The 72,089-nt window shown below is 41.2% G+C and overlaps 1 protein-coding gene across 2 annotated transcripts; it reads left to right on the top strand.

Annotated features, from left to right (window-relative positions):
• Nucleotides 1-29,150: 29,150 nt before the first annotated feature.
• LOC147639198 (uncharacterized) lies at nucleotides 29,151-50,762 on the top strand. 2 transcript variants are annotated; one of them, XM_086788300.1, is made up of 12 exons: nucleotides 29,153-29,355; nucleotides 30,695-30,779; nucleotides 30,869-30,920; nucleotides 31,128-31,148; nucleotides 31,265-31,318; nucleotides 32,976-33,026; nucleotides 49,272-49,334; nucleotides 49,597-49,662; nucleotides 49,742-49,780; nucleotides 49,891-50,013; nucleotides 50,099-50,191; nucleotides 50,404-50,762. In XM_086788300.1, the coding sequence occupies exons 1-12, from the start codon at nucleotides 29,232-29,234 to the stop codon at nucleotides 50,560-50,562; spliced, it is 930 nt and encodes a 309-aa protein (XP_086644426.1). In that variant the 5' UTR covers nucleotides 29,153-29,231; the 3' UTR covers nucleotides 50,563-50,762. The 2 variants fall into 2 exon arrangements, with proteins under 2 accessions (XP_086644435.1, XP_086644426.1); XM_086788309.1 differs by lacking the exon at nucleotides 30,695-30,779 and having other exon boundaries at nucleotides 29,151-29,355.
• The last annotated feature ends 21,327 nt before the right edge of the window (nucleotides 50,763-72,089 follow it).

The raw sequence follows: 72,089 nt of genomic DNA, 5'->3' as shown, positions 1-72,089 counted from the left end.
TCTCTGTATTTTAAGCTTCAAGGTGCCACTTTTCCTTTAGTTCAAACATAATTTGCACTTAACAAAGAAGATAGTTCCTTTAAAAATGTACACTCACAATGCATATACATAAATATGAATTCATACATACTCCAGTTCTTTTACATTCCATGAAACCTTATCCCCTATACTTAGGATCCAATTTGATGCTTTAGAATAAATTTTACAATGACAATACCCATTATTATGTCTCCTTATATCTTATAAAATTTATTTTGTGCATTGTATGCAAATAATCATTCTATTGTCTTGTTTATTTAAACACTTTATAAAATATGAAAGGAGAACATGTTTAAAAAGCATTGAACCCTCTTTGTGGAAAAATGGATAGCCTACTAGTAGTCTTTTTAATCTAAAAGCTTCGCTTTGTTGGCATGTGTCAAGGATGTTGGACATTGAGGATCTACGTATAGGAATAATGCTCGTGGGGCACCTTCCATTGCAATACCAAAGTTGGGTTCCTTATAAGCTACTCCTAGTAGATACTACTCCTCCTACATGTTTTGATGATGATGCCTTATTATCTTTGGAATGATCACTGAAATTATGAGTATATACTCTATTGCATTTAAAGAACCATCTCTCTCTCTCTCTCTCTCTCTCTCTCTCTCTCTCTCTCTCTCTCACACACACACACACACAGCCTCGTGATATCACTATACATGCTTAATCTCTTGGAAAAAACACTTGGTTACTTCCATGCTTAGCTTCTAGATAAATCACATGGGTCACATTTATTTTTTATGTTTTTGAATGCTAAAAATAATATTGTGTGTGTGTGTGTGTGTGTGTGTGTGTGTGTGTATAAAACATCCAACTATCACCATTGCACCCAATTTTTACTACAGTTGGATTCTACGAGGGAACTTTTTCCCTCTTTAGGAGGTTTTTCCCCTCGAGCATGTGTACGCACTCTTATGAGTGTGTAAGTGACCTTATCATGTACTTTTTTCCCTCGAGCATGTGTACGCACTCTTATGAGTGTGTAAGTGACCTTATCATGTACTTCACTCATAACAGTGCATATGTACAGACTCTTATGAGTGTGTAAGTGACCTTATCATGTCACTTCACTTGTATTTCATTCATTATCATCAATTTAGTTTGAGTGTTGTGCTTCCATCTCTCACTCCACACCCATGTGTGTGTCGCTACATCGATCTCCACTCCAACAATTGGTATCAAAGTAGTTTCTCTTGGCTCTCACCCCTTTGTCATCTTCACCTTAAGTTGCTATTTTGATTGTTTCAGATTGAGTTATCCTCTTAGGTGGAGAAGGTATACCATATAGTGTGCTTTTAATTATGTTAACAACATCTTTACATGTTTTTTTATCATATCGGGCACGTTTTGGGACTCGTTCACTTGGTGTAAGTTTTCCACAAGCATCTCAGAGGCTGTGAGTTCAATCTGTTTTTGTTCAATCTTGAGTTTTTGACATAATAACAGTAGCATTTGGTGTGCAAACAATGATGTCATCATCTTCGACATTACATCTTCGAGTGCATCTACAATAGCTTTAGCAACATCATCAATATTATCGTCGATTTCTATATTCTTGCTATGTGTCATTTCCACACTCTACACTCTATAATTTTTCATACACTTTGCAGGTGTCTATCACGATCATACACTTTGGAGGTTTCTATCGTGATCCATTGGTAGCCATTTTTCATACACTTTGGTAGAGGTTTCTATCGGTCGTGATCTATTGGTAGCCATTTTGGTTGCATTTAGACAATACATGTAGCTATTTACATTATGTCTCAGAGATTAGTTATTTGCTAGCAGAATGGCACGCAATGATGTATTTGGGATGCTTTCCATTGCAGATAAGCTTGACAGTACTTGTAGCATTATATGGTAGTGATGTGTGTGAACACACTTAGGACCGCCAGGGTACTTTTTCCCTCACTACTAGGAGGTTTTTTCCCCTGTGCGTATGTACACCCTCTTATCTACTCATTTTGGGGTGTGTAGTTATTTTTTGTATCTGGCACACATTTGTTCATTCTAATCTAGTGAGTTTGTGTGCTCTCAAGCTTCTCTATCTTGTGTGTGTGCATGGTTGCAACCCTAACCCTAATTCCAAAAATTGGTATCAGAGCTAGCTTCCTTGACACTTGATCTAGTAGTTTACCTCCTTCCTCATGACCCTATTTTTATGTCTCCAATTGAGATACCCTCTTAGAAGAAGAAGGTATATACTGTAGTGTGCTATACAACATTTTCGTGGTCTGCGACGCAATTCGGGTACGTTTTGGGCATCGCAAGGTTTCTGCAAAACGTTCTAGTGAGGTCTCTTTTTGGTTTGGTTTTGCTCAATTTTTGGTGTTTGGGCTGTGTAGCAGCAAAGATTTGGTGTACAGCAGCATCTACAGTGTCTTCAACAACATCAACCATCATACTTTTGCCAGTAACACTCTATTCTCTACTTTGTGTTATTTTTCTTATACTTTGCAGGTGATTAAGTCAGTTTTGGCAGCCATCCAGGGTTGCATTCAGTGAATACTGCGAACTAGTGTGCTGAAAGATTTTACATTTGGTAGAAAGTCATGGCTGGCATAGCAGTGATGTATTTAACATGTTATCTGCTGAGGACAAACTTGATGGGACTAACTACCCATTGTGATCCTATATGATAAGGCATGTATTGGTTGCTAAAGGCCTTTGGAATGTGGTCAGTGGTAGTGAAACTCATCTTGTTTCACAAGTACTAGTGCAACCAGGTGCTACAGGTATAACTAAAGTAGAATCTAATATAGATGTGGCTCCTCCACAAGCACCACCAGTACCTCCCGTTGCTGCTCAAACACGATGGGATGGAGGAGATGCACAAGCACATGCATTGCTTGCACTTTCTCTGAAGTGAAGCATTATTCCTCATATTGGGTCATGCAAGACTTCAAAACAAGCATGGAATGCACTTGTTGTATTATACCAGGTTCGCAATGAAGCACGTGTTGCATATTTGCGTAAACAGTTAGAGTTTGAGCACATGAATGAGGGAGACTCAATGGACAGCTTCTTGACCAAGATCAAAGATTTTAAGGAGCAGCTTGCTAGTGTGGATGAGATATATCCTGATAGTACATTGGTGCCCACAGTTCTCAATGCATTGCCGGATTCTTATCAAAGTTTTTCCTCTACCCTTTGACTCATGATGATGAAGGGAAATCCAAATGCCCTTACATTTGATGAGCTGGTTTCAATACTCTTGCAAGAAGACCAGTCTAGGCAAAACATATCTGTTATGCAAGTTGGTAACCAAGCTTTTGTTGTTGCCAGTTAGAAAGGCAAAGGTAAAGCTTCTTCGTCGCATGGTGGCTATAAGCCAAAATCAAAATCCTCAGGTAAGGATGCAGAGAAAGAAGGTGATAAGCCTAAAAAGAAGGGCAAGTGTCACTATTGCAGGAAACCAAGGCATTACATAAATGAGTGCAAGAAAAGGCTAGAGAAGGAGAAAAAGAAAGAATCGGGCATGGCTGTGGTGGCTGCTGCATCTGACCAAGTGCAGAGATGAAGGAATTTGTAAGTTTTGCTCAAGATGATTGGGCATGGACTGTACATTGCAGTTATGACCCTTCTGTTTATGATGTATGCATGTCAGTATAGCAGAATCGGATGCTTGGTACTTTGATAGTGGTGCTAGTAAGCACATTACTTCACAATTAAATTTGTTCTCATCTCTGGAATCTATCCTAAGTGCAGGAACCATCACATGTGCAATGGTTCCTCATATCCTGTCAAAGGAGTTGGTAGAGTTGTGCTCACTGCTGCAAATGGGGGTGCATTTACTCTTTCTAAAGTTTTATATGTGCCAAGCATTAAGAAGAACTTGTTGCCAGTTTTAGCCTTAGCCTTGTCAGGCTTGACAATGAAATTTGCGGATGACAGATGTACAATTCAGGATCGAAATGATGGCTATTCTATCATTGCCTCAGGTACCTTGTTTCATGGCCTATACAAGATGGATGTATTTGAGAAGTTTCAGCATGATGCTTGCTCATTCTCTATGACTCGTGTTATGAGTGATGCAGAATTATGGCATGCACGATTTGGTCATTTGAATAATGGCAGTTTGTTATGTCTTCAAAGGCATGATATGGTGTCTGAGTTGCCAACTCTTGAGACCCCTCCTAGACATGTATGTGAGGGGTGTATTCTTGGTAAAATGCATCGGGCATCATTTTCAAAGGATGGATCTATGAGAGCTGCTAAGAAATTACAGCGTATACATAGTGATGTATGTGGTCCTATGAGGACACCATCTATTGGGGGATATCTCTACTTCGTCACTTTTATTGTTGATTACTCCAGATATAGCTGGGTGTATCCATTAAAGTAGAAGTCAAAGGTTTTTATGTGCTTTAGGCACTTTGGCAAAAAATGCATGTGAATGTAAAGTTGGCACCCTTCGTTCAGATCGAGGGGGGGAGTATATGTCCAAGGAATTTCATGCATATATGGTTGAAAAAGGCATAAGGCATCAATGTACAATGCCAAACACACCTCAAAAAATGGTGTGGCTGAGAGGAAGAACCGGTCTCTCATGGAGATGGCATGATGTATGGTGAAAGCCCAAGATTTACCTCATGGTTTTTGGTTAGAGGCAACTACGTTGGCAAATTATGTGATGAACAAATGCTCTACCAAAGCCTTGCAGTCTAAAACTCCTTATGAAGCTTGGCATGGTAGGAAGCCTTTTGTGGCTCATTTGCGTGTTTTTGGTTGTCTTGCTTATGCTCTTGTGCCTGAGCAACAACCCATAAGCTTTATGATAAGGAAATCAAATGCACATTTGTGGGATACAGTTCAGAAAGCAAAGGATATAAACTCTACCATCCGGCCTCAATGCAGATTTTGGTAAGTAGAGATGTTTTTTTTATCGAAAACTTAGTTCAACCTATGCTTTCATGCAAAAAACACCAAAATGTATACTCACAGAACATGTTTAATTCGCTTGTACCTTTGTTTAATGGAGGGCAGCCATATGTAGAGCATTTGAATGTTTAACCAAGTGCTAAAATTCAGCCTTTGTAGGTGCAAAATCAGCCTGCAAATAAGCCTTTTGATGAGGCAATTATTGAGGATCTAGTGGATGAGAAGAGAGCAGCCATAGAAGAATCTAGGCGTATGCCAAAATGGCTTGTGCAAACATTGAGGGATAGCAAGTTGGCAGCTCCTTTACCTAGCAGAGCTCGTGCAAGTTCTCATCATGCAGATTATTCTCATGTGGATCATGTTCTCATTTCTACTTTATGTAATTTCCTTTGAGGTAGCACATGATAATGATCATTGGATGCATGCTATGTAGGATGAGTATAACTCTATACTCAAGAATGACACCTGGTATTTGGCAGATCTACCTCATGGCAAGAAGGCCATAGGTACTAAGTGGTTTACAAGTTAAAACGCAAAGCAGATGGTAGCATTGATCTCGCTACAAGGCCATACTGTTGTGCAAAGGGGTATGCCCTGCAAAAGGGCATTGATTATGTGATGAGACCTTTGCACCCACATCTTGTATGACTACCATTAGGTGTCTCATTGCTTTGGCAACACATCATGGGTGGAATGTACATCGGTTGGACATTAAGACTACATTCTTGAATGGTGATTTATATGAGGAGGTGTATGTATCTTAGCCTCCTGGTTTTGTTGTGAAAGGAGAAGAATCTAAAGTATGCAGGTTGAAAAAGGCTCTTTATGGCCTTAAGCAGGCTTCAGAGTATGGTATGAGAAGATTTATACATACTTGGTCGCAAATGTTTTTTGCAACAGTCCAACAGAGAGTACCCTCTATGTGAAGAGGAGTAAGGACACATTTTTGGTCATCATTCTATACATTGATGACATACTGCTCTCATAGGACCCGATATAGATCATCAGATTTCAATCTTTAAGGCTGATTTGCAGTCATTGTTTGCGATGTCAGATTTGGGCCGTTGAATTACTATTTGGGGATTTAATTTATGCAACACAATGATGGCATTATTATGCTGCAGTCCAAATATATACAGAAGCTATTACAGAGGTTTAATCTTTAAAGCTGTAAACCTATGGAGACTGGTACTCGACTTAGTCTTTAAGATGCAGAAGACTCTTTTGATGCTAGTTTGTATCAACATGTTGTTGGATCCCGTCTTTATGTATGCAACACGAGGCCAGATATACAGTATGCGGTCTCACAGTTGAGCTGATTTATGCATAGCCCATGTATGAAGCATTGGCAGGCTGTTAAGTGGGTTTTTTACTATTTATAGGGCACTTAGTATTTTGGATTATTTTATCTAAAAGGGGGTGAGTCACAGTTGCATGATTTTAGTGATTCAGATTGGGCTTGATTTTATGACACACAAATGTCACTAGTGGGTTTTGCTTTAGCCTTGTTGATTCATGTATATCATGGCTTAGCAAGAAGTAGCCTACAGTGGCCACTTCCAGCTGTGAAAAGTTTGAAGCTTTTCATAAAGCTTTGGGCTTACTCCCTTTCAAGATTGATCGGCCATATTCTGTACATGTTCACATCATCACTCCAGGGGGGATTTGTAGCATTGTATGGTAGTGATGTGTGTGAACACACTTAGGACCACTGGGGCATTTTTCCCTCACTACTAGGAGGTTTTTTCCCCAGTGTGTATATACACCCTCTTATCTACTCATTTTGGGGTGTGTACTTATCTTTTGTATCTGGAACACATTTGTTCATTCTAATCTAGTGAGTTTGTGTGCTCTCAAGCTTTTCTATCTTATGTGTGTGCATTGTTGCAACCCTAACCCTAATTCCAATAGTACTTAGAGGTAGTTGGGATATTTGCACTTTGTCTCAAAGATTAGTTATTTGCTAGTAGAATGGCAGGCAGTGATGTATTTGGGATGCTTTCCACTGAGGATAAGCTTGACTGGACCACTACTTAATATGTTCCTATATGATGCGATATGTATTGATCATCACTTAAGGGTTTTAGGATGTTGTTATTGGCATTAAGGCATGCCCTATCTTGCCAACACAACAACATGTTGTTATTGGCATTAAGGCATTCACCTTCGCACCTCCTAGAGTAGAACAAGCTAGGTGGGATGGTAGGGATACACAAGCACATGCATTAGTGGCACTTTCAGTGAAAAGGAACATTATTTCTCAATTTGCATATGTAAAATTATAAAGCATACTTGGGATGTTCTTGCTGCACTTTATCGGGTGCGTACGGCCTACTTGCGCAAGCAAGTTAGAGTCTAAGCATATGAATGAGGGAGATTTAATGGATGTGTTCCTCACAAGGATTAAAGATCTCACGGAGTAGCTCGCATATATGATAAGGCCTATTCGGAGCATGTCTAGGTTGAGGGAGCTTGAATCATCCCTAATGGTGACTGCCATCTTGGCAATGATCATGAAGATCTAGCAAAGTCCACTTTTCTAGGTTCCCTACACAGCAGGGATAAGGTGGCTCCATCAATAGCCATAGTTTCTCCTCCTTAGAAGTTCCTTGTACATGGATTAAGTCCTTAGCTTTAGAGTGTGCATAGTCATTTTCTGTGAAGTTCCTTCTTCCACCTTTTGTAAAACTATAATATCATATATGTGACCAAGAAGATTTTGAGCAAATCTTAATTGTGGATTGATAAACTTCGTGGAGATCACCACATATTCCCATAAAGTATCCTCCCCTACCATTGGCATTAGATCTTCCCATTTTGGCATGGGTGCTGGTAATTGTAAGGAGCATAAGATAGGCTACGAGGAGAGCAGTACTATAAGCCTCTAGAAAAATCCATGTCATTGGATTGAACAGAGTCACCTGCATGAGTACTTTGGCATGGGTGCTCATATTGGTGGATAAGGAGCATAAGGTAGGCTACAGGGGGGGTAATACTATAAGCCTTTAGAAAAATTCATGTCATTAGGTTAAATAGAGTCACTTGTGTATGAGTACTTTAAAGAAGAGTTTTGGTTCGTGACATTGGACTTCCAACTTAGATGAGATCTTCATAATATGTGTGTGAGAACTACAACAAGATATCATCATTAGGATAGTCAGCTAGCAATTTAATGGATTTGGTATTTATCTCCATGTAGTCCATTGTGCCATTAGCTTTGGGGCTAGTGGCTCCTTGAGGGCTAGAGTGTTAGTAGGAAAGTTAGGTTGTAAAGATGAAGATTCTATATTAGTTTATCCCTTAGTGTTAGTAGGTTGGAGCTTAGATGAAAGAGGCCTATGTAGAGGATATGTATATAGATACATTCCTTCCCCTCTTCATCATTATCAAGATTTGAGGGAGGAGGGGATTTAGTGATATTCAAAAATGTATTAATCTCTAACTACTACTCTTAAGAGACAATAGTAGGAAAGTCATATACCACCAAGACCAAAATCTGTTCTAGATGTATATAGATATTTTGCTAAAGCTTTAGGATTTCACATGGGTGGTATAATGTAATTCTATAAAGACCTAGATATAATGTAATTTGAAAGTCATATACCACTGAGACCATAATCTATTTTGGAGATATATAGATATTTTGCTAAATCTTTAGGATACCATATAGATGGTATAATGTACTTCCATAAAGACCTAGATAAATAAATATATCATAAGCCTCTACCCACTCCTAGGTCTAGAACCATGCAAAAGAGTTAGTGAGGGTTTAATTTGAAATGGAAAAGTACACGGGACCTCGGGAAGCATACCAACACAAAAATACAGACGCGAGAGAACACTAGATTGGGTCCTAACTATCCCCCCAAGCGTGTGCCAAAAGCATCCCCGCTTGAGTATTTTTATAGCATTTTCTTCTATCAAAAATAGGTTACATGGCTATTTTAGCCCAAGCTTGCTCTACAAGCTTTTTTTTAAACAAAAAAATTGAATAATAAAATATTTCAAAAATCTCACTCCCATGACAGTCCTTCTAGTTCAGACAACCGTCCTCGATTGTAACTATTAGCACACACATGAGATTAAACACATTAATCATTCCAAAATTGGATTCACTCACAATGTTTATATTAGAATTAGGGTTAGGGTTATAACAATGCACACACACAAGATAGAGAAGCTTGAGAGTACACAAACTCACTAAATTAGAATAAACAAATGTGTGCCAAATACAAAAGATAAGTACACACCCCAAAATGAGTAGATAAGAGGGTGTACATACACACGGAGGAAAAAACCTCCAAGTGAGGGAAAAAGTGCCAGTGGTTCTAAGTGTGTTCACACACATCACTACCATATAATGCTACAAATCCTCCTTGGAGTGATGATGTGAACATGTATGGGGTATGGCCGATCAATCCTAAAAAGGCAATAAGCCCAAAGCTTTATGAAACTCTTCGAACTGTTCACGAGGAAGAGCCTTTGTGAATAAATCTACCATGTTGTCATGTGTAGGCACATAGACCAATTTGATCTCTGCTGCAGAGAGTCTTTCCCTGACATAGTGGTAATGCACCTCAATGTGCTTAGTGCGAGCATGAAACACTGGGTTCCTTGTGCAACCGCTAATACGCTCTGGCTATCAGTGAAAATCGTAGTGCTAGAAGACTACCCAACACCCAAATCAGCCATAAGACATCGTAGTGCTAGAAGAGTGGCCACTGTAGGCTGCTTCTTGTTGAGCCATGATACACATGAATCACCAAGGCAAAAGCAAAACCCACTAGTGGACACTCGTCTGTCATAACATCCAGCCCAATCTGAATCACTGAAAGCATGCAGCTATGACTCACCCCCCTTTGGATAAAATAATCCAAAATATTAAGTGCCCTGTAAATAGCGAAAAACCCGCTTAGCAGCCTGCCAATGCTTCGTACCTGGGCTATGCATAAATCTGCTTAACTGTGACACCGCATACTATATATCTAACCTCATGTTGCACACATAAAGAAGGGATCCAACAACCTCCTGATACAAAAGAGTCTCCTGCATCTTGAAGACCTTGTAGAGTACCTGTTTCCATAGTGTAGCCACAGGTTTACAGTCTTTAAGATTAAACCTCTTCAGTAGGTTCTGTATATATTTAGGCTACAACATAACAATGGAATTGGATCAAATTGGATCCTAAGTATAGGGGGTAAGGTTTCGTGGGAAGCATGTCAACACAAAAATACAGACGCGAGAGAACACTAGATTGGGTCCTAACTATTCTACTGAACCTAAATATATATAGAACCTACTGAAGAGGTTTAATCTTAAAGACTGTAAACCTATGGCTACACCTATGGAAACAGGTACTCTACAAGGTCTTCAAGATGCAGGAGACTCTTTTGATGCTAGTTTGTATCAGGAGGTTGTTGGATCCCTTCTTTATGTGTGCAACACGAGGCTAGATATATAGTATGCGGTGTCACAGTTGAGCAGATTTATGCATAGCCCAGGTAAGAAGCATTGGCAGGCTTAAATTGAATCCACAAATAGTAATGCAACGGCCCTAAATCTAACATCTTAAACGATGACTGCAAATCAGCCTTAAAGGCTAAAATCTGATCTATATCGGGTCCCGTGAGCACAATGTCATTAACGTATAGAACGATTGACCAAAAATGTGTCCTTACTCCTCTTCACATATAGGGTACTCTTCATTGGACTGTTGCAAAAATCACTTGCAACCAAGTATGTATGAATCTTCGCATACCATGCTCTAGGAGCTTACTTAACCATAAAGAGCCCTTTTTAACTTGCATACTTTAGACCCTTCTCCTTTCACAACAAAACCAAGAGGCTACGATACATACACCTCCTCATGTAAATCACCATTCAAGAATGCATTCTTAATGTCCAACTGATGTACATTCCATCCATGATGTGGTACCAAAGCAATGAGACACCTAGCAGGGCATACCCCTTTGCAAACAAGTCTTGCCTTGTAGCGATCAATACTACCATCTGCTTTGCGTTTTAACTTGTAAACCCACTTAGTACCAATGGCCTTCTTGCTATGAGGTAGATCTGTCAAATACCAGGTGTCATTCTTGAGTATAGAGATACTCATCCTATATAGCATGCATCCAATGATCATCATCATGTGCTTCCTCAAAGGAAATAGGTTCCTCCTTATTACATAAAGTAGAAATGAGACCATGATCCACATGAGAATAATCTGCATGATGAGAAATTGCATGAGTTCTGCTAGGTAAAGGAGCTGCTAACTTGCTATCCCTCAATGTCTGCACAAGCCATTTTGGCATATGCCTAGATTCTTCTATGGCTGCTCTCTCCTCATCCACTACATCTTTAATAATTGCCTCATCAAAAGGCTTATTTGCAGGCTGATTTTGCACCTGCAAGGCTGAATTTTAGCACTTGGCTGAACATTCAATTGCTCTACATATGGCTGCCCTCCATTAAACAGAGGTAGGAGCGAATCAAACATGTCCTGTGAGCATACATTCTACTGTTTTTTGCATGAAAGCATGGGATGAAATGAGTTTTCGACAAAAACAATATCTCTACAAAAGCATGGGATGGTAGAGTCTATATCCCTTGCTTTCTAAACTATATCCCACAAATATGCATTTGACTGCCTTATTATCAAGCTTATTGCGTTGTTTCTCAAGCACAAGAGCATAAGCAAGATAACCAAAAACACACAAATGAGCCACAGAAGGCTTCCTGCCATGCCAAGCTTCATAAGGAGTTTAAGATTACAAGGCCTTGGTAGGGCATTTGTTCAACACATAGTTACCTCTAACCAAAAACCACGAGGTAAATCTTGGGCTTTCACCATACATTATGCCATCTCCATGATAGACATGTTCTTCCTCTCAGCCACACCATTTTGCTGAGGTGTGTATGGCGCCGTACATTGATGCTTTATGCCTTTTTCAGCCATATATGTATGAAATTCCTTGGATATATACTCCCCCCCCTCGATCTCAACGAAGGGTGCCAACTTTACATTCACATGCATTTTCAGCCATGGATACAAAGTGCCTAAAGTTCATAAAAACCTATGACTTCTGCTTTAATGGATACACCCAGCTATATCTGGAGTAATCATCAATAAAAGTGACGAAGTAGAGATATCCTCCAATAGATGGTGTCCTCTCATAGGACCACATACATCACTATGTATAAGTTGTAATTTCTTAACAGCTCTTAGAGATCCATCCTTTGGAAATGATGCCCAATGAATTTTACCAAGAATACACCCCTCACATACATATCTGGCAGGGGTCTCAAGAGTTGGCAACTCAGACACCATATCATGCCTTTGAAAGCGTAACAAACTGCCATAATTCAGATGGCCAAATCGTGCATGCCATAATTTTGCATCACTCATAGCATGAGACATAGAGCATGAGTCGTAGAGATTGAGCAAGCATTATGCTACAACTTCTCAAACACATCCATCTTGTATAGGCCATGAAACAAGGTACCTAAGGTAAAGATAGAATAACCATCATTTCTATCGTGAACTATACATCTATCTCATCCAAATTTCACCATCAAGCCTGATAAGACTAAGGCTGAAACTGACAGAAAGTCCTTCTTAATGCCTGGAATATTTAAAACTTTAGAAAGAGTAAATACGCCTCCATTTGTAGCAGTGAGCACAACTCTACTAACTCCTTTGCAGGATATGAGGAACCATTTGCACATGTGACGGTTCTTGCACTTGGGACAGATTCCAAAGATGAGAACAAATGTTTTTGTGAAGTAATGTGTTTATTTTACTAGTACCACTATCAAAGTACCAAGCATCCGATTCTGCCACTAACATGCATACATCTCGTGAACAGAAGAGTCATAACTGCAATGTACAGTCCATGCCCAATTATCTTGAGAAAAACTTGCAGATTCCTTCTTCTCTGCACTTGGTGTAGATGCATCAGCCATAGCCATGCCTAATTCTTTCTTTTTCTCCTTCTCTAGACTTTTCTTGCACTCATTTATGTAGTGCCCTAGTTTCCTGCAATAGTGACACTTGCTCTTCTTTTTAGGCTTATCACCTTGTTTCTCTGTATCCTTACTTGAGGATTCTAATTTTGGCTTATAGCCACTATGCGAAGAAGCTTTACCTTTACCTTTCTAACTAGCAACAAAAGCTTGGTCAGCAGCTCACATAACATATCTGTTTTTCCTAGACTGTTCTTCTTGCAAGAGTACTAAAACCAGCTCATCAAATGTAAGGGCACTTGGATTTCCCTTCATCATGAGTCTAAGGGTAGAGGCAAAACTCTGATAAGAATCCAGAAATGCATTGAGAACTGTGCGAGCTGCTCCTTAAAATCTTTGATCTTGGTCAAGAAGCTGTCCATTGAGTCTCTCTCATTCATGTGCTCAAACTCCAACTGTTTGGGTAGATATGCAACACGTGCTTCATTGCGCACTTGGTATATGAAGCAAGTGCATCCCATGCCTGATTTGAAGTCTTACATGACCAAATATGAGGAATAATGCTTTGCTTCACAGAAAGTGCAGTGCATGTGCCTCTGCATCTCTTCCATCCCACCTCGTTTGAGTAGTAGTGGGAGGTACTGGTGGTGCATGTGGAGGAGCCATATCTGTATCAGATTCTACTTCAGATGTACCTATAACACCTAGTTGCATTAGTGCTTATGAAATAGGACAAGTTTCACTACCACTGACCATATTCCAAAGGCCTTTAGCAACTAGTACATGCCTCGTCATATAGAACCACAATGGGTAGTTAGTCCCATCAAGTTTGTCCTCAACAGACAACATGTTAAATAGATCACTACTGCCAGCCATGTTTGTCTACCAAATGCAAAATCTTTCACAACAGACTGCAAGTACTCACTAAATGCAATCTCGGATGGCTGCCAACAACTAACTGAATCACCTGCAAAGTGTATGAAAAATAACACAGAGTAGAGAATAGAGTGTTATTGGCAAAAGAATGAAGGTTGTTGTGGAAGACACTGTAGATGCTGCTGCACATCAAATCTTTGCCGCTGCACAGCCCAAACACCCAAAATCGAGCAGAACCATCTAAAATTATGCCTCCCTAGAATGTTTGTAGAAACCTTGTGGTGCTCGAATCGCACCGTGGACCTCGAAAATTTTGTATACACAACACTACAGTATATACCTTCTTCTCCTAAGAGGGTTTCTTAATCAGAGACATAAAAACGGGGTCGTAATAAGGAGGGAGGCAAACTACTAGATCAAGTGTCAAGGAAGCTAGCTCTGATACCAATTGTTGGAATTAGGGTTAGGGTTACAACAAAAAGATAAGTACACACCCCAAAATGAGTAGATAAGAGGGTGTACATACGCACAGGGGAAAAGACCTCCTAGTGAGGGAAAAAGTACCCCAACAGTCCTAAGTGTGTTCACACACATCACTACCATATAATGCTACAATCTCTACATAATTAATTGGACTCACTCCCAATGTCATCACACGTGTCACACTTGTCTTAGAGTTGATCGGATTCACTCACAAGCAAACTCACATAACCTTTACATGCATAACACGTGTCTTAGAGTTGATCAGATTCACTCACAATGTTTTCATATGCATCGCACCGTATTCATAAAGTATGCCACACACCTCACACGTGTCACAGCTTGTTGGATTCACTCACAACTAAGTAGGGTCACCCTCTTAAAGAATTAGATCCAGTCTCAAATCTTATACCACACTGGGTCACCCCTGTCAAAAATTAATCAGAAAAGTTGATCGAATTCACTCACAATCAAACTCACACATTCCTTACATGCGTCACACACGTCACAGTTGGTTGGATTCACTCAAAACCAACACTTAATTTTGATAAGTTATCCATCTCACAGATAAATATCACCAAGTATTCACCACAGACATGTAAAAGAGACATTCTATCAAGGACCTCTATGTGTAATAAATTATTGTATCCCATACAACCAGAAATTATCCCATACAAATCTAGAGATAAGTATGTATCGGAATACTTCACATAGGATTAATCTCGTGTTCCATACCACAAGACTAATTCATAGTGAAAAATTCATAAAGTATAGTTCAAGATGGAAGGGCTAGTTCCTCCGAGAAGTTATACTTTTGATGCATAAGAACTCTCCTTGAAATTTATAAAAAGTGTTAAAATCAAATTTGTTGTAGAGATAATCAAATGAATATGTTACCCTAAGAGTCGGAGTAGTCATCATCGTAGCCTTGTTCTTCATCATCATCGATCATATTGAGTCCAAGTGAAATAAACTTAAATAACAAATATTAAATAAAACTTGATGACGTAAAAATAAAATCCAAAAGTAAGAGAGTATTACCTTGATGTATTGTTGGCTACAAAATGAAAAAGTTAAGAGAAATAGTCAAACAACCTAGAATAACGTTGCCTTGAGCTAGGTGCATAACCAAAAATTTACCCTAGTCGAGAGTCTCTACAAAGCTAAGAAAATATCTAAAACCATTAAGTCCAAAGTCCAAACGATTAGGTTATGATCGCATAACAATAATCACTTTTTTCTTTCTTTTCTTATTTTTCTTCTTCTTTCTTCTTCTTCTCCTTCTCCTTCTCTTTCCTCTTCTTCTCCTTTTTCCTCTTCTTCTTCTTCTTCTTCTTCATTATCATCATCATCTTCTTTCTCTTCTTCTCTCTCTTCTTCTTCCTTTCCTCCTCCTCCTCCTCCTCCTTCTCCTTCTTCTCTCTCCTCTTCTTCTTTTTCTTCCCTCTCCCACAGCTCATCTCACGTTGCCACATTGCTTTGATTAATCCCACATGTCATTTTTAAAAGCCTTTGAGAAGGGTATCAGGGGAAGAAATGTTATGTCTTTGCCTTTGTCTCTTGAGGAGACGCGCTTGATTGGTCACTATCGTCAGCCGCACCGTTGTGCTGTTTTTATCATCCAACGGTCTCCATGGTGTCACCGCTCGGTGGTGTCCATTGCCGGGCTTGTTATGCCGGTTGCCGTCGACGGTGCCCGTTGTTTGCCTGCTCGTCGCTCGCCGGTGTGTTGGACCGGTGCAATGTCCGTAGCACCAGTTTCCCTCGTCTCGGGGACTTGTGCCTACGGCTCCTGCTGATGTGGTGTTCATGCGGGTTGGTTCCTCGATCTTTGTGCATGCGCCCAAAAGGTCTTGGGCCATCTGAGTGCCCAAAACACACGCCTTTTGATGGAGCATAACTTGGGCTCTGATACCACTGAAACGAGAAAGTACACGGGACCTCGAGAAGCATGCCAACAAAAAAATACAAACGCGAGAGAACACTAGATTAGGTCCATATTGCCCCCCCAAGCATGTGCTAAAAGCATCCCTACTTGAGTATTTTTATAGTATTTTATTCCATAAAAAATAGGTTACATGGCTATTTTAACCCGAGCTTGCTCTACAAGCTTTCTTTTTACAAAAAAATAGATGATAAAATATTTCAAAAATCTCACTCCTGTGACATAGTTAGTAGGGGTGGAGGGAAGGTTGGGGGCATATAGAGATCTAAAAAAGTTAGTGAGGGTTTTAAAGTTAGCAGGGGTGGAGGGAAGGTTAGGGGGCTTATAGAGATCTAAAAACTCTTCCCTATCATCCAAACTTATAGATTTCATTAGTACTCCACACCATGACTTGAAATTAAGAACACTAGGATGGATGGTTGTATAATCAGTTAGATAAATACCATTATGAAAACTTGTCATGATGATAGTGGGATTGGCATCCCTCTCAGAGTTCTACTAGATTAATGCAAGGTCTCCCCGGGTTAGATCCTCACTAAAGCTAATGTTATATTGCAAAAATGAGAATGTTAGTGTGGAAAATAAAAAGGCAAAGGTTTGTGGAGGGGGCCAAGGAACCTCGGCAGTGAAGCCAACTATGAGGCTCCACTCCACAAGGTTATTTAACTATTTATTTGGCACTACTGGGCTGCTCTACTGACTGATGTTGTTGGTTTAGTTCATGTTTGAGCTAAGCTATCCTTTGGTCCTTATCTATCAAGAGAACTATAATTGTTTCTTCCCTTATTATCCTTGCCAAAAAAAAGCTTGCCGTACTTAGATAACTATAACTTCTTGAGTGGTTTGAACCTACATTTCTAGCTGTGTTAAAACTTGTGCACCAGTACCTCCTTCTTGGTTTACAATGATGCCCTGGATTCTTGGAGAGATCTGGTCAAGTGTGCTAGTAGGGGCTAGTAGCTTTTAATGGTCATGGCCCAACCATTCTTTCCTTTCCTTTAGCTTTGCATTGTGTGTGAGGAGAACTCTAAAGAAAGAGATTTCAACATATTGATCTCTTCCCTTTTGTTCTCAAGATATTCAATTCTTTACCTTTTTACCTCCTCATCTTGGTCTAAATCGAAGATTCTTTCTTCTACCAACATTTTGCTCACCTTGAAGTCTTGTAACTTGTCTTGGAATTCCATCTACTTACCTCCTACTGTAGTTTATGTTCACATTTGTCCCTCTCGTTATATAGCTCCTTGATATGCTCCATGACTTGTGTTTGCAAGTTGTTTGGGAATCTTCTTAATGTGCTAAAAGTGCATCTACCTTTTGTCAAAATTAGCTTCCATGGCATCAAGGTGGTTGTTGGTCTCGACTAAGGTAGTTTAATATACCTACTTTCTATTATGGAGATCATGTTCTAAGATCATATCCTATTACTTACCTTTTTGTGGATTCTTTAAGAAATTATATTTTGGCTTTGTGGAGCTCTTCCTCAAGCTGATAGTCTCTATCTCACTGGGAGTTGTTGCATGTGGGTAAGGATGTAACTTGTGAGCATATGGCAATCTGCCACACCAATTTCTCACTTTCTTTATCTTCCTGCACAATGTTGACCTATGTATGAACTTGTATCCTTATACATGTCCCCTAAACAATGCTCCAAGGCTGACATATATCTTATTAGACTTGGCTGGAGTGGAGACATAAACTGCATGGTATCCTTCAATGAAAAACTTCATTGCACTTTTGTTGGTCGTTGCTTTTCTTCATCCTCTATTCTCTCGTGCTTCCTATTGAAATATACAAGTGAATAGGGTGTGTGTAGGAACAAGCCCTTAGCAAGAGGCTGTAAAAGAGAATCTGTAAATGTGAGAGAACCTGTGAAAAGGTGAGAAGTATTTATTGGGAGAGAATAAAGGGTAGCATGAGGAGATTTAGGAGGTGTGGAGATATTTTGGGAGAGGTGGAGAGAATCAAGCAAATGAGGTGGAGTGAATCAAGGAGAAATCAGTGGGATTAGATGCTTGGATGTAAACTCTATAAATTGAGGCATTGGCCTAATGAGAATTTGCTGGTTTTTGATTATCTATGCCTACATTAAGCTATCAGCTAATTGCTCACTAATCACGTCCATTATCATCTAATCTCTTTGTTAATGATGTTGATTCTAACATTTGATCCACCATAGTTCATCACATTGCTATAATTTTAACATGGTATTAGAGCTTAGCCTAGAATCCATCAAGTTTATGAGCCCATTATCTAACTAATTAGGATTAGTAGATGATTAGGAAATAATCACTTTTTAAGTTATTTTCAAGTAGCCCACTGTACCCCCAACCAGTGGAGGGGCTTGATCTCCCTCCAGGAGCAACATTAGCTCAAGCCCTTGTAGCCATACATAGCTATTCCACTTGTGCTCCAGCCAAGCGAATCAGCATAGCAAACCACCAAGAGAAGCTTCGAATTTTCCCTAATTTATAGGCGCCATTTTTTTGAGGAGAAATTGAAATATCTGCTTCATCACATGCAATGGGTCTAATTCCTCTTGGCCCTAGAGGTTTTCAAGGGTGCTCTACAAGCTGGTGAAGTCAGAATTTGATTTGATCAAGTCTACAGTGAGATCCAAGCTCTTCATCAAATCTACTAGGTGACTTTGGTAAAACAGAGATTAAGTATTCAATGTTTGGTCAAATCTTGTGTTTCTTGGCTTAATCCTCTACTAGGCAGATTGCTATTGATGGCCTTGAAAGTATTTGAGCTCATTTGTACTCTAAGGCCTCAGATCTGGGCTCCCTGTATACTCTGTTTTCTGCACACAAAATAGAGGATTAATTTGCTAAATCAGTGATGATTAATCAATGATAATCACTGTTTTTTAGTGTAATTGAGGGTTCAAATTAACCATTAGGTATCTGATACAGATCCCTATAACTTTAGATTGCAATTCGGAGATGGTTTGATACTCCAACCATTTCGTACAAACTGGTTACCCTTGATTTAATGTAATTTCTGGTGATTTTATGCTCATAAATCTATTGTAATCATCTCCTAAACACCAGGTTGAGTTGTAAAAGGGTAGACACTACCCTTGAATCTTGAAATTGGATCAAGAGGTAAGACCCCCTTCACATTATTATGAGTACCGCACAAGAAATAGCCAAATTTAATGGGGAGTAGTTTTACACACATGGCAGACAAAAACCATGTATCTGTGGGGGCTAGTTGAGGGAAGAGATGAATGCCCAGAGGTGAGAGGGAAAAATGAGTGGAAGATCAAGAATGAAAAAGCATTAGGACTTATCGCACTCAGTTTAAATGATGAAATCATTCATCACATCACAGGGATACAATGAGCAAAAGATGCCTAGGATGAACCCAATAAATTATTTGGCACACAAGCTAAAAATTCAAAGATAAATCTGTTAATGCAATTCTACAAATTGGATATGAAGGAGAGTGAACCTTTAATCACACACTTGAACAGATATAAAAGCATTAAGCAATAATTGGTAGCTATTGGCAAAAAGGTAGAAGATGATAAGGCACTAGCAGTGCTTTTGAAGAGTGTGGACAAAGGTGAATATGAAAACATTGTAGCAACACTAAAGAATGTACTTGAATTGAAGCTACACGAGATAAAAGGAGCTCTACTAGAGCAAGAGAACAAAGGCAAAGAGAAGAAATGGCTCGACTCAACAGCAGGAGAAGAAAAAGCATTCTTCACCCGAGGAGGATTCTCTCGAGGACGAGGACGAGGAAGAGGCAGAGTAGGAGGAAGGACCTTCACTTGCCACAACTGTGGAAAGCCAGGACACATGGCAAGAGACTGCTATAGCAAACCCAGTGGAGAAGGAACAACATCGGTAAACTTCATGGAGGCTCCTAATAAGGAAGTGGAATCAGATCATCTTTTCTGAGAGAGAGAGAGAGAGAGAGAGAGAGAGAGAGAGAGAGAGAAACCCCACAACCCAATGTAACCTGTCCCAACAAAGTAAAACACCTCTGAGCCACCGATGATGTAGGCCATGTGGTAGATGTATGTATGAGCACTTTAGTTAAGGTCACAGGCACTTGTAGTAGCCTTGGACACATAGAGAGAGAGAGAGAGTGTGTCAAGGACTATGAGTTTAGGGACATAAGGCACTGGTCCCTCGCGGACTATCAAGTAAGAGGGAAACTTGGTATAGGGTCCAGGTGTGCTAGGAGTATTCACTTGAGGGGAGGTGTTGAAATATACAAGTGAATAGGGTGTGTGCGGGAGCAAGCCCTTAACAAGAGGCTATAAAAGAGAATCTGTAAATGTGAGAGAACCTATGAAAAGGTGAGAAGTATCTACTGGGAGAGAATAAAGGGTAGCATGAGGAGATTTAGGAGGTGTGGAGATATTCTGGGAGAGGTGGAGAGAATCAAGCAAAAGAGGTTGAGTGAATCAAGGAGAAATCAGTGGGATTAGATGCTTGGATATAAACTCTATAAATTGAGGCATTGGCCTAATGAGAATTTGGTGGTTTTTGATTATCCATGCCTACATTAAGCTATCAATTAATTGCTCACTAATCACATCTTAATTATCATCTAATCTCTTTGTTAATGATGTTGATTCTAGCATTTGATCCACCATAGCTCATCACATTGCTGTAATTTTAACACTTCCTTTATGGGCCAAGCTCTTTTGATGCTTCTGGTGTTGAGACTTTGTTTGATTTTGTGGCATTGGCATGGCTTCTACTTCCTTAACTTGCAAACATTTAACCTCCTTTTCCTTCTTGTCATCTTCCTCTGATAGCTTCTCTTCTTCATTGGGCACTCCTACTTCCACAAAGGAATCCTAGGGTGGGGAAGATACTTGTACCTCTTTTTCATGTTTGGGGCTCTGATGGCTATTTTTGGAGTCTCCTAAACGCGTTGCTTGAAGTGGTTTTTATTATTGTGCACACTTTGTGAGGGTATGTGAGATGATGGGGGTTACTGTGTGCAAGAGACAAACTCTATCTTTATTGTAAACTATGTTCCATAAACCATGATTGGAGATGGTGACTTCATCGGGTCTGCACATGTATCCTTCCTAAGACCATGATTGGAGATGGTGATGCCATTCGGTCTTCACATGTATCCTCTTCGCTAGTTCAGGCTTTTCTTGGGCTTATCGAGTTGATTTCATCCTTGTCACTTTTTTCTTCTCTGCATTCATACCTATTAAGACTTCTTTGGTATTGACCATGAGCTCATCTCCCTCCTCGAGATTCTCTAGGACATTTTCTTGGGTGGATTCCAAGAAAATCTCCTACAAGACTTCTTTGGTACTAACCATGAGCCCATCTCCCTCCTCAAGGTTCTCTAGGAGATTTTCTTAGGTAGATTCCAAGGGTAGTGGCACACTTGTGACATGTCTTAATACCTGTATTAGGAGATATGGGTTTACAACCTTGTTTTAGTACTGGTTGAGATAGGTTTAAAGATCTTTATAGGGATAATAGGCCCAGTCATCCTTCAGGTTCCCTGCCTATCAGTTCATCCATTTTGTTTTGGATATTGGTGCTCTACCCCATTTTTGTAGAAGAATTCCTGCTTGAGCATTGTATCAAAAGGGAGGCCCTTCTCTTTTCCATGTCATGAGTATGGGTTGCTAGGGGTAGTTGCATGGCTTTTCTAATATCATCCTTGTAGATCATCACTCTTCTTGTGCTCCCATCTGGCAGTGTCACCTATCTCCTCTTTGTCCTCTTGCCATAAGTTTTGATAAACTTAGCACAAAGGGGGGCATTGATCACCTTTTGGGAGCTGCTCATTGGCGTACTGATCTAGGCTAATGGCTTGTGGCTTCTCTCGGACCTCTAGCATCTAAAGGAAAAGTATACACTTGGGAGAGTGGTATAGGAAGGCAGCTTTCCCTTTTATTGTGGTTGGTGTGGCCACATCTTGTAGGTATGGACCAAGGTGAGCAAGCTTTTGGGCCTTGGATAGTTTCTTTTTGGTAGCACTAGACCCTACGTGAGCCTCTGGTCAGAAGATGCATAATCCAAATTGTTCAGAGAAGCCATCCTACAATAGACATTAATTTGGGTAGCTGGCTAGTTGGGAATCTCTTGGTCTATAGTAAGTTAGTTAGTGCTACTTGCACCCTTGTAGAACTGGATTTTATTAGGCATAAAAAACCAGTTTATTTTTTCACGGCCGCATAGGTGGCCCCCACCGTGAATATCCAAAGATATTCATACCAATTAAATGGTAGTTATCAATAGAAAAAAGTTATTAGTTTGATTCAAGGATGGATGTTGGGCATAGATTTCGCACTTTTAAATTATTAGAGTAAGTGTGAAAAACAAATTTGTCTTTTCACTACTACTGTGAATATCCAGAGATATTAACGCCAAAAAAGTATGAGGGTTATTCATTGATAAATATAAAACATGAAATATTTAGCTTGTCGAACACGTAAGTAGTGGATTTCATGTCAATTAGGCACAATTTTTCTGGTCTAAAAAACGAGAGTTATTTTTTCATGACCGTGAATATCCATAGATATTCACGCTAGGAAATTAGGTCATCTTCTTACAGAGAGGAATGCATGTTAATGGCAAAATGAACATTTTAATGAGATGATGCATTTAATAACAAATACAAATGCGTGATTTTTTAGAGAAAATCACGGCGGTTAAGAAATGTCAGCTTATATATGTAGAGATAATGTTAGTAGGGGTGTTTGAGAAATTACAATCCCTTTTTGGTAAATTTGGACCATGGTGAGATGGCATGAAAAACCACTCATTAGTTTTTCATGGGCATGAAAATATGAGATTTTCATATAAAAAAAGTAGGACCCTAGATTTAGGCTTTGGAGGTCACTAATGGTTGATTGGAGGTCACTAATGGTTGATTGAGGCATATGCCCTCTTTTTAGAGGTAGTCATGTCGGTGTGAAAAACTAGTCTAGTTTTTCAGGGGTGTGAAAAATGAAACTGGTTTTTCACAAACACCTAAGGAGTGTATTAAGTCAGGGCATGTGCGAAAAAACCGCTCGGGCATCCAACAAGCATCTTCTCTCGGATGGTTCTTGAAGGTCAAAAGATATCTGCTATTATAAACATATTGCTAGCTCTTGTAGTAGTCTGCTAATGGTCAATAATTTCATTAGGTATTAATTGCTCTTTATCATCAACTAGCTCTGGAGGTTCTTCATAAACAGGATAAGCAGGGATTGGTCCTTTAAAGGCTCTCAATAGAATAAGCCTTCCTAATAGCCTCTTTAACTTGGTCATGAATAGAGCTAAAGTCTCTAGTAAATTCATTAGTAGCTTCTATAGTACGGGAAAGACGAGTCATCGGAGTGGGAAGGATCTTTCCATACACTATCTCAAAGGGTGCTTTCTTAGTGGCAGAGCGAGGAGTGTTATTGTAGGCAAAGTGGAGAATATGTAAATATTTATCCCATTACCTAGGCTGTGATGAAACATAGGTTCTAAGAAGGTCTAGGATAGTGCTATTGGTCACTTCAGTCTGGCCATTGGATTCGGGATGAAAAGCAGTAGAGAAATCTCATTTGTGCCTAAATTATCAAATAATGTTCTCCAAAAATCATTACAAAATTTAGAATGTCTACCTAACACAGTGACTTTAGGCAAACCATGATGCACAAATATATGCTTTAAAAATAAATAAGCAGCTTGATGAGCAGTCAGTTTCTTTTTACATGCAATGAAATGAGCCTGTTTGCTAAATCTATCAACTACTGTCCAAATCATGTCATTCTGATTAGCAGTAATAAGCAAAAAAACCAATTATAAAGTCCATTACAATCTACTCCCATGGTTGGGAATTGGGAGTGGCATAAGTAATCCTTAAGTTTTCCCCTTATAGCTTTTAATCTTCGGCAAGTAAGGCATTCGGCCACAAACTTGGCTACATATTTCTTCATAGATGTCTAATAAAAGTCTCGGGAAATGGTCTGTAAAGTAGATGATACTCCTTTATGCCCTGCATATGGGGGTTAGTGCAACTCCTCCATAACAGACTGTCTAAAAGGTCTCGTGATGCATAATCTCCTCTGAAAGAAGAGATATCCATCATGACAAGAGTAATCTGAGTGGGGAGTCCACCCATTATCTCTCATTTTGGTCCAAGTATCTGAAAAGTCTGAGTCTTGGTCATAAGAGTCTTTCATAGCATCAAAAGTCGAGCTATCTATAGTCGTGATGTGATGAACACTAGGCCGTCGACTAAGGGCATCAGCGAGACTACATTCTCTTTTCCAGGCTGATAGAGAATAGTAGGCTGGAAACTCTAAATAAAAGCAACCCATTTGATGTGTCTGTCAGATATCAAAGGCTGGGTGAGCAGGTGCCTGATACTCTGCTGGTCTGTTTTAATGAGGGATGAATTCTGATCCCATCAAATAGTGTTTCCAAATCTTTAGGGCATGGACTACAGCAGTCAATTCTTTGTCCATAAGTGCTGTACTTGCATTCGAGGGGTCTAAGTTTCCTACTCTCAAATGCTATGGGGTGACCATCTTGCATTAATACTGCCTCTATGCCTGTACCACTAGCATCAGTCCACAACAATAAAGAAAGGTCTAACAAAGTCTGGTAATTGCAAAACTGGTGCTTTAGTGAGTTCTTCTTTTAGAGCATTAAAAGATTTTTCATGTTTATCAGTCCACACATACTTGTTTGTTTTCTTTGAAAGAAAAGTGAGATAATGAGAAATGTAAGCAAAATTCTTTATAAAACGTCTATAGTAACTGCACAAACCAAGAAATGATCGGAGTTCATGAATATCTTTGTGTCTCGACCAAGTCACTATAGTCTCTATCTTTTTAGGGTCCACACGAATACCATCAGCAGAAACAATGTGACCAAGGTATTCAATCTCTATCTGAAAGAAAGAGCTCTTCTTAGGATTGAGATACAACTCATTCTCTTTTAAGAGATTAAACACTATCTCCAGTTGTTTCTCATGCTCAACAATACTATCACTGAATACAAGAATATCATTGAAGAAAACTACCACAAAGTTCTGATATTTGAGGAAGATGCGGTTCATCATGCGGCTAAAAGTAGCTGGAGCATTAGTGAGTCCAAAGGGCATCACTAAGAACTCATAATGACTCATCTGTGTCCTAAAAGCAGTCTTGTATATATCTTCCTCTACCATCCTCACTTGGTGGTATCCGGATTTCAGGTCTATTCTACTGAATACCTTTGCTCCTCGCAATCTATCTAGAAGATCGTCCACTCGAGGAATAGGATATCTGTTTTTGATTGTAATCTAACCCTAACCCGAAAAAGTTTTTGATAACCCTAAACCTGAAAAAGTAGTCATCTAACAGACTGAGCCAAGAGAGAACTAACTTGGCGTCCTTCTTCCCATCAGAATTTTGGAAGGAAAAGGCCTTTCGACTAATCTTCTTCTCCTTTCTAGAATCCTGGGCTCTAAGGGTAGCCTCCAGCGTACGTCGGATTTCATCACCTGAATCAAACTCCGCCCCTCTACTCCTCTTTCTCAACTTCCTCTCCCACTTCTCCCTCTTTTCCCTCTCCTTTAAAATCTGATCTTGAAGAGCTAGCAACTGTTCCTCCACAGCTGGGGGTTGCGGATTCATTGTAACAAAGATAATGAAGTCAAGAGATAGAGAAATTGATTAATTAATGATAGAAATAATTTAACAAAGATGATAAATGATGATAATACTTATCATTGAACCCGAAATTTGCAAAGAGTCGAGTTGATTCGAGATTCAAGCGCATTGATGATACTCGTATTCTCTCAGACAATATCGTTGAGTGATATCAGAAACCACACACACTTGCTCGGCTGCTGCAGAGAAATTGTTGAAGCCTTTGATTCGTCCAAAATTGCCAAATGAATTTTCGAAAGCTTTGACAATTAAAATTTTTCCCTCAAGGTGTTGCGAAGAGCCTTGGCAAGAAAAAAAATTAATTTTCAACAAATTTGTAATTTTTCTGCACGTCTTCAGAATTTTACCCGGGGCCTCCATGTGCATGTACTCCCTTGATTTAGCTTGGAAACTTTTGAAAGAACTGAAAGGTTTGAATTTGAAGAGATTTGAAAGCCTTGAAATTTGAATGGTGCGAAAAGACTTGATATGCTTAAAGCTTAAGATTGATTAAGCTTTGTAAGCTAATCTCCTTGACCAAAAACGACGCAGCGCACAGCATGGAAGCAAAAGAGAGCAGCCGGACATCGATTATGCATTTCTTTGATGCTAGAGCTCTTCAATTTTCGAGAAAAAGGCTAGGGGTTTTGCAAGATGCCGATTCCATCTGTGCGGTTAGATCTGAGGGAAATGCACAGCTGTAGAAAACCGCTTTTCTTCTTCTAGGCATGGTTTTACAGGGATTCAAAGTGGTTTTTGCATGTAATCATTACCTTGCCCAAACCATACAAGCTTGAGACCTTTGGATATGGCCTTTGTCTTTGAATTTATGCCTTTACCCTTTGATTTATGCTTTTGCCCAATTTGTCCATGAGATTTATGCCTTCATGCCTTCTCTTTTAGTGTGGTTGGCTCTGATACCACTGTTAGAAACTTGCCACCCAAAAGAGAATCAAAGTACCAAAATTGCACACAATAATCACAAATAAATATTCAACTCCAAACAAATAACAAATTTAAACATATTAAACATAGACATGGAAGATAAACCATAGACTTGAAAACTGTGCACAAAATAAACATCACCATCAATCAATAAGGATTGGGTTAAATCTCCCCCTCATGCATGCTGGCTCCTTCCACGACATGAGTATTTTATCATGTATTATCAAAAATAGCCCTTGAACCAATCATGAAGCTTTAGCAAAAAATAGGGCTCTTTTACAAAAATAATCAATCCTTCTAGAGGATGTTCACACACATCTAGTGTGTACCAAAAACAATAGTGAACCTCTAGTTTACACGCATTACACCCGTGCACACCAGGGTGCATAAATATTCAAGTACAACTAAATGGCACACGGCCAACCAAAAATAATGAAGTATAACTCATAAATGTCGAGGCGATGTAAACGTCCATGCACATGACAAAACCTGCGCGACACCTCGTTTGGTGACCCTAGTGCATGCAACACCTCATTCGGTGACCCTTGCCCACTCGTGCATGTGCGACACCTCGTTCGGTGACCCTCGCACAAGTACGACGTCTCATTTGGCATTCTCGTACTCATCACCTATACTCGACAAGTCAACATGTTAGGTGAGGCAATCAAACACCAATATCAACAACACTAGCATGCGTACACATGGCATCACCCAATCACAGCATATATAGCATAGACCCGCAAAGCATATGTCAATCACACTTACAATGTAGTATTTAATATGACATCACTCACAATACTAATTGCAAGCATGGCACAATGGTCGGATGGGCGTCCCCAATAGACCATAGAGGGCCAATAATGTAACATTAGTATTAGGCATGTCTCCAATAGGGGTGATGTGTAGTGAGAGAAGAATTATGAAAGTACCTAATAGGAGTGAGCTATGAATTATCCATAGATTTAGACAATTGTCCAAATCTACATTGAGTGGTTGGTCAAATATAGTGAGAGGAGCATTGGGCAAGTTTATGGTCAAGGTTAGCATTAGGAAATTCTCTAATGGGATTGAGGTCTAGTTAAAGGAGCATTAGGCAAGTCCCTAGATTTGGACAATTGTCCAATTCAGTATTGAATGGTGGCCAAATCTATTGAGAAGGGCATTAGGCAAGTCCCTAATAGGAGTGAGATATGAACTGTTTATAGATTTGGAGAATTGTCTAATCATAGTTATTATCACAAATTCAAAAAGCCGAAGGGTTTGGATCCTAGGAGTATATCTCATTAATATGCAAAGTACCATCCAACATGTTCACATGTATATAAAGAATGGCATGCATATACATTACATCTTGAAAAAGCAATGGCATGTGCGATGTCATCTAGCATTGTCACATGGGTGTCATTATGTGCCTCAAAAGCATCATCCTCATGGTTTGGCAAAGACATAAGAGTATCGTCATGAGCATTATGATCCGTCAAGTTCTGTTGAGACTGCAGTACATCATTGATGTCATAGTGATTCTTTTTTATGCCCTTATCAATAACAATTAATATCCACACTATTTTTTCAGAACATTCGGATGTGGTAGAGATGCCACAACATGCTATCTCAGCATGATGTGGTAATGATGCCACAACATGCTATCTCAGCATCACATAGTGCATCATTACTCACATTATCCAAATTTGAACGTTATATCCTTCCACATGCATCATCGTGTGAAACCTATCACCACATGCATCATCGTGTGAAACCTATCACCACATGCTATCTTGGCATCACATAGTGCATCATTACTAGCATTATCCAAATTTACCTTGGTTCGATCACAACGTTGTATCCTTCCACACGGCCTATCAGATCATGCATCCCGATATTTGTCTAAGGGTTCTATGTTGTGATGGGTTAGCTGCACATCAGAGAGTTATTCTAGGCACTCTTGGCCCACTTCGTCCTTCCACACCACCCTTTCTTCGTCCTCCTAGGCCACCTTAACCTCATCTTTCCTCTCCTCTCAGAAACGTTGGCGACGGATGGCGGACCATTTGGCCTGCATATTTTTCATAATAGGCATGTGTGCCCATGACAATTATCATGCGTTGGACAACCACACACACTTGGAAATATGGACACATGCTTTTCAAACCATTATATTTCATCATAAACATCATTTTCAACAACCACACACACTTGGAAATATGCACACATGCTTTTCAAACCATTCTATTTCATCATAAACATCATTTTCAAAAATGTCTAATACATCTATGCCATTGTGGTTAGTTAATGGAATCTACAAATTACAAAGCATTGAAATCAGTTTGTTGAAAGTAAACAACACTTAACTTTTTTTTTTTTTTTTGGGGAAAAAAACCAACACTTACTTTGAACTTAAAGGCCCTTATTATTCCCACGTGTACTCAAGCACGTACGAGATCCTCGTTGGGACGAGAATGAGAATTCAGGGAACCAGCAAGCGAAGAGATCATGGCCGTGGTGAAGAAGATGGATCGTCACAGCTCAATTCTGCCATTACTGATCTCCGTCGCCGTCGCCGTCGCCGCCGCCGCCTTGCGTTGCTCAGAATCCCTGCCCTTCATTGTCCTTCACGGTAAATGATCTTCGTCTCTCCCTCTCCACAAATTAGGTCAAGCAGAAGAATGGTTGCTTCCTTAGCAATCAACGGGGCAATCTCAGAGCTAAGTTTGACCTAATCTGGCCTAAGCCGGAGGCAGCAAACAGTTTTTCCGACCTGATTTCTGTAAGAAACTGCTGTCCTCTTGCTGTCCTCAAGCAGAAGAATGGTTGCTTCCTTAGCAATCAACGGGGCAATCTCAGAGCTAAGTTTGACCTAATCTGGCCTAAGCCAGAGGCAGCAAACAGTTTTTCCGACCTGATTTCTGTAAGAAACTGCTGCCCTCTTGCTAGCAAAAGAGTTTATTTCAAAAGTTATCTTACTGAAGGATTCCCCTAGGGGAGGTTTATGTGAGGGAGTCTGGAGGGGGAAGAGATCCTCTGGTTTCCCTTGGTGCAGCAGTTTAATGGGAATATAGAAGAGCCATTCAAATCCTAACGGGCGGAAAATGGAACAGTTAGCTGTTCCTCTCAAGACTTGGCCATATTCGTAAGGCTGATGCTAGCATTGCAGTGCATGAGAACGTGAAGCTACAAGTCGTATTCAATTCTCTTGCAACTTGCACAGCCCAAGGTCATAGGAAAGATACCTTAGTAGTAAAGATAGTGCACATCTGAATAAACAGAAAACAACCCTCTAAAAAGAGAACGGCGGGGCTCTTTCAATTGCTGCCAGCTCTTGGAGGGAGTTTACATCTCTAGGGGAGGGGGGAAGAACCTTTTTGGGGGTTCACAGTGTCAAGTAATTCCATTCAGAGGATGTGCAGAAAAGCTGCCTGTCCATCATAGCAGTGGAGCTGCCCAGGAGGCCTCCAAATGTGCCATGCTACCATACTACTGATCATCTCCCAGCAGGAGTGGAGGACCATGGTTGTAGCCCACGCTGGAGCTTGGCTGGCAACTATGACAGTTATTGCCGCCATCCTTCTCATAAGGCGGTCTCCATTGCCCAGGAGATTAATTGGTATTTGGTGGTCCTGGGTGCAGAGGAGCAACATCCTCCTCCAGATTGGCTGTGCAGTGGGACAATCTCAGCCCTTGCCCAAGAGGTAAGCTGATAATTTACTCTTCTCAAGAGGTGAATTCAAACCCTGACACTTCCTGGGATAAAAAAGATTGCTTTCAAAACACTAAGAGCAGAAGTAGTTTTCTCTCAGCTTAGAAGGAGAAGAAGTTTTTTGTACACATGATTCCAGAAGAGGTGAATCAGTTCTTCTAGCAAGTTAGCAGTGTGAGGACACTGTAGCTCAATTTTGGCATGGTTTATTGACGTGGTTGGTCCCTCTTCGGAAAGAATAACATTTCTTTCATTGCAGGAGTCGGAGATCAATGCAAAAATGAGGGGATGACATGGTTTACAGAAGTGCTGAGCAATCACTCAGGACAGGAAGGCTTTTGCATGTCAGTCTAATTCTTGTTTAGTCGCAACCATTCTTACCTTACAAAAAAGATTGCAATTTGTCTGTTTTGATCGGTCTTTCCTTTTGCAGAGAGATTGGAGGCGGCAGCCGGGACTCCTGGTTTACATCTGTCACAAAGCAAGTGAGTATCTTTGCATCTGCTGTGAACTGTGGCGCCTGATTGTTTTTCTTTGTACATGGATTAGCTTAGCATATCATCACATGAATAGTGAAAACTAGATTATTTATCTTGCTCTCTGCCATAGTTATGTTAAAACTAGCTTTTTTAACAAGCTACTCTGCATATTTACGTTACTAAGTGTGCACCTTGGTTTCTGGATGTGCACAGGTTGAGTCTGCGTGTGAGACGGTAATCATATTTTACTGAGTTTATTGCCAGTTGGAAACCCTTAAATAGTTTGCAATAATGCATGATAGACACATGCTTCACATTGGGGACTTATCGGCTACTCTCTGCAATTGCAGGTTAAATCTCTTCCACAACTTCAGTCTGGGTATAACCTGGTTGGCCTCTCTCAGGTCAGTGATTGCAAGGACTTTTACCCCTCAGTTCAACGCATCTTACATGTTTTTTTCTGTTATGCTTATGATTACGGGCTTATTGATTGTATTTGATGTTCAATACATTGCTTCATGATGTAAATATAAGTTAAAAGAAGCATTGTTGCCAACGCATCTCAATGCTAGGAAAACTGCACTAATTTTGATGGACGAGGCTTTGGAAGGTGCGGCTGGCAATCCTACCGAGTGTTAGAGAAATTCCCTCTTATGTATTTGATAAAAGAAAGGGAGGGATTTTGTCTATCCTCCATGAACTCCTGCTTGTACAAGGTATACATGCAGCTACTTGGGCTTTGGCATATTCATGCACTTTAAGCCACTCATTAGGAGGGATGACACATGAGTGTGGGCTTTGTGGAGCACAGTTGGGCGAGTGAAAAGAAGATGAGTTGTGGACAAGTTCTTGGCAAATATTGTTGTAAACATGGGCGTGTGTCTCTTCCTTCACTCGCTGAACCACCTGAGCCATTAAGGTCTCTTTTGGTTGGTAGTGACACCAACCAAAAGGTCTCTTCCTTCACTCGCTGAACCACCTGAGCCATTAAGGTCTCTTTTGGTTGGTAGCGACACCACAAGTAAAAATTTTCGAGTAAACATTTAAGCTTACAATAGTGTGTTGGCTTTTTCATCATTGGGTGCACGAATAGATGACTCTCTCTTTCGCAATAGTAGTGTCTATACTTTCAAGGTGCATTGGGGTGTATATCATCAGATTGCGTCCTTGGTCCCCAATAATATGTACAATCCTAAGCCATAGTTGTATGTGTTTAATACTGAGCACGAATTGCAAAATTGACTAGGTGCCATGAATGGATTGGAATCCATGGACCTGGAAGCACTTCTAATCCATTTGCATAAGCTTTCAGTATGTGGGAAGAATGTTGAGTGACAATCTGGGTTTGGAATTGAAAATGACTATATATGAGACGAAGTCCACATCTAGGCAATACTCAATGCCAATAGCTTCTGAGATTGATGCAATCATGATTGGTCAAGGTGACGATCATAATGTTGGTCGCTGCGATATTTTGTTGCATACTCGAGAAGAAACAGGCAACCGGACAACGACTACAACACCAATGGGGGCTTGCTTGTGCTAGCAAGAAAATGAGCAACGGTGGCCTTTGTTCATTCAATGTGAAGCCGTTGGCTTTTCTTTTCCTTTCTAGCCGTTCCTTTGGAGAACAAGGGTTAACCCTAGTTAGGCATGTTTATGTTTTTTGAAGTGAAGGGGGAAATTTTTATCCCACTTAAAAAAATGGTTACTCCTAGTACTTGAGAACAATGGCTATGCCATCCACTCTCATCATTGTCTTGGCTTCACACTTGTTCTCAACATTCTAAATTGTATGAAACAGTATTATTTGTTGTTATATTCAGTGGTCAGACAAGGATCACTCTACAGTAACTGGTAACAGTTTGCTAACCTCTTGCTTAACTGCTTTAAAGTAGTATCAGTGAGTTTGCTTCTCCGCATTTCAGTAACAGTTCTGAGACTTATCTGCCTTTGTGGTGATTCATTGTCATATTCTTCTCCTTTTTTGATGAAAAATGAAGTTCTTATGGTAACAAAGTTGAGCTGAAGTACCTTAGCTTTCTGCTGCGCGTCATGCAGGGAAATGTAATTGGTCGTGGTATAATTCAGTGGTGCAATGATGGACCTCCTGTAAGTGATCTCCATTGACTCTGCGATTAAATCATCTTGTGTGTAGCCATTCTGTTTATTCACTTACAACTAAACAAAAAGTTGGGATGAAAACTCTTGCCTAAGGGCATCAATGGTACACCATACTTGTTTCACATTGTATTAAGAATTTCGAATTCTACAGGTATTAGAAGTATATGCACACGCACAGCATTTGGTGAGGTGTAATCACTTTACTTCACTTCTTTTTCTATTAATGTGCATTCTGACCACGTTAACATGCTTAAGTTCCTTCTACCACGTTAACATGCTTAAGTTTCTAGTAAAGCAAACTGAATTTTTCATTTGGCTACTAAGTTAGATGCGCCTCAGCAAAGTTTATTTTTCCTTCATACATAAACTTCTGCCGCTATTTTGTCCATGGTGAGTGAAAAACTTGTTCCCACAAGCTATGTGAATGACGAGGATGATTGTGCATCATCAACAAGTTAAAAAAATAAAAAAATAAAAAAAAAATTGGGTGGGAGAGAAGGGGAGTGCGCCTCCCAAATCCCAGGATGAGTGGCCTGCGAAGTCCTCTGAAAGGGTATTGATATGCGTCTTTCCCCATTTGTTTGTAATATGGTGGGAGGTTGGGGCTGTCATGGTATTGCCATGGAGGGGGCGAAAGCTTTACGTTAGAAGACAAGATTTGAGGAACCCATGTTTGTATGTCCACCTGAGTATTGTGAAGGAGATAATACGTCCGCCTTCAGAGCTCCCCCTTGCACGCATAAATTTATTTTTTTTGCTTTACGCTCTCATGGACCTTGAATACTGACTGCACATAAAATATATTAAACTGTCTCCCACTTAATGCATGTGTATGTATAAAGGGATAGGGCTAGATAAAGAAAAACCTAATGTGAGTTCTAACAAGGTCCATTGAGTGGACAATGAGTCTGAGAAGTACGGTTGCAGGTCTGGGCTTGGGTTGGCTGTTTGGGCAATGTGCGGGCCAGACAGGTGTGTGGACAGGGCAGGGCACCAAGAGGCAGGCCAACAACAACTGCCTCATCATCAGTGCTACATTTGCACATCAATAGAACCTTCTAGGGATTTACTTGTCATATGCCATGACCCCATTGTGAGCCCTAGTCCAGGGACATGTCAGGCACGAGCTATGTAGGTCACACCTATGTTGTTATGTGTCACTTAACCTACTTGGGAGAACATAGCATTTAGGTCATCCTAGAGTAGATGCATGTAGCAAGCATGTAGAAGCAAAGGCTTAGGCTAGCCTTTGGCCAGGCTTAGGAAGACTTGCATATGGGCTACCCAATGGCCAGCCCATGGGCATCGAGCCTAGGGGAGAGCCATAGTCGGCCAGTGGTCGGCCAGCAGCATACGGTGGCTGCATAGTCAAATGTGTGAAATACATAAGCATAAAATTCAGCATGTCATGGACAGTTTGCACCAGGCCAACTTGCATACATATGGCTGACTAGCATTTGTTTGTCCTCCTAAACTGGCCGACAGCGCAAGGCATGTCCGACTTGCAGTAGGGGTCCTATATAAGTGCCCTTCAGCCCATTCATTTAATCATCTCATTCTTGCATAAATCAGCACTGAACAAAACAGTTACAATGGTTGCTGAGTCTTCTGGCTTGTGCATACATCTCTACAGTAGAGCACCTTCGTGTGCTACAGTCCAAGGCAGCCAGAAGTTATCTTCAGCATTCAGCCATCAGTCCTGCATCCCCTCAACAGATTTGGGTGTGCATATTGGCACGTGAAGTGGCTTCTAAGTTGTCTACAAACCGTATGACGGTTCAGCCAATGTTTGGTCTACCTCGTCCATGCATTTTGTATTCCATAGTCAACCGTCATCAAGAAGTTCTTAGTAAAGTCCGCATTGTAAAGTTCTCCAAAGTAGTAAAAGCAAATACTCCTGCTTGCATGAGGGGGCCCTTAAGTGGGTAGTTGGGACTCCATTTGGTGTTGACTCTATGTTCTATCTCTACAGCTCTATCTCCTTGTTCAAGAATTAAAGTGAATTGCTTAAACTCACTCAAACATAAAGGTATAAGAAGGTCTTGCTGTGTGTTACACGATCATACCGGTTGCATGCTACATTGGTATCAGAGCTTCGAGGTGTGACCCACCAACCTTGGCTACCCAAAGTGAGAGCATCCCATGGATGGTCTACTGAGGTTAGGAAAAGCCACCCAGCCATCCACCGTGTCAAGAGAAGAAGAATAAAGCTTCAAAGAAGACACTAGCGAAGAAGAAAGCATAAGACACCACAAAAGAAGAAAAAATGCTTCAGCAAAGTAACAAAGATTTCATCCAAGAGTTGATGGAGCAAAACAGACTACTGAAAGGAGGTAGAAAAACTTAAAAGAGCAGCCTAAAGAGTAGGATCCCATAGAATTCGAATGCATGCTTCTCTCGATGGAGCAACAAAGACGTTAGGAAGCCAAATACAAGGTTGAAGAAGACCGGTGCACGCTGAACTTGCGGCTTTGGGGCATCAATGCAGGCAACTCCAACATCAGTGGACATAGGCAACTTTACAAGCCAATGTAATAATGGCAGTACTCCCCCAATAGGAGATGATGTTGAATGGAGGTAAGCCCAAGCAAGACCAATGAGGCTCCAAACCCCAGTAGCATCAACAACAGTCATCATCCGAGCAGGTGAAGGGAGCACATACCAACAAGGATAATAAGGATAGTAAGAAAGATGCAGCTTAGACATTGAGTAGGACAAAGGTTGAAAACCTAAGAAGATGCTTGAGGAGAAGGCCAAGGAGGGCATTACATGAAGATATCTCCAACCAGAAGAGCAAAAGTAGTACTAGGCAGAGAACCAATGTGTTTTTTTTGTCATCATGAGGGGTATAGTAGGAAGGATTATACCAAGTGGCAGTCTAAGAAGGCCGCCAAGTAGCCATCCTATATAGTGGCCACTGTTGAAGCTACACCTACACCTCCAACCTGAGTCTCTAATGCCATCAGCTTTTACCCTCTGGAATCCAGTGCCTGCAATGGTATTTGATGATAAGCAAGAGGGCAAGATTGTGGGGCAGAAGCAAGCTGTGATCCGTGCCTATGGCTCAACGAAGGAACAACAACTCATTGTCCTCGTCGACATGGGTAGTTCTGAGGATGCCATCGCTACATAGTTGGCCGCTAAGACGGGTTGTATCTTAGTACCATACCATTTACTTATGGACAGGTTTACATCTGGTCTCCACATGCATATCACTCAGCAAGCTTATTAGTTTTAGCTCCAAGTTCAGAAGGCCACATTCTCGCAAGACTTCATTGTTTCACTTCTCTTGGGGTTTGAGATGCCTCTTGGCATCCAATGGTTTAGATAGTTTGCACCCATTCATAATTGGAGGTAGGACATCTTCACTATTGTTGATGGTTTACCTAAGCTTGTCATGATTTGTGGCGGATAGGAACATTCTTGGAATTCCATACATTCCACATCACAGATTGACTCTTCCTTTGATGAACGCTAGCTACTACTATTTTGAAGCTGAATTGCAATTGTTCCCCATTAGTGAAGCCCACTTCAATCAACTAGAAGGTCTAGAAAATGGGGTGAAGAATGAGAGGAGGCATGGACCCCTTACCCCAAGGTTGGCCATTGATCAGGTTGTTGAAGGACCCCACCAACAAGATGATGGCCCACCTACGTGTAGCCTCTTCCAAACTTATTTGCCTTGTTGGCTTCCACCCATATGGCCTATCCCCATCTTGCCAACCGCTGAAGATTTCATCCTCATCTACCAAGCTTGGATTCTACTACTCTGGGACTAGTCCCAAAATGTAGCTTCGTAAAACCTTCTAGAATCTTTTGATTAAACATCCTTTAAACATTGGAGGTTCTATGAGGAAGTGATACTAGGGTTAGATCAATTTTAAGTCAAATAAGCTTTCTCAAAAACCCTCTTTAAAACCCTGGTTTAAATGGGTAAATCTCTGCAAATTCTTGGTCATAAAACACCCTAAAATGAAATGCTCAAAAGATGAGCTCACAAAGTTCTCAATTTCACTTACAAGCTCAACTTGAATTCCATAGTAAATCTCAGATGCTCATAATCTTAGCAAGTGGCATGGAGAAAAACCCAGAAGAGCAAGATTTATCCCATGCACCTCTCCAATGGCTTGGGGCTCCCCTATAAGGGCAAGAAAGACCATGCTTTAGAGGTGTTCTCTCCATGCTTCTCCTCACGATTGTGGGGTGGGATCTCTCTTGGGTGCCGTGCTCTTCATTGTGCCCGTCTAATGAATTGCGTTGGTGGTGGCTTCTTGGGGCTTGTGCGCGTGCCTCTTGTCCTTGTAGTCTTGAGAGATGGGCTTGATTCTTCCACCACTATCGGTTACCTCTCCCGATTGAGCACGTTGAGCTCCTAGGACAATCTTTTGCATAGAAAATCATGAAGAAAAATTGGTAGAGTTTTCCTCCCCAAATTACCAAGTAAAGAATCCTTGAGATGATATGCTAGCTTGGTTCAATCAAATGGTCACGGCTCGAGCTGCTCCTACCAACTTTCAAACACTTTGAAAATTTTTAGTTTCCTCACGACTAATAACTTGAGGCTCTCAACCATAGGCCATGCATCTACCAACAAACATTTTAATTAAAATTATTAAATACATGCTTATCCCCACTTGAGACAGGGTTTCTATGCCAATCTTTATTCCATCATAACTTTCACATTTAAAACTTCTATTTGAAAGCCGTTTGAGTCTTGGGCACATTTCTCACTTTTAAAATAACAAAAAATTGATAAATTAATTCTAGCCAAAGTTCCAATTAATTTGACTTTGTAATTGCCCCGCATGGGGTTGAGCACAATCTTGATACGCACTTAAACTAATTATATTATTAAACAAGATGAAACGGCACAAAAACCAAACAAGCTAGCAATGCTGAAATTTAAATGACACAGGCAATAGGGCTGAAAAGGGGCGATCCCCCTTGTAATATGATTGTATCACCAAGGATTTCTCAAGATACAAGCTTCTTGGGCATTACATGCTATATTTTCCATGACAATCATGCAATGAAAACACTTTCCAAACATGATTTGTCGTAGTCGGCGTTGATTCCACAACTTTTGTCGCGAAGAACCTCACACCTGACATTACATACCTAGGCAAACCGGAATACCATGCGGATCAAAGTCCCAGCCTCTCATATCGAGCGTGCTAGCCCTTGGTGTAGACATAAGTCCCATACCATGAGGTGCCAAGTCCACATGACGCTTTTCGTAGACATAAGTCCTCTGCCATGAGGCATCATGTCCACACTATGGAACCCGTCCATAGGTTCGGAAGGATAGAGAATGTCCATGTCATTTGCATGCACATGGACATGCTTAATCTGGTTTCATGAGAGTTGGTAGCCAGATGGGGCTGCCCAAGAAGCTTTAATGGAGCACTCCAAGGGTTGAAGTTCATCCAAAAGGTGGAGCCAAGGGTGCCAGGATTAGTTTCAAGAAGAAGGATTCATATTTGTGTTTAGGGACAGGGCAAGAAGGCACGGGGACAAAGTGGAACAGATGCATAGATCTCTACATTAGATTTGGATTGGAATAAGAGACAAGGCAAGGTTTTCAGTGCCAGGAAGGGAAGGATGACAAGTTTGGAAGTCCATGTGGAGACAAGGGATGATGACAATCATCCAAGGACAATGGTTGGAATCCCATCATCAAGTTTAGTCGAAGGGGATGTCATGTGCTTAATCCTAGGCTAATCCCTGATTTGCAACAGATAAACATTAGGGTTAGGGCAGGAGCCAGGCTTAAGAAAAGGCTTAGTGTGGACAAAGGTAAAGTCGGCCAGACTTTTGTAGAGATTTACCTCAGGTGAGTGGTGATTATGCGGTTTTTGTGTCCATTGAAGGTGGCCGACAGAAGTTGGCCAATTGGTCTAGTTGCCAAGGGCCTATAAAAGGCCATGTTAGTTCATTGTTAATCTTCTCACTCCCCAATGGAGTAGGGTCATAGCTAGGCTTTTTGTTATCCTTTTGGAAGGCTGAAGGGCATAGAATACGTCTCTTTTGTACTATATAATATATTGAAAATACAACTCTCTCTCTCTCTCTCTCTCTCTCTCTCTCTCTCTTCTTTGTCTATGCTGATTGTTCTTGCATCAAGAGTTCCTATGCAGTGCTGAGGGCTGAAAGAAGACTACCCAGAGCTTCCGCATATCACAGTCCAAACAGTGACATCCCCTCTGGCTTCTAAACAGTTTGTCGCAACTGAAAAAGTGGTTGGAATAAGGGTTTCCAAGCTATAGAGGCTCATAGATCACCATGGTGGGTGTGTAGGAGAGAGAGATGAAATAGAGTTGAAGTAGGGAGATGAGGCTCAAGCCATGGCAGTGATGCACGAGAGAGAGAGAGAGAGAGAGAGAGAGAGAGAGAGAGAGAGAGAGAGAGAGAGAGAGAGAGAGAAAGGTGTATTAACGTCTTCAAAAGGCCAAAATGACCTATGAGACCAAAAGGTTTCATCATATCCATGTGGTACGTCATCCAGGGTACAAAATAGTAATAAAGAAAGATAACAAAAATCTAGAACTATAAAATCTACTCTAGGTACATGAGCAGAGAGCTCTCATATCACCCTAATACATCCCTCATGGGTGGTTGTGACATGGTGCTCAAGGTGGTAAAACTCAGCCGGCGCGAGAAGGTCCTACGATGATGAAAGAGTGCATAGAGCGGAAGCAAAGTGGCACTAGAATGTGCTGAACAGAGACTGCAAGAGAGAGAGAGATATGGAGAGAACTATGCTGAATACACTGAAGCAAAACAGTCCCAAGCACGAGACACAGATAGTCTCATAAGTGAGGGAGCAAAATATGTACAAGACTGAATGAGAAAAGAGAGGCCAGCACCCACTATTTATAGTAAGGGAATGTTGGCCGACTGGAGCTGATAAACAGGCCGACTGGTAAATGCCAGAAAGGCTGGGAAAAATCCCAGAAAAATAGTAGAAAAAGGGGTGGCCAGCCCACAAGCAAGGGCCATGCAAAAGGGACCAAATGGGCACCATAAAAGAGGAGAATCTGGGGATGAATGTCTAACACCCCCTCTCAGCACCAGATGCTGAACAAACTCCGAGAATCCGAAGATGAGGAGCCAAGGAAGCTTGAGAAACCGGCTTGGTGAACAAATCTGCAGCATTCTCTACGGAAACAATACTCCAAACGCAAATCTCCAGCAAGAACCTGTTCACGAACATAGTGATACTGAATCTCAATCTGTTTCGTGGAAGCATGAAACACAGGGTTCTTGGTGATGGCGATGCAACTCTGATTGTCACACCAAAGAAGAGTAGATCCGGTAGGAGGACAACCGACTACCTGCATGGAACATAGGGTGCGATGGTGATGCAACTCTGATTGTCACACCAAAGAAGAGTAGATCCGGTAGGAGGACAACCGAGCTCCTCCAATAATCTCCGCAACCATATTGCCTCACATGTAGCATAACTAACTGCACGGTACTCCACCTCGGTAGAGGAAAGCGCCACAGTAGGCTGCTTTTTACTACTCCAAGAAATGGCTCCAGACCCAAGTGAAAAAACACAACCCGTGGTCGAACGCCGTGTATTTGGATCTCCAGCCCAGTTTGAGTCAGACCATCCAACAAGAGTGCGTCCTTGGCCATAAAAGATGCCAAAAACCAGAGTGCCACGCAAGTACCGAAGAACTCTGAGAGCACACCGCCAATGCTGCTGACGGGGTTTGGATGAGAAGAAACTCAATAAACTGACTGCAAAGTATATGTCCAATCGGGAGTAGGTCAACCATACCAAACAACCGACGAGAACCCGATACTGTCCCTGATCAGTCCCTGGAGAAGCATCAAGTGAAGAAAGCTTCTCACCAATATCCATAGGAGAAGATACTGGTTTGCACCCAGTCATCTGAAATCTGTCGAGAATCTCCCGAGTGTACTTCTGCTGTCCTTCGAGGTCTGCCAAATCTCAAAGCCAAGAAAATAATGCAAGAGGCCAAGATCCGTCATCTCAAACTCCGTCTCCAAAGCATCCATAACAGAACGGATCCGTACAGAATAAGAACATGTAAAGATGAGGTCATCAACATAGACCACAATGATAACAATCAACCCCCTCTCAATCAAGGAGGATATAAAGGTTCGAATCTGCGTGAGAACGACGCAGGCCGAGCTTTTGGAAGAAGTCATCAATCCGTTGGTACCAAGTCCACGGAGCCTGCTTTAGACCATATAAAGCCTTCTTCAGTCGGTACACATGATCGTGTTTGCCCGAAACAACAAATCCTGGCGGCTGATCAATATAAACCTCCTGTGTAAGCTCTCCATTGAGGAAAGCCGACTTGACGTCCATCTGGAAAACAGGCCATCTATGATGTCCTGCAAGTGCAAGAACGGTGCGAATGGTAGTCATCCGGGCCATCGGAGCGAAGGTCTCATCAAAGTCGACACCAGGGCGCTAAGCATAACCCTTGGCAACCAACCTCGCCTTGTGCTTGTCCAAGCTTCCATCAGCTCGGAACTTTGATTTGAAAATCCAATGCACACCAATCATCTTACGCTGCAGAGGCTGAGGCACCAAAATCCAAGTGCCATTCTGTTCGATAGCATCCAGCTCTGTCTGCATAGCACGACGCCAAGGCTCATGTGAAAGAGCCTCGTCTACAGAAGTGGGATCAGAAGGACCATTAATGATTGTAGACATAAGAGCATAATTAACAAACATGTCCTCCTCATGAATTTGTTTCCTTGGAACTTTGGAAGAGTGCCGAAGAGAACCAGGCGGAGGAGCAGAAAGAAGCTCACGTAATCTGCTCGAACTCGGCGGAGGAGGAGCAGGGTCATCATCATCTGACTGACTATCCTCAGCTGGAGGTGTATCAGAAACAACGGGAGTAGGAGGAGGAGGAGGAGGAGGTGGAGACGGAGGTGAAGGAAGTAGAAGCTCACCACCCCCCTCTGAAGATGTAGGAGTCTCGTCGAACACCACATCACGGCTCACAACAACTTTATTGGCCTGAGGATCATAAAGACGATATGGCTTGGACACAGTGCTGTATCTGAGAAAAGTCATGCGCTGAGACTTCGAGTCCAACTTGGAGCGGTGCTCCTCAGGCACATGAACATACGCCGTACACCCAAATATCCGGAAATGAACAACGGAGGGCTTCTCACCATGGAAAGCCTCATATGGAGTTTTGTCGGGAAGAGTAGTAGTAGGAGACCTATTCTGAATGTAGACAGCAGTGGAAGCCGCCTCAGCCCAGATCCGTCGAGGTAATGAAGAATGCTCAAGCATAGCACGGGCCATCTCCATAATGGTCCTATTCTTTCTCTCGGCAACTCCATTCTGTGATGGAGTATATGATGTAGTAAGCTGTCTTCGAATGCCATGTGTCTTGCAATATTGCTGAAACTCCTGGGATGTGAACTCACCCCCTCCATCGGTCCTGAGAGCCTTGACCGAGTGACCGGTCTCTTTTTCCACCTCAGCTTTCCAATCACAGAAGTGATGAAAAGTCTTATCCTTGGTCTTCAAAAAGAAAACCCAAGTATATCTGGTAAAATCATCCCGAGCATGTACAACGCCTCACTCAAAGACGCGGTACTCATAGGACCACATAAGTCTGCATGAATGACAGCAAGTGATGTCGAAGATCTGTTTGTCGCCTCCTTCGGAAAGGCGGCTCGGTGTTGCTTCCCCTGTAAACAAGAGGAATAGGCAGAGATGGAGCCTTGATGGTCGGTAATCCTTCAACAAACCCATCCTTCGAAGCTCGCTGCAGAAGCTGATCAAATGGCCAAACCGAGCATGCCAAAGAGCAGAAGAAGCACCAGAAGAAAGCAGAGCGGTCAACTTGTAGAGACCACTATCTTGGACTCCTTGAGCCAAGATGCTACCAGTCGCTTTATCACGAATGGTAATCTCATAACGAGAAAAGATCACCTCCGCACCCTGAGCTGTAAGAGCACTCACTGACAAAAGGTTAAAAGCCAAATCTGGAATATACAGTACGTTAGAGAAGTACCGCTTGTCCTCGTCAGAACGGAAGATGGGGATAGTGCCATGACCATGCATTAGCACAGAAGAAGAATCACCCAGAGTGATCTCGCCTGATCTGGCAGTGAAGTCCTCGAACCAATCTCGATGGGGTGTCATATGAGCACTAGCACCGCTATCAACAATCCAAGACCATGATTGAGAAGTCACAAGAGCAAGTATACGCCGAGTACCTGCTAAGAGAAGAATGCCATCATCCTTCTTGGGTTGAGACACCGCCGTTGAGGAAGAGTTCTTTGCTGCTTCATCACGCTTCTTCTTGTGACATTGGGGTGACTTGTGACCCTTCTTGCCACAATAATGACATTCAATGTCCTTATTCTTTGAAGATTTGTTGTCTTTATCCTTGTCGGAATCCTTGGAGTTCTTGTGAGAAACCTCTTTTCCTTTCTTTTGTCGAGTCTTCCCTTTATCTCGTGTTGCCAAAGCTCCATCAAGGCCACCGGAGGTGCCAGTCCGCTTCTCAAAGCGAGACTCAATCTACATAACGGAGAGGAGAACTTCCTCCCAAGTAACTGGAACAGGACGAGGAGAAGAAACCAGAGACTGAAAGTATGCATCAAACCTCTCTGGAAGTTTGGAGAGCAGCTGAATAGCCATATCCTCAGTGGAGATGTCCTTGCCACAAACAGCAAGCTCGTCCCGGAGATCTTTCATCTTCGAGATGAAAGCAGATAAAGATGGAAAGGCAGAAACTGATAAGTTCATAAGTTGCTTTTCCAACGCCAAAATCCGACCCGGAGACTCGATCTCATAGAGATTTGCAAAAGCCTTCCAAACTTCATGTGCAGCATCTGCTGTACGCACATGAGAGAGAATAGCATCCTGACAGTTCAACATCAGAAAGGAGAAAACGCGTCGATCATTCGACTGCCAAATATCAATCTGTGCCTGAGTCGCACCATCGGAAGCAAGGGTGGGAGGGGTGGCATTGGCTGGTGTAACAAGCCAATCCCAAAGATCCACACCACGCAAGGCCGATTTCACCTTCCATAGGGTGTAGTTGGAACCATCCAACTTGGCAGACTCAAGCAAACATATGAAGAGAAGTCGGTGCAGCCATCACAAAAGCTTGGGCTCAATCTCAGAAAATGCACAAACTCTGAAAAAGAAGTGTCCTCCACAGGTACCAAGAGTGCTACCAAAGCCTGCAACACCACAAACCCCCTCTGCAAAGGGGAAAGGGCCACTGGAGAGGAAAACGCAGCACAGGAAGGCTGCTGTCCTGTAGAAAACAGGCCGCCTATTGTCCAATCTCCAAGTGGAAAAACGCTGATCAGAAAACGCCAGATGGCTGCTGTTGGAGAAGCCAAAACTGGAGGGGAAAAGACCAGAAGTTGCTGTCCAGAAAACGCAGCAGCAAGGGCTGTGGATCTGGGAGAAAAACGCAGAGGAGAAGGTGCTGAAAACAGGGCTGAATCTGGGGCAGCAGAGAGGTTGCTAAACCGGGAGCGATGATACCATGAAAGAGTGCATAGAGCGGAAGCAAAGTGGCACTAGAATGTGTTGAACAGAGAGTGCAAGAGAGAGAGAGATATGGAGAGAACTATGCTGAATATACTGAAGCAAAACAATCCCAAGCAAGAGACACAGATAGTCTCATAAGTGAGGGAGCAAAATATGTACAAGACTGAATGAGAAAAGAGAGGCCAGCACCCACTATTTATAGTAAGGGAATGCTGGCCGACTGGAGCTAATGGACATGGCCGACTGGTAAATGCCAGAAAGGCTGGGAAAAATCCCAGAAAAATAGTAGAAAAAGGGGTGGCCAGCCCACAAGCAAGGGCCATGCAAAAGGGACCAAATGGGCACCATAAAAGAGCAGAATCTAGGGATGAATGTGCTAACAGATGATGGAAGATGATTGCCCAGATCCTCCTGTGGTGGCGTGGCTGTGGGCGAGGGCCATGGGGTCTAGGGCATCGAGCTTTGCATAACTCAGTGGCTTTGTCGAGTGTCACACCTCTCGGCCGAGCTCCTACACTAGCCTGTGGTTCTGGTATGGTGGGTGGATCGGCCCTCGGAGCGTTGGTTTGGAAGAAGTCGGTGAGAGCTCTCTATTTGGTCCTTGAGCAAGTACAACTGATCTGGATCTCACTAAGGACTCCGTGTGTCTGCGGAGCTTTAGAAGAAAAAAGTCCTAGGCATCTTTGATTCGGGAAGTCCATGATCGTGGAAAGTGGTCCGAACCCAGCTTGGAAGAGGCAGTGGAACCTCCCCTGAATCTCATAGTATACAGGGCATCGGCATATGTAATGATCCTCTGTCTCGGGCTCTGTGAGATTGTGTGACAGAGCTGGCATATCTTGTCCTTTGGTGAGGCCGCCTTGGGCCCATATCTGGCAGTCTCCACTCTCAGCTAGTGGGACGAGGTGCGGATTTGGCCGATTGCACATCTCACCCCAAAAGATAGGTTTGTGTCGTTGTAGCGTGGGGTGATGAAGCCATCCTCTGTCAAGCATAGGAGGTGATCTATAGAAGGCCATCTTCGTCCCCAGTGGACGACTATGTGATAACCCTATTCCGCTTTGTGCGGCTGAGAGCAAAAGACGGGGCCTCTATGCTGCACTGGAACGGGGGGAGTGCCTCCATCTGCATGCTGTGCATGCCAAACCAAGTGCCTACATGTGCATACCAGCACTCTGTAGCTCCCTTGAGTGTCAGCCGTCATGAGGACCACAGGGCTAGCTAGGGGTATCTATCTAGTGGAAGCTCCCATAGCTTGTGCCAGTATGTCAACTCTCTGGAATAGAGCCTCTGTCACTATCGGTGCAGCCCCCATCTTTGCCCGCACAATCTCATGTGGCACTGATGGCTTACTCCTAATCATGTGCAAAATCATTGCCACTAGGGCCTCTCCATCAGCCTCCACCCATCATAGACCTCCTTTGTATCTGTCTCGGCTGTCTCTCAAAGGTGGGACCCCAGATGGGGGCACCATACAGTAGTGCACAGGTGTAACTAGAGTATCAAACAGCCAAAGCTTCGTCCTTGGTTCCTGAAACTGTATCTTTGAGCATTGCCTCTCTAGCGAGCCAAGGGCTGCTTATACCCTCATCAATCTAGCTTCGGCCGCCTTTTGCATCGAGAACTAAGGTCCAACAAAGTGATCCCAAGGTATACATATGAAGTAACATACTCCACAGGCTCTCCACTGTATGTAAACTGTACTGCTACTTATCCACCGTGGGGAGGTGTTAAAGATCATGACCTTGGTCTTTCCAAGGTTCACAGTCAGGTCCCGGTCCTCACAAAAGGCCCGTAATGCATCCAAATGTCTCTGCAGCCCAATATCATCTGCATACAAGAGGATCGGTATCAAGACTCCTGCTAAATGTTCTTCTGGTCCTCCCTGTTTGTCTATGTAATCCGAGATCTTGCAACTGGCTTAGTGGCTTATGAACATGGTTTAGAGGCTAAATGCATGGCTTAGAGGTTCATAAAGCATGACTGCAAAGGACTTAAGAGGTCAAGTCCTGCCCGGGGGACAAAGATTGCTTGCATTGGCATACCATCCCACACACCCCCCCTCCCAAAGCAGGGGAAAAAAGGGAATAATGGAGATGCCTTTTATAGAAACAAGGTGTTATAAAATCCAAAAGGATCCAAAAATATGTAATTTAGATTTTGGGGGACTACCCGGACAGAACCCAACGCATAACAACAGAAAAGATCGTTAACAAACTTCCTGCATGACGTCGATGATGATCTGATGTCGTCTTCTTGCGTTGACATCTCCAAGATTCCAACACTTGATGGTCAAGTGTGGGACTTGTAAGGAACATATGCTTCGTGATGGTGCTTGCAGTACTGATAGGCACAATCCTTTTTGGCATGATGGCTAGGGTAGAGAACCCGAGGGAACCAATGAGCTCCTTTTTACTCAAAGAGATTCTGATATGATTACTTGATATCTTGCTGCATGTGCAAGATTGTTGTTGCAGAGGCCAATGGAGTAGACGAGCACCAAGGAGAAGTTGGGTCCATGATAGGCCATAGAGATGTTGTACCTGATGCTGTTGGAGATCACAGGCAAGAAGTCGATGGTGAGGCAGAGGAGCCATAGCAGAAGGCAGAAGAGGGCACTCAGGTTTGCACAAAAAACGCAGCGAAGGGGCTGACTGTAGAGGAGTGGGCCGCCTAGGAAGAGGTCGCAACATGTTGAATGTGAGGCTGCAAGCACTGCTGCAGGATCAGCGGCGGCAGTGTATTGGAAGTGGTGGCAGCCTTAATGATGATTATGATAGCGGCTAGCATCAAAACTCATATCTAATGATGTTGATGATGACGCCTCACTTCAAAAAACAGCAAGTTGTGCAGTTGGTGAAGAATAGCTAGACAAAAAAAAAATGCAGCATGTGATGATGGTGGAGCATGGCTATGAACACATGAAACAAAAAAACTTTTATGGTGGGGCAGCAAAGAAAAACACAGAAACCCTAGAAGTGTAGGAAACCCTAAACATGCAAAAAGCCTAAAAACGCAGATGTGGTTTAGCCTAGCTTTGATACCATGTTGGAATAAGGGGTCCCAAGCTATGGAGGCTCATAGAACACCATGGTGGGTGTGTAGAGAGATGAAATAGAGCTGAAGGAGGGAGATGAGGCTCAAGCCATGGTAGTGATGCACAAGGATGAGAGAGAGTGAGAGAGAGAGAGGGAGAGAGAGAAAGATGTGATACTCAAGCCAAGAGAGCAAGTTTGCACAACTCAAATGTTATTCACTGTGGTAATGAATCCACCCAAATACATGCTTTTACAGAAATACATGCTTTTACAGCACCAAGGCCTTATGTTTTGACCCATCATAAGAGGGTGTTCACAGTGCACACCTAGTGTGTTCACACTCGTAATGACACTTGACCAGATTCCAGACTAACTCCGAAATTCCCAACAAAAGCTTCCAAGTATGCTTCTAGGGATTGCGGAAGTATACCTTATCTATCCACTTAGCATCCATAGGTGAATAGTTCTTGAACTTCACAAGGTAGCGTCTTTGAAGTTTGCCACCTACAAGCTTACACTCCTTGTGAAACACAATCTGCACTGGTTGTAATACCTCTTTTAGCTCATCCACTTCAAGTGGATCTTCATAACTGGCTCTTTAGGCTCCGGTCCCATGAAATGCAGTGTATTCGGCTGAATTTGCAGTCTCACTTTGCCCATTTGTTTGAGGATGATAGGTGACGAAAACTTCAGCTCAGTGCCCACATTGTCAAAGAGAGCTTTCCAAAAGAGACTTGTTGTTTTGGGAATTGCAGTTGATTGTAAGGATAAGTCACATGTTGTTTTTGAGTCATTCAACCACTTTATACTTTAAGGGGGAATTGCTGGATAAATATTAAATCCTCATTGGCTGTATAACTGACTAATGTGGCTCATTTATACTCTGGGTTTTTGTACTAGCATAGACTTACTAGTTTTAGTGTAAAATCTTTTACTTTTTGTGGAACTGGAAGTTAGGGTTGGATCTAATCTTTTATCTTTATGATATCACTTTGAGTTCTGTAAGTCAAATTGTAAATTATTTGGGAAAGGATTATTTTTGGAGGTGATGCCATGGGACATCATAAGTATAAGATTATGGGGAAAGCAGGAAAGCATATCATGAAAAATAAAGCAGGACAGCCAACTCTTACATTTCGAGAACCAATAAAAGCATCAATGCAGCCTAATGGAGCCCACAATGCGCGAGCGCGCACACTTCGTGCGGGGCTGTTGAGTATGGATCCATAAAATTGTTTGGCCAGGACCAAAAGGCTGTACACTGACATTTAGACTGTGTTAACCTGCTGTTTTCTCCTTGATTTAAGCTGAGCTAGAGCTGTTGCCTCTTACTATGTACAAGCCTTTTCGTTTGCTGAGATCTTACTTTTTTAGGGCTGGCTGTACTGAAACTCTAGCTGGTGGGTTACCTGTGCAAAGTCTAGGAAATCCTAGAAGAAGGCAGGGTTGGCGGTGCTTGAATGCGAGATTTGACTAGCCAAATCTGGTCCCTAGTTTTGTGTATAACATGCATACTATCTTAACTATTTGCTTGTGCTGTGTAAATTGTTTGAATTTTGGTTGTGTTGAAAGAATCAATCAGATCTCCCTATTGCTCTGCCTTAAGTGCCAAAAGAATTCAATGTGCATGTTTTGAAGGCATCTGGTTGAGCATGAAATCATGGCATGTTTTATCAGGTGAACAATATGATATCTCTTGGTGGACCTCATGCAGGCACAGCATCGGTTCCACTATGTGGGGTAAGCCATTTTTGTCATCAATGGTGTCATGGCCATAAATGCATGTTCATAAAGTTTCTACCTGGGTGTAAAAGCTTGAATTGTAGAAGGTAGTTTTCTGATGAATAGCTTTGGAGTAACGAGAGTAGAGAAGGTATTTGCACATGGGTAGGGACTTCAAAGCACAAATGCTGGTAGTTTTTATGATAATGATAAGAGAGCCAAGCCTTGATTCTTAAAAGAGATGTTGCATGACAGTTGGATGATAATGCTTTGCATGCAGAGTGGGGTCTTCTGTGAGTTTGCTGACTTATTGATGGAGCTGGGAGTATATACTTCCTATGTACAGGTATAACTTTCGGATTTCTTACCTAAAAAAAGTTATATGCTCCTTTGCTAAGCTCGATAAATGTGGGCTTTACCTTCAGGAGCATCTTGGACCAGCTGGTTATGTGAAAATCCCCACGGTGTGTAGCAATATAATATATCCCTTCTTGTGTTAGATGTCTTTTGAATAAGCAAACATGGAATGGTGCATATGACAAGTACCTTCCCTTGTTTGCTCTTTTGTGGTTAGGATCTGAAAGCTTATTCAAAGGGATGCAAGTTTCTTCCAAGGCTAAACAATGAGCTTGAAGACAGTCGTAATACGACTTACAAGGAACGCTTCAGTAGCCTGAATCAGCTCATACTAATCATGGTTAGTTGCTTTGGCCTAGCTCAGTGCTCTGGTGCAGATGTCCAAGAATATGGCCTTAACAAAGTTTTTTTTTCTTGATTTCCAGTTTGAGAATGACAAGGTGTTGATTCCACCTGAGACTGCTTGGTTTGGTTACTATCCACCAAATAACCTCAAGACTATCTTGGCTGCAAATGAGGTATGTCAAATGCAGTGTTGTGCTAAGGAGCAAAGGATTTCTACATCTGCAGGCACGCACTCACGCATGCAAGCACAGTAGAGTATGCACGTGTGCTTGTGTTTTGCATGCATTCACATGCATACAAATAACTATCTATGCATGTGCACTAACGAGCATACATACACACGTGCTTTCAAGTAACTGGTGCTACCTTCCTATGTTTTATGCAGACTGATCTATATATAGATGACTGGATTGGTTTGAGAGCCCTAGATGAAGCAGGGAAAGTGAGCTGGCTTTCTTTGCCTGGTGGTCATCTTCATATGAACGAGACAGAGATGACTACACATATTGTACCTTACCTGATAGATTCCAGTGCAGTTATGTGAGTATTGGGATTACAATAATTTGTTTTTGTGAGGTTGATGCGGCCATTGATTGTATGGTCAACTGTGTGTTATTTGGCACACTCGAAGTCCTTTGTGCCTTGTGCCCGCCCCCGTTCTTGTAATGGGTGGCTGTAAATTACTCCCAATGTATACCTAAACATGGAGGATCTCAATCCGGCAAAGTGCCAAGGTTGAACTTTGGTGTTGTGTAAAGTGTGCATGTGAAGTGGTGTAATGTGTGCATATACAGTGTTGTGTAATGTGTGCATGTGCATATAAAGTGTTGCGTAATGTGTGCATATACATCAAAAAAAAATTAGCTTAGCTGTCACGTTAAAACATCGTTCGATCAAAGATGTCAGCCTATGTGTGGACTCACAGCTTGGCATATCTCACATCCTACAAGCTAGGATGTAAGCACTGGTTGATGATTATCTATTTCTGTTGCCTCCCTTTAATGTGAAGAAATGAAAGGGATGATACGCATGACATACGTGGCATTGTTGATGGCAAAATGCATTATGTGGCATTGTTGCTGCGCTGCCCACTATTTGTAGCTGCGCCCAAGCTAGAGCCTCATAGCTGGGCCGCAACCCCCGAGTACAGTACACATCTCCAGCCCTGCCCACAGCTCGTAGCTGAGCCCACCGGCAGCTCGAGAAACTCTCTTAGCCCTCTGTCTGGTGTCTGCAACAGATTGTTGCTCCAGCTCCTCGCCCTTCTCTAGATCTGCAACAGCCAACCGGGAATGAGTGAAAGCAGAAACTATATTTTGTTTGTTTGGTGGGGAAGTCTCGCCCCTTTATAAACAAGGGGTTCACATGGAGAAGAGCCGGAAACTACTCTATACAGACGGATTTGGTCATAATTCTCTCTGAACTAATTAACCTGCTACGCAAACAGAACATGAAGCTAAGAACTCAGCTCAAGCATTTGTGGTGGCCGCTCTGTTCCGCATGGGTCCATGTGTGCGCGGGCTTCGGCATTTGAAAGGCCACTATCAAAGATTCACTTCCCTGTGTTAACTTCGCCAATTAATATGGATTCGACCCCCTTTTACTCGCTTATAAACAGAAGCCCTCCCTATTCTCTACTCTCGTGCTTGCTTGTATGTATTCTCATGGATCTTTGCATAATAGCTTCTTGATGGTTTGCTTTCTTAGTAGGATTGCGGGCAGGTCTCCCCCTTGCTTGATCTTCTTCATTCAGTTTGGAGGCTATTCCCATTTAGGTCTCCATCTAGTCAAAGAGTGATCTATGTTCACTCCCATAGCCATGGAATAACAGAGTGAGAACGTGATAGACGTGCTAGCACACCCATATGGGAAGTTGCATTTGTAACTCTATGGCAAAGTACCGATTAGTGTTTTGCCGAAGGTTAAGATAAGCTATAGTCTTGTATTTGGCATTGACGATGGGGATTAGCTCCTTTTTCGTTCATTCCAAGCTATTGGGCTACTCAAAATTGCTCGATGTAGGAGGTCATACTTTGAAAGGCATTTGGTGTTGGAGCTTTAGAAGTGTCAGATCTGTTGCTTTGGTTTTGTTTGAAGCTTATTTTACATTAGGTTAAATGATTCTATTTGCATAATTTCGAGGAGGAAAATCCTTATTTCTTTGGCTATTGGCTCTCGCAATGTAGTACCTAGTGGTCGCTCCTTCTCTAGCTTAAGGTTGTAGATTTGTGCAATGGGGGGTTCCATCTCGCTTCACTAGGTGAAAATTCCACAGTGAAGGTGTATCTCAGGACCTCGTAGTTGGCCTTTTCAAGTGGGTTTAGTGTGTAAAACATTAGCTTGCTCTAGGTGTTGAATAGGACCTCTAGTTCCATCAATATTTTTCATCATCCATAAGATGTGGATTAGTTTGGTCTTGCTCCCCTTCACATTTCAAATGTCATTCTTGATATGTCTTCTCTACGTATTCATGTGATAGTGGAATGTAAGGGGATGATGCATAAAACCTGATATCTCTGGGTTTCGAGTTTAATGCCTCATGGGTTGGGTTGTGCGATTTCTAATGGCATTGATCCCATGCCTCTACCTAGCTTTGAAGCTGCAGGCTTATGTTAATGGCTAAGGACACATTAGGTGATTACCATTGTGGTGGGTGCATCTCCTATTTCTAGGGGTTCCACGCCCCCCCCCCCACGTCTACTCATTTCTTCCCAAGGCTCCTCGCTTGAGATGGATTATTCTAAGAAGTCTTACTTTTTTTTAAACAAGGAAGCACTTTGTTGAGTATTGGTTGTTGATGAGGGACTGAAGACTAGGGCTCCTCGCTTGAGATGGATTATTCTAAGAAGTCTTACTTTTTTTTAAACAAGGAAGCACTTTGTTGAGTATTGGTTGTTGATGAGGGACTGAAGACTAGGTGGGTTTGAGAAGATATGGTTTGATGCACTACAATTGTTTGGATTGTCATTTCCAATAATTAGCCTGGATCGAGATTCCATCAAAGAATCTCTCTCAATAAATCTACCTTCAACACCCTTGAGTGGTTGGTGGTTAGTTAGGCAGCAGGATCGCAACGTTGTTAATGTGTTAAGACGATGTAGCTCTGAGATTGGCCACTCAAGCGGGTCTTAAATGAATTAGACACTAGTAGATACTACAAAAATTGTAAAAAGTAAATTTTGAATTTTTTTAAATTTTGGGGCTTTTTTTCACTCATGTCACATCTAATGAGCTCTTGTCTATGGTGGGCTTACATTTGGTGGACTTGTGTCTAGTGGGCTTATGTCTAATGGCTCACAACTCACGCTTTGTGGACTCACGTGTGGAGGCTCATGTTTTTTTATATGAAATGGGCTCATGCGAGTTTAGTGGGCTACTCACGGCACGCTGGGGTAGGCTCATGTCTGGTGGCCTTATGTTTGGTGGATTGTCATCATGTCTAGCTAGGCCCATGTCTCGCAGCTAGCAAGGCTTATAGATTTTTTATGAAACAGGACAAAAATCATAAAATGCATGAATAAAAGCTTCCTCACTCTAAGCCACATAAAATGGAGCTTGTAGCTTATATTTTTAAGCGGATTACACTCTTTATCACAATTGCTATGCTATTTCTTACCTTAATTCAACTCCATATGAGATACAATTCGAAAGGTTAGATGATCCATTCATGGTGGTCTCAAGAGAAAGAGGCTTTATGACCATATTTACATGTTTAGAAAATGCATCTCTGATGAGTGTTATTGCAAGGTAGTGGACCTAGTAGACAATTTGCAAGATACGGATACAGAAGTCATCCACTCCAACCAACCCAAACCAAGAAATTAGGGATGTATCATTTGAAGTAGCAGCGATGGCTAAGGGAGCCCAACCATTACCAAAAAGAGTCTTTGTCAAGGACATGAGCATGGATTCCCAACGAGTTTCACAATCCGGAGGCCTGGAAAATCCCACCACACTTATAGACACTACTTTCATGGTCAAGCGTTATAACAAGGTATTGGATAGCAAAGATGAGAACCTGAACTATGAGCCTCCCTCCTAGAGCTAAAGACTTTGAGGATTAGATTCATGTCTTAGCTGCCCTGGAAGTATACTGAGATGAAGGGAATTGGTGAAGCACATTATCCCTCTCATTGAAGGCGTAAAAGAACCCAACTCTATGAGCTGGCACTATAACTATGCCATAGATCGAGTACTCCAAAGTGGCTTTCACATGGCCCGTCATCCACTAGTGGTATAGTAATCATAATCTCACCAACTATGCCAATGGCATAAGTGCGGAAGTTATCACTCAAGCGGGTCATCAATGTTCATTAATGTCCCCATCACTAGTTGAGCTTAATATCTTAACACTTCCTCTCAAGCTCAAGTCCACATGCTACACTCCAAGTAAGGTCCTAAACCTGTGGAGCTTCTCTGTGCCAGATGCCTGTGTGAAGATATCAGCCACCTAATCCTCTGTGCTAACATATACTAGATCTATATCACTTGCTAGAACCTTCTTCCTCACAAAGTGATAACTGACATCAATGTGCTTCATTCTAGCAATATAATGGGTTATTGGCCAATCGTATGCTATTCATGTCGCAATAAATTACAACGGTCATATCCATGAGTGCACCCATATCACCAAGTAGCTTTTGAAACCAAGCTACCTCACAAGCTACAATAGTAGCACTTCTGTACTCTACCTCTATACTCAACAAGGAAGAGGTCAATTGTTTCTTACTGCTCCAACTCACAATAGCACTTCCAAAAGAAAACATAAAGTAACTGGTAGATCTCCTATCTGCAACACTATCAGCCCATGTAGCTATATCTATCCATGTAGCTATATCTCTATACCACTCTTATAGAAAAGTCCATAATCAAATGTGGACTTTGTGTACCTGAGAATCAGCCTAGCCACATCCAAGTGTGGCTTCCTAGGAACTGACTCACAAGTCTAACAACATACTCAAGTTTGACATAGTAATGGTCATGTAGATCAAGCTACCCACTATGCACCTATACATAGTGGGATCCTCTAAAAGCTCACCTGTATTTATGGAAAGCTTTGTGTTCTACTCCAATGGCACTAAAATATGCTTATAGTCTCTCATACCATACTTAGATAACATGTCCAAGCCATACTACCTCTGTAGTAATAAGAAAATGCCATGAGGTGATCTCCCGATCTCTATGCCGAATAAATATCGCAGCTCACCCAAATCCTTCATCTCAAACTTCTTCAAAAGCCTCTCGATATCATGTATGTCAGCATCACTATCATCGATGAGATAATCAAGTCATCCATATAGAATGATCTCTTTATCTGTCTTTTTCGCATAAAGTGAAAAATCTACATTGGATTTCTGAAACCCAATGGTAACAAGATACTTCCTGATCTTATTTGACCATGCTTTGGGTGCCTACTTCAAGCCATATATGGCTTTGCGTAGCTTTCACACAAAATTTGTGTGTGCATCACTCTCATAACCTGGTGGCTGCATCATGTATACTTCTTCAATCACCATACAAAAAATCATTCTTTACATCCATTTGATGTAAAGACCAAACCTTCACAGTAGCTATAGCCAATAATAGCTCTCACAGTTGCCATTCTCATAACTGGGTTGAATTTCTCCTCATAGTCAATGCCATTGGTCTATGCATAGCCCTTGCAACCAATCTTGCCTTATACCTGCTCACTGATCCATTTAAGTTATGCTTGACCTTATACACCTACTTACATCTAATTGCCTTCTTTTTCTTAGGCAAAGGTACTAACTCCCATGTTGTTTTTGTATCTAATGTTGCCATCTCCTCATTCATAGTATCTTTTCATTTCTTATTTCCAACTGCTTGCTCAAAACATGTGGGCTTCGATTCTTGTATTGCTTTAACCATGTAAGCATAATGATGGTCTGTATGTCCATCATATCTCAACTTGTCAATAGGGTATTTAAACCTTGTAGGCCTGCATACACTTGGATCATTGCTAGGCGTGCTTAAAATTGCCTTGGTTTTCCTTACTTTGGGAGTAACCACTCACGGAATGCCAAGCTCCTCATCAAGACTGTACTCAGATCCACTAGAGTAATCACCACCAATTAGGCACAAAAGGTTTATCTCTTTTTCTTCCCTTGTGTGATACATGTTGTGTACTTACATCTGTCCTCAACTTGTTTAACCATGGACTAACATTGGATCCATTGTAGAGGACGCTCTAGGTCCACTAAGAAACTGTAAGATTGCTATTCTATATGTCGGATAGTATCATTACTTCTTATATCTATATCTTTTGTTGCCTTAATTGGTGGATACTAGCTACTCATCTTATCAAAGACAACATGCATCTCACAAGTGGTAGGGTTATAACATCTATAACCTTTCTCCTCCAAAGCCTAACCAATGAAGATGCATTTCTCTATCTCTTTGGATCCAACTTTGTTCTCACTTCGTTTGCAAACATACAAATATGCAATACACCCAAACACTTTCAAGTGAGTCACATCTAGTTTTATGCCTGTAAACTTCTGTTCAGGTGTCATACCATGAATAACTGCAGTGGAGATCCTGTTCATGATGTACACAAATATTACTGCTTTTGCCCAAAAATAATACGGCATATTCTTTTCAGAGATCAAGGCATGTGCTACTTCTGTCTATTTTTCCTTTTTGCAACACCATTCTGTTTGCAGAGTATACCTGCATGTGAACTATCTTTAGATTCCTTGCTTTCTCAAGAAATCACTAGACTCATTGGCAAAATACTCTCCCCCACCATCTGACCTTAGAAATTTGATCTTTATATTCTTTTCCTTCTTGACCAAGGCTTTAAATCTATGAAAGTGAGAAAACATCTCACTTTTATCTTTCATGAAATAAACCCACACTTTCCTTGTGTGATCTCATCAATGAATGTAACATAATGCCTGTAATTTGAAATTATTATAGTATTAGTCAGTCCCCATACATTCGCATGTATAACATCTAATGACCTTACAAACTGACATGCTTTTTATGTGGGAAAGCATGTTTGGCTTGCTTGCATGCTTCACATACTTTATGTATAACATCAATCTTAAACTTTGGTAAACTTGCAATAATTTTTTGGGTTTGCATAGACTTTAGCCACTGTATATTCACATGACAATGCATTTGTGCCATATGCCAATATCTATAATGACACTTGTCCCATGCACAAACATGGTTGCTCTCACCTCAGGCGCGGCATGTTAACATTTAAAATAAACATCCTGCCATTTCTATTACTCTTTGCGACTAAGCGGCATTGGTTTTTGAAGTATTTCACAAAGCACCCTTGAGGATTAAACCTTACTTGTAGATCCTGCTTAACCATTTGTCTAATAGAAACCAGGTTCTTTGTAATATTTAGAACATTGGTTTTTGAAGTATTTCACAAAGCACCCTTGAGGATTAAACCTTACTTGTAGATCCTGCTTAACCATTTGTCTAATAGAAACCAGGTTCTTTGTAATATTTAGAACATGAAGTATATCTTTCAAGTACCTCATTTTTCCATCTTGCATAGATAATGGCATTTTACCAACATGCGCAATGGGATGTGCATTATCATCACATGTTTTTATATAACCTAGTTTTTTCATTCTCTATATGGCTCTAAATCACTCACCATGACTGGTCATGTGGTTAGAGGTACCACAATCCACATACCAAACATCTCCAGATCGTGAAATATCTCCTATTGTGGAACTCAGCATATGGCTGCATCATAAACAGCTACTCACTTCTGTTATTATCACACCACCCTATTTACTTGATGATACATAGTTACATCTTGATGTAGCTTTCTACTTTTAATATCATTCTAACTTTTATAGTAGTCCTTTGCTATGTGCCCTGGTTTGCCCTAGTAATAATACTCTATGTTGTTTGCACTTTGATTTCTTTACCAATCACCTTGGCCTTTTCAGCTCCCTCTACCTCTCTAAAGGGGCCTCTTCCTCCTATTTGTACATTTGAATCCCGTTGTTGTTTACTGCTCATAATTTCTATTTTCAAAATGGCCTCCACCTCGGTCTCTAGATGATTATCTCTCTCTGCCTTGACCTATATTTGAGTAGAAGGCCTGCTTATTTGAGTAGAAGGCCTGCTTATTTGAATTTCTAGAGGATGAACCTCCCCCAATATTCATCTCCTCATGGATGAAAAGAGTAATCAATTCTTGAAAATCAGAAAAGTTCTCTCAAACTTCAATGGAGATCTGAAACTGGTTGTATTCTTTGCCAAGACCATTCAAGGTCACGAACACTATATCATCACCATCTATTGGTATGATCAACTGGAAGTAAGGGCATCTGCAAACCCTTTAACCTTGATTGAGTAATGATTTACTCAGCTTTCTTCTGGTCACGTTATGTAGCTCCTACTTTAGCTATATCTTCCAAGCTTGGGTGTTTATGCTGTACATCTTCACCAAGGTGTTACAAGCCTTAGGCATTTATGTATCTTATGTATGCATAATCAAAGAATATGTCACACTGATAGATATACAATATAGCAATCCTTTTGGCTTTTTCATGCAATGCTTTATTATGCCTGCACGTATTAAGGGGTTGAATTTTCTTTAGCAATCTCCGACTCCTTTTCATCACTTGTCGATGGACTCCGAATATCCTTTTTCCATAAGGAAATTGGTCATCTTGCCTTTCCATGCCTGGAAGTTATTCTTGTCTAGCTTCTCTCTCAAATTTTGTGATAGACTGTCAAACATATTTCCTTGCAAAAAGTAACTTACCAAATAATGCTTACAAAAAACCTTCTACACTTGTAGTAAATCTGTAACCTTCTACAAGTGCAATCTTCTGCACTTGTAACCTGCTTCTTGTAGTAGTAAGTGCAATCTCACTTACTACAAGTGAGTTCAGTAGAGGTAGAGGAGGTTGCAAGTTGAGATCAGTAGAGGAGCAACTATAGTTTATATGATGATGACAAGAAGTTAATGCTATGATACATGCTCTTAGAATTTAGAAACATTACTTTATGGGTTCCTCTTTTATACAAAGTTTTTAACCAATGATACAATACCAACATGGCAAAGAAAATGTAGCTGCTGGTGGCTGATGCTATGTAGAAGAACAAGCATCAAGCATGACTCAACAGAAAGAGTTCAACCTTTGAGTCCATGAAGGAATCTTATGAGTAAGATCCAAAGTTTTTTGGATATTTGGACCACAATTAAAAAGTATAACTAGATATTTGGGCCACAATGAAAGATAATAATTGGATTTCTAAAGGTCACTACTCCTATATATTAAAGGATATCTTTTCTTCTAGAAAATAATATGCATCACCTGACCCTTTATATAGATTGTGATGGAGGAGATGATGCCTTAGCCGAGGAGTATTCTCTACAGTACATACTATGGCTAGATAATTATATTGGTCCACCATGAAAAAGGATATAGCTAGATTTGTTTTGCCAAGTGCATGATTGGTCAAAAAATTAAAAGCTATAAAGGTAAGACTCAAGGCTTATTGATGGCATTACCCTACCAAATGAACCATGGGAACTGATATCAATGGATTTCATGATGACTTTGCTACTACTACGAGTCATAATGACATGATTTGGACTATAATGGAACTCTTTTGTAAACAAGCCTAAAGACATTTGACATCATAATAAGACACATATTTATTTATCAAGTAGATCTTTGTGCATCATGGTTTATTATCTCATGTCATTGTGTCGTGATTCAAATTTTTATAGTCATTTTTTGGACTATACTCTTTGAGAACTTAGGCACTAAGTTGGACTTCATAGATATCGTGATTTAAATAGGTAAACATAAGTTACTAATAGTATGATTTTGGAATTATTTAGGGCCTATGTATCATCCCAACCTAAACTTTGTGATAAATACATTTACCTTATCTAGTTTTCTTATAATAATACATCTCACTTAGCTATTGGTAGAGCACTATTTGAGGTTTTCTATGGAAAGACCTTGCCTATTTCTACCTTTTCCAATTTGATTGTAAATAATACACCTAACTCATCCACTACTATAACAGAGAACCATTTGAGATTATCTATTCGAAAGGCCTTGTGTATTTCTACCATATGGCTTTCCCATAGAATAGAGGATGAAAGACTTTGAGAGTATAGTTTAGCAAGAATGTCGAGCAATACAAAAAGCTCAAGCTACCTACACTTAATAAGAAAAAAAGAAACATAAATAGATGAATTTTAAAGAAGCTGATTGACTACATTCTCTTAAGGATATTGAAAAGAGACGACTCACAATAGTGTTAAAAAAAACCTAGTGATGAAATTGGCACCAAGGTTGTATGAACCATTTAGGGTCACCAAAAAGATTAATAACCTTGCATATTGACTAGAATTCTCACACTGAAATATTCACAATTCTTTTCACATTATCTTATTAAGGGCATTTAGAGGACCACTTCAATCACATTCTATTTATGAAGAGCCATCTCTAATTGTTGACCACCAGGAAGAAGTCATTGAACCTAACATTTCTTTCAATCACATTGGGATACTCACAATTCTTTTCACATTAGCTTACTGAGGCAATTTAGAGGCCAACTTCCCCATCACATCCTACTTTTAAAGAGCCACCTATAATTGTTGAACAAGAAGAAGTAATTTAACTTGATTGAGTCTTATGAGCAAACAAGATTAGAGCAATCCCTATATGGATATCTAAAACATGCTCCAACTATAGACTATGCCTCCTTGTTTGTTGTCAAAGCTATGGTGCCACAAAGAGTCAACAATATGGCACATAAGCCATCGATGTAATTCTCTTGATGCAAAGACCCGCATAATATTCTAGAGTGTCCTCTCATAGGGATCCTGCACACCACCAAGTCCCCCCCATAGTGCTCCCTACAGCTCGAATCTCGTGCCTAAACCCAACATCATTTCTTACGATGAAACGTGCTACAATTGTGGATTCGATCATGCTTATAAGATTGTCAAAATAGAAAGACACCCCAATGGTAATTAGTAGCCACTTCAAGGTACTTAACTTGTTGAGTGTATAAGGAGGACTCATTCAAACAGTTCCCCCTCCCCCCTTGAATGCCATCACAAGGCTCCAACAAGCCAAGAAGGGGAACATCCAAGGTGGAAAATAAGTAGAAAGCTCAAGCTTAAACCTAAAAAAAAGTAGCTATAAAGAGTCCAAGGTCCAAAATAAGAAGGGACCAAGGGAATCTTAGAGCTTATCATAGGGCTTGATCAAACCCATAAAAATTTTCAAGTGGACAAAAAAAGAGCTAGTTCTAGCACCTTTACCTATGGAAGCAATCCAAGTAGAACCTGCATTGCTAGATGTAGTGTGATGAAAGAGGATTCACTGGGAGGACAAGTTGCCATTTAATGGATCATAATAATATTTTCTTCGAGTTGATTGGTGATGAGTTCATTCTATCCCCTTCTTCAGATACACCACCTCCTTAAGGAGGACTCAGTGCACATTTCATACATGATGGTAGGTCCTGGTCCTAGCCCACCTCTACGAGTAAGTGTGAATATCGCTCACATGGGATATAGCTAGCCTTACAACCTTCTTGCTTGTCCTTGGAAGTTTGAGTCCTAATAAGTTCTTCTTTTTGTAAGGAAATTCTTAGCTTTGGAGAGACTTATCTGATTAGATGAATGGAAATCTAAGAACCCACATAATAGAGCAGAGCTAGAAGAGGACGAGGATGATCCATGCTATATTGAGCGCTCTCATTCATTACTTAAGAAAAAAGAACACCAAAGTACACCAAAGGACATAACCAATAGCTCTCATGAATAGGCGAGGACACTACTTTAAAAAAGTGATTAAAATGAATGCCATGTTGTTGCTTGTTATTTCATAATGAAATGATGGTCTTTGTTTTGTACTGGTGTCAACATAATACCAATGATTACTGAGAGGGCTAAGGAAGCCCATCACCAAGAATAAGCCTCCTGGTTAAGCTTATCGATAGGAGCATCTAACTAGACCATTGGGCATCCTTCAAGATAAAAAAATCAAGGGCCTTCGAACTCATTCATAGTGATGGATTTTTAACAGAGGGTCATACATCATAATCCTTAGAAGGCCTAACATGCGAGATGCAAGGCTAGTTTATGATTGGGAAACTAGCAAGACCCTTGACACTTAGAAGGAGTTTTATCCTTGACAATTGGATAAGCTCTTGGAACAGTTGCCTAGGCGGGAGTCTTTGTTGAGCAACTACTGATGCTACCCATATGTCACGTGCATCTTGTACTTGGATGCCACGTAGAAATATCTAAACAAGAAGGTGTAGGACTTGGAGTGGAAATTGGTCCCATGTGACCCAGTTTGGGGACGAGCTAGCCAGGGTTCCACTCTATGCATCCGAGGTCAGGTGTACATTGTCCCTGCACACATGAAGCACTGCCAGTCCTCCATATTGTGAGTCTCCCTCTAGAATGATGTCAGATGATCTATGTATCTGGTTTGTGATCGGTTATCGGACATCTGTAGATGCATGTAGATTGCATGTAGGAAAAGGGGCCAACGTATAAGGCTACCCCCAGAACAAGGCTTAGTGCTCATGTAGTGGGCATGGGGGAGGTTTAGAACCACCCCAAGGGGCCAGGAGGGCCCCATGTTGTGCCCACCAACCCTAGCACACGGGTTGGGTAGGCTATTGGCTAGCCCTAAGGGCCCTGGCTAGGCAGCCAACAGGGCCCAGGGCCTTGGCCAACTAGTCGTCCAGGTGTGGGGAAGCCAACACAACCAGCACCAGCAGCCCAACATGTGTGCTTTGATGGCCATCCTCTTTATGGTGTGAAATAACCCTAATAAAAATCACATTTATGTAAGGTAACCATTTCTTGAAGATAGATTCAAAAACAGGGAAGACTCATCCCATGGGTTGCGGCATTCTTGCCCCCAATGAGTTGGATATAACTATTTAAACCACTTCTATCCAACATTTGTAAGGAGGAATTGAAAGTATCGGTTGGATATTATTCCTTTTAAGAGTAGACCTTTTACATGATTTATTCATATAATTCTATGAGCATAACATGTGACTCTCCAAGGCCTAAGTTACCTTAGCATTAGGTAAGCCTACGTTTGAATACACACACTAGCACTTCTAACGTCTTATTTACCCACCATGAAAGGAAATGAACTTTTGAACAACATAGTCTTTAAGATATTACTAATTTAGTCCTAGTTCTACAATTTGCTTGCCCTTTTGATTTCTTGGATCAAAAGGAAAATTTTCTATTTAGATGGTTAGAAAAAAATCATTTTTCTCTCTCTAACATGCGTGGGAGTATTAGTTGCATCGCCTTGTTGATATGAAGTTTTAATGGTTGTTTACTTTTAATCAATTAATTTGTTAATTGATTGGCTTAATTGATGGCAAGTGTAGATCATTGGACCGGATAATGGAAGTTTGGTCAGGAATATCTTGAGATGACCGATTTTGATTGTTCGACAAATAATATTTGATTTTATGACAACAAGTGCCATTAATTTATCTTGAGTACCATCCATATTTATTAGCAATGTATATATATTATTTGGGATATGTGAAGGCTCCCTTGTGCATATTTGATTTTTCAAGATATATACTCTTATAAGGTTCAAGGCTCACACCTATTTTTAAAAAAGTCTAGCTTACATGCTCAAGAAAGCTATTTTTAAAGTAAGCTACTTTTGAAGCAAGATATTCTTGAAGAAGTTGACGTATTTGTAAAACACACTATTTCGAGCCCCAAAAGCTATCCCAAGAAATATATTTAAGTACAAAAGAAGCGTGGGCTCACTCGTGTGGGGGCAAATTGGACCCCATATTGTGTCTTGAGTGTTTCTTTGTTCTATTTGTTCTCAATAATTTATTTATTGCAATCACTATTTTGGGTTTATGTCAACCTCTCACAACAGTGGTATCAGAGCTAAGAGTGATTGCAATTAATTGAAAGTGGTGAAGAGCTAGTAGACAAATAAGTGGAAGAGCTTGGCCAAAGGTAAATTTTCAAATACAAAGCATAGAAAGACTATGTGTCACGTATCGTGTAACGCACGTGAGGGCTCGACCAAGATTCAAGTACGCACGCTGGAGTGTGGGTGGTGAGTAAGTCCAAGGTCTAGGGGTGAGTCGATCGAGTTAGAGTAGCGCGGGTGGCCAGGCAACCCACTACATATAGTGGGCAGGCAACCACTACATATAGCTCGGCGGGATGGGTGCTCTATGGTTGGGAGGTGACCTGCCTTCTCCATCTCTGAGTAGTGAGAGAGCTACCACATAGTCGGGAACATGATATTGGTATCAAAGCACGAGGTGCCATTCTTGCTGCATGAATGGGAGCCGGGACCACTAAAGGATAGACCTTTTCCTTTTGCAAAAGGGCTATGTGGAGGAGAAGAGATAGGAGAGTGAATTTCTTGTTAGTGGCCATGGAAGTTTGAAGTGCTTTCTCTCTCTCTTTTGCTCCTGCAAGTGCACCTCTTCCCACGCATCTCTTTCCACAACAATGCCAATATTTTTCTTTCTCACTTGCTTACCTCAAACAGCTAGGGTTGTGAGAGAGACGACATCAATAGTTGGGGTTGTGAGATATAATAGAAGACGATACCACCATATGTCGTGAACTCTTTCTTACTCACTTACATTTCCTATAATCTCTCCTATCCCTTGAAAAGATCTTTGTCACCTTGGAAACACGTGTCTTTAGAGAATTGTAGAATCATACCCTTATTTGTCGCCCATAATTCATGCGACATGATAACTTTTTACTCCTACTTTCTATTCATATTCACTCTACCAACAAACTAATATATAACACTTTGTCAATTCTTTATTTAATATATTCATGTATTGGTAGGTTTTTCTTTTTGTCACCTAATTATACTAAATTAGACAAGAAGAAAAGGCAATGTTTACCACCATTGATATCTGGTCAAGTATAAAGGATACTCCATTAACGATTCTCAATGGCTACTTGATCATGCCTATCCATTCTTGAATACATCTTATAGGGATACTAGTCCATGATGATTATCGATGATTTTGTGATAACTGAGGACAATTGCTTGTCACCCCTGGGGCATGTTATGAGGAATAAATTCATGGAATATTTATTAATCTATTTTCTATTTGTGGATTGGAGTTAATGGATATCTGAGGACAATCACTTGTCACCCCCAGGGCATGTTATGAGGAGTAAATTCATGGAATATATATTCATATGTTTTCTATTTGTGGATTGGAGTTTTATTGGACCAGATAATGGAGACTAGGTGGTGTTCGTCAAGAATATCTTGAGAACATCAATTTTGAATGTCGACGAATAATATTCCATTTTGTAATAACAAGTGCCATTAATTTATCTTAGGTACCATCCATATTTATTAGCAATTTTATTTGCCACATGTGAAAGCTCCCTTGTGCATATTTGATTTTTCAAGATATGTACACTCTTATAAGGTTCAAGGCTCATACCTATTTTTGCTCAAGAAGCTATTTTTAAAGCAAGCTACTTTTGAAGCAAGCTATTCTTGAAGAAGTCGACATATTTGGAAAACACACTATTTTGAGCTCCAAAGCTATCCCAAGAAATATATTTAAGTATACCAAGAGGAAGCATGGGCTCACTGTGTTAATGGTTTAACATGCTACCTCACAAACATGAGAGAGAAGAGGAAGAGAGTGCTTGCAAGGGTCGAAACCGGTGATTTGCACTTGGCCAACCCTATAAAGGTTATCTCCCCAATGTGAGGCCGCTAGGGGCTCACTCTACACTCTCTTTGTGTCACCCAAAGAGAGATCCAAGTAAGCTAGGCAAGAGCAAGAGGGAAGGAGCTATGGAGAGCTCTACCTCTACCTCATGCCAATTGTATGCAAACAAGACAAGGTGGAGAGCAATGAGAAGGGAGAGAAACACCTTTCCTATTCACATACACCAACAATCATAAGCATGCAAGTATCACAAGCAAGCAAACTACCATAAGCTTAAGAGAGAGGGAGAGAGAAGGTAAAACTCAATTGAGACAATGTTGCCATATATATAGGCAGTGATGAGTGTGAACACACTTAGGACCGCCGGGGCACTTTTTCCCTCTTTAGGAGGTTTTTTCCCTCGGCTTGTATATACGCCCATCATTCTAGGGCTAACTAATCTTTTGTACATTGACACAATCTAATACATTGTGTGTTGTGTGCATTCTTGCTTCTTCTTCTCCAAGCTTTGTGTGCTTTCCTGCAACCCTAATTCCAACAATTGGTATCAGAGCAAGCATCGGCTCCTAGGGCTACGCCACCGGCACCCTCCGACTCACGTTCTCCGATTGAGGTGAGCTTTCACGAGCGCTTGCAGGTCCCTATACTTTGCAAATAGGCCCATAGGGCTTTGCGTTCTCAGAAATCGCATCTGAGGTCGTTTCGAGCTTCGTTTTTGCATTGCAATTTTTGCACAGGTGTTTTTGTCATTTTCTGCAGAAATTTCGACAGTGCAGTTTTCTGCAAAACACACATACGTATTCTATTGTGGACCGTGCTACATAGCACGAGTTGTTCTCTGTTCAGTCTTTGCTTCATTATAGGTAGCTTTTGCATCAGTTTCAGTCAGTGGGGCCATGGCTGATAATAACAATGATGTATTTTGCATGTTGTTTGTTGATGACAAATTGGATGAAGACAGCAACTACCCACTTTGGGCATATATGATGTAGCATGTTTTGGTTGCAAAAGGAGTGTGGAACATTGTGCAGGGTATGGATGTACGTCCAGGTTATGTGGATGTAGGATCTGTTGAGGATGTTAGGTTCTAGCAGCTCTACTGTTGCTGCTGTTTTACCTACTGCTGAACAAGCTCATTGGGATGGTAAAGATGCGCAAGCTCATGCCTTGATTGCACTTTCTGTCAAACGTAACATCACCCCACATATTTGTTCAGCTAAAACAACAAAACAGGCTTGGGATATTCTAGCTGGTTTTTTGTATGCAGGTCGTAAAACGAGGCAAAAATCTCTTACATGCGTAAAGAGCTAGAATCGAAGATTATGCAGGAAGATGATGACATGAATGTTTTTCTTGCTGAGATTAAAGATCTCAAGGAACAGTTGATTTCTACAAGTGAGATTATTCCTGATCATTCTCTTGTGCAGACTGTTCTTGATGCTTTACCTGAGTCATATCAAACTTTTGCTTCCACGTGGAGACTAGTTACTGAGGGGACAGACTTGATGTTGTCAAGTATGATACTTTAGTCAACAAGATCTTGCAAGAAGTGCAGTCCAAGCAAAACAGGGCTAGGCAGCGTGCAGTTGATCAGGCATTTATTGCTACGCCCAACAGAGAAGAAGTGGTAAGGCAGCCCCTTCCACTGTTTCTTCTCCTATTAATAGGTCTGCAACTTCTTCTCCTTCCACAGGTAGCAACAATAAGTCTGAGAAGGCTCTTGATAAAGGCAAGAAAAAGATTAGGTGCAACTATTGTAAGGCAACTGATCATGTCATTAAGAATTGCCCTAAGCTAAAGGCTAAAGAGGCAAAGAAGAAAGAGTCAAATGCAGCCACAATAGCGGATGCTTCTACAAATGCAGATTCTGCAAATGTTGTGCAGGATATAGAATGGGCGTTTAGCGTGTATTGCCAGTATGACCCATCTGTACATGATGCATGTTTGGCAGTTTTTGTTGACTCTGATGTATGGTATTTTGACAGTGGTGCTACAAAGCACATTATCTCGCATCGTGATATGTTCACTTGTCTTGAGGCTGTCCCTAATGGGAATACTATCACATGTGCCAATAATGCTTCTAACCCAATGAAGGGCGTTGGTAAAATTATGCTTACTGCTGCAAATGGCAGCGCTTTCACACTTTCAGATGCTTTGTATGTGCTAGGGATAAAGAAGAATCTATTGTCTGTCTCTGCGCTTGCTAGACTTGGACTTGTAGACAAATTTGAGAATGACAGATGTATTGTTCATGATTTGACTTCTGGTGATACGATTATTGTATTTGGCACCTTGTTTCATGGGTTGTATAGGCTCAATTCTTATGACAAGTGTGTGGAAGATTCAGCAAATGCAGTTTCTGATGAAAAGGTAGTTTCAGATGCAAAACTATGGCATGCTCGTTTTGGTCATCTGAACTTTGCTAGTTTGCTGCGTTTGCAGAAATTTGATATGGTTGCTTCATTGCCCCCTCTTGAGGCACCATTGAAACATATTTGTGAAGGCTGTATTTTGGGCAAAATGCAGCGTTCTGCATTTCCAAAGGATGGTTCTGTGTGGGCCACTGGCAAATTACAACTTGTACATAGTGATGTATGTGGGCCTATGCAAACTCCGTCATTTGGTAAACACTTGTACTTCGTGACTTTCATTGATGATTACTCAAGGCATGCATGGGTATATCCACCGAAGGCAAAGTCCGAAGTGTTTTTGTGCGTCAAACAGCTTATGCTTATGGTTGAAAATGTATCCAATTGTACTGTGGGCACCCTCCGTTCTGATCGGGGGGGGGGGGGGGGGGGGAGTACATGTCTAAAGAGTTTGATGCATTTCTGGCTAGTCGTGGGATAAAACACCAATGTACAGTGCCATATACCCCTCAGCAAAATGGTGTTGCTGAGAGGAAAAACAGGTCACTTATGGAGATGGCACGATGTATGGTCAAGAGCCAAGCTTTGCCACATGCGTTTTGGCTTGAGGCTGTCATGTGTGCTGCATATGTACTCAATAGTAGGTGTCCCACTAAGACCTTGCAGTCTATTACTCAATACGAAGCTTGGCATGGCAGGAAGCCTTCTATTGGTCACTTGCGTGTCTTTGGTTGCTTGGCCTATGCTTTAGTGCCTGTGCAACAATGCAGAAAATTGGATGATAAGACTGTCAAATGCATTTTTGTTGGTTACAGTGCTGAGGGCAAGGGTTACAGATTGTATCATCCGCAGTCAAAGCGTATCTTGATTAGTCGAGATGTTGTTTTTGTGGAAGATGATGTGCAGCCTTTGTTATCATGTACCAAAGAGACAGGTGTGAGCTCACGGGACGTATTTGATACGTTGTTGCCTCTATTTACAGGTGGGAATTCAAATGTAAGTCCTAATAAGGCAAATACTCAGCCTATGCAGATTTCAAACGACATCATAGATCAGCCTATTTCTGATGCAGATTTATAGGATGTAATTCATGAGGATAGGGCTGAAAATGAGCATGCTAGAGGTATACCTAAATGGCTAGTGCAAACCTTGCGTGATAGTAAACTTGATACACCTATATCTAGTCGTACACGTTCAGGTTTTCAGCATGCCTCTTATGCATCAGATTGTTATGCTTTGGCTGTGTCTAGTATATGTGAAGAGGAAGAACCTCTTTCATTTGATGAGGCACAAAAATCAGAAAATTAGTTGGCTGCAAAATGCAAAGTGAATATGATGCTATAATGAAGAATGGTACATGGTCTTTGTGTGATTTGCCTATTGGTAAAAAGGCCATTGGATGTAAGTGGGTTTTTAAGTTGAAACAAAAGCCAGATGGCAGTGTTGATCGCTATAAAGCTAGACTTGTTGCAGAGGGTTATGCTCAAGAAAAGGGCATTGATTTTGATGAGACCTTTGCTCCCACTTGTCGTATGACTACCATTCGTAGCATTTGTGCATTGGCAGCTCATAATGGTTGGAATGTACATCAGTTGGACATAAAGACTACGTTCTTGAATGGAGATTTGCATGAGGAGGTGTATGTATCGCAGCCTCGTGGTTTTGTTCAAAGAGGGCACAGGAAAACAAATTGTGCAGGTTGAAAAAGGCTTTATATGGTTTAAAGCAAGCTCCACGAGCTTGGTATGAAAAGATATATGCATATTTGACTGCACATGGTTTTCAGAATAGTCCAACAGAAAGCACTTTGTATGCTAAACGTGTGGATGATGTACATCTAATCATTGCTCTCTATGTCGATGACATGCTGCTCACAGGACCAAATGAGAGTCATATTGATTTTAAGGCTGATTTGAATGCCTCTTTTGAGATGTCAAATTTGGGGCATTTGCATCATTATTTGGGGATACAGTTTAAGCAGTGTGATGGAGGTATTGCTTTGTGTCAGACAAAGTATATTGAGACATTGTTGCGGAGATTTGGCCTTGAAGACTGCAAACCTATTGCTACTCCAATGGAGACAGGTTTGAAGTTGAGTCTTCAGGATGCTGGAGATCACTTTGATGTCACACTCTATCAGACAGCTGTTGGTTGCCTCATTTATGTATGCATTACGAGGCTAGACATTCAATTTGCAGTCTCACAGGTGAGCAGGTTTATGCATAGCCCAGGGTCTCAGCATTGGAAGGCAGTTAAACGCATCTTTCACTACTTGAAAGGCACCATACATCTTGGGTTGTTTTATCCCAAGGGGGGATCATTGTCGCCAGATTTGCATGCTTTTTCGGACTCAGATTGGGCTGGTTGCTATGACACAAGAGTGTCCACAAGTGGTTTTTGTTTCATGCTCGGTAGCTCATGCATATCTTGGTTGAGCAAGAAGCAACCTAGTGTGGCCACTTCTAGTTGTGAAGCTGAGTACAGGGTAGCTTTCACAGCTATGGTTGAGTGTGTGTGGCTCAGACGGCTTATGGCTGACTTGGGTGTTGGACAGGAGTCTGCCACCTCTATCTACATTGACAGTCAGAGCGCATTGGCAGTTGCGAGAAACCCAATTTTTCATGCTCGCACAAAGCACATTGAGGTGCATTATCACTATGTCAGGGAGAGACTCTCAGCAGGAGAGATCAGCTTGGTCTATGTGCCAACACATGACAACCTCGCCGATCTTTTCACAAAGGCGCTTCCTCGTGAGAAGTTCGAAGCTTTCCGCAAAGCTTTGGGCTTGCTCCCCTTTGTGGACTGATCTACTTCGGGCATGGCACTTCCCTATACATGAGTGCGAGCTCTCGTTCACACCATCACTCCCAGGGGGGATTTGTTGCCATATATATAGGTAGTGATTGTGAACACACTTAGGACCGTCGGGGCACTTTTTTCCTCTTTAGGAGGTTTTTTCTCTCGGCTTGTATATATGCCCATCATTCTAGGGCTAACTAATCTTTTGTACATTGACACAATCTAATACATTGTGTGTTGTGTGCATTCTTGCTTCTTCTTCTCCAAGCTTTGTGTGCTTTCCTGTAACCCTAATTCCAACAGACAAATGTGATTGTTCCCTTTTATATTCCATAAAATGTCTTATATACATGAGCTCACTTTTTACAATAGGCTGGCCGCCCAATCACAGATGGGAGCCCAAAACTAGTCTTCCTAGTTTAACTAGCTCTATGTACATCAATTCTTTATGACCAGCATTACACAAGTCGTAAGCTTGATCATCCCTTGTCTCATTTTACAATTGGCGCTTAGCACAGTTACAAAAAAAAGATGGATTACAAAGATAATGTGGTAGTCGTGCGAAAGGTAATGTTAACTAGTGTGGCTAACACTCTCGTGTGGAGGCAAATTGGAACCAATATTGTGTCGTGAGTATTTCTTTATTCTATTTGCTCTTAATATTTGATTTATTGCAATCATTATTTTGGGTTCATGTCAACCTCCCACAACAATATCCACATCCAAAGATGTTCCAGGAGAGTTGCATTAGGGAAAATCGGAGCTCATTTTGGGGCCTTTTTGGCTAGAATGAAAAATTCCTCTCCTCCAATGAGAGAAAGGCCAACGTAGTGTTAGAAAACTCGTAAATCAAATTCTAATTTGCAAAAATAAAAGACTAAAACTATTCTTTATTCTGAATGTGAACGTCATGCATGTAATGTAGGTGTTATTTTTTATTTTCGACTAGATTTTTAGGTTGTCAGAGTAGTTAATGCACTTGGGAGGAAATCAAAGAGGAGCGAAGATAACGCTTCAATCGACTGAAATATTTGGTGGATACGAAAGTCTTGTGGGGTAAGTCTAACTTATAAGAGATATGTATAAATGTAGTCTCTGCAAGCTGCCATTTACATTTAGATTCTTTGACATGCCATTTGCAAAACCTCCTTGTAGACAACATTGGTTATGAAGACTTCATTTGAACCTCTTG

This window comes from Cibotium barometz, chromosome 4, assembly GCF_041138505.1.
Source record: "Cibotium barometz isolate CiBa-2024 chromosome 4, ASM4113850v1, whole genome shotgun sequence".
Classification (NCBI taxonomy): domain Eukaryota; kingdom Viridiplantae; phylum Streptophyta; class Polypodiopsida; order Cyatheales; family Cibotiaceae; genus Cibotium; species Cibotium barometz.
Note: the sequence above shows the minus strand (reverse complement) of the source record. Positions and strands in the feature narration are given on the sequence as shown.

Coding starts and splice junctions, on each gene's coding strand:
- LOC147639198 (XM_086788300.1), top strand. CDS start 29,232: ATGGCCGTGGTGAAGAAGATGGATCGTCACAGCTCAATTCTGCCATTA. Junction 29,356..30,694: donor GCCCTTCATTGTCCTTCACG/GTAAATGATCTT, acceptor CTTTCATTGCAG/GAGTCGGAGATCAATGCAAA. Junction 31,149..31,264: donor TTGAGTCTGCGTGTGAGACG/GTAATCATATTT, acceptor CTGCAATTGCAG/GTTAAATCTCTTCCACAACT.